General features: G+C 36.7%; 1 protein-coding gene and 1 non-coding gene across 4 annotated transcripts; both read left to right on the top strand.

Moving 5' to 3' along the window:
- Positions 1-37,891: 37,891 nt before the first annotated feature.
- On the top strand, positions 37,892-37,998 carry LOC141709518 (small nucleolar RNA R71). The gene has a single exon (XR_012570089.1). It is a non-coding gene; the product is annotated as a small nucleolar RNA R71 (small nucleolar RNA).
- A 9,989-nt stretch (positions 37,999-47,987) lies between these two features.
- On the top strand, positions 47,988-59,845 carry LOC141707837 (stomatal closure-related actin-binding protein 3-like). Of its 3 annotated transcripts, none has more exons than XM_074511223.1 (13): positions 47,988-48,171; positions 49,069-49,365; positions 49,453-49,581; positions 49,952-50,044; positions 50,733-50,873; positions 51,008-51,076; positions 51,490-51,573; positions 51,816-51,996; positions 53,020-53,136; positions 53,334-53,392; positions 53,810-53,944; positions 59,289-59,438; positions 59,558-59,845. In XM_074511223.1, exons 2-13 carry the CDS (start codon positions 49,093-49,095, stop codon positions 59,600-59,602), a joined length of 1,476 nt encoding a protein of 491 aa, XP_074367324.1. In that variant the 5' UTR covers positions 47,988-48,171; positions 49,069-49,092; the 3' UTR covers positions 59,603-59,845. The 3 variants fall into 3 exon arrangements, with proteins under 3 accessions (XP_074367324.1, XP_074367325.1, XP_074367323.1); XM_074511224.1 differs by lacking the exon at positions 47,988-48,171 and adding an exon at positions 48,580-48,597; XM_074511222.1 differs by lacking the exon at positions 47,988-48,171 and adding an exon at positions 48,704-48,901.
- Positions 59,846-72,089: the final 12,244 nt, after the last annotated feature.

Raw genomic sequence — 72,089 nt, 5'->3', positions numbered from 1 at the left:
CTCTCTTAGGAGGGTGAGTGATAAAAACAGTCTTTTGTGATTCGTCAATCATTTAGAATCTCAAATGATTCCTATATTTCCTTTAGCCAGGCTCTTTCCTCGACTAGGTCAACCTATTCCTTGGAACTCTGAGAGCTTAACGATTTAAAGGTCATGAAAGAATTTCCTGCCGCATTGTCCCCTCAGGGTGGTGGTTGGGGATAATAGTCTAAGTTCTGTCTAGATAGGTCCATAAATTGCCATATAGGAGTACCGTCTCGGGTCTCCTTTCCTTACTCGACTTTCTATTTCCTTAGTATGAAATGTTTCAACCTTCTCCCATAATCGGGGTTATCTTATACATTAAAAACCATGTTTTCCACTCTATTATGTTATGGGTTCTTTCTTTCTTGATGGCAACCTCCCTGACTATCACACTCTGGGTTTGCCCTAAATCCTATTCCTCAACTATGGCTCTCATCTAAGTTCTCATCCTTAAGCTCTAGAACTTTCGGAACCCAAATTCTATAGGAATACCTCATTATTCCCTTATCATCTTTCTCAGTATTAATCTCATATTTATTTGTTGGCTCTCTGCCTTCATTCATCACCTTTTTCTGGCACAATATGCTATTTTCCAATAATTCGGTCTCTATTGCAATCTCAAACAGCTTTTCGGTACCGGCTCCGGTTACCTTCACTACTATTTCCATTTTCTCAAAATCTCTTATCAACTCTCCCAAAGACATTATCATCTTGAGTCTCTCCTTTTTACTAATGGCATCAGCCACCACATTGGCTTTCCCCGAATGATAAAGAATCTCCCACTCATAACTCTTGATTAGCTCTAACCGCCTCCTCTGGCGTATGTTGAGCTCTTTCTACGTAAAAAGGTACTAGAGCTCCTATGGTTTGTGTAAATCTTGCACTTCTCTCCATACAAGTAGTGCCTCCAATCTTTAGGGAAAAACTATTGCCACGAGCCCAAGCTCATGGGTGGGGATATTGAATTTTATATTCCCTTAATTATCTTGACGCGTACGCGATTACCTTGCTGTGCTGTATAAGAAGCACCCTAATTCCTTATGCGAAGCGTCACTACATTTCACAAAATCTCATTTTCCATCCGGCAACGCCAACATAGGGAACGTCACCAACCTTTGCTTCGGTTCTTAAAAGTTGTTCTCGCATTTCTCTGTCCATTCGAACTTCTCAGTCTTACGAGTAAGCCGCGTTAAAGGGGCTACTATCTTTACAAACTTGAATGAACCTCTGGTAGTGACCGGCCAATCCTACCTCTGGTAGTCGACCCAACCAGGGTCATCAATTCATCAGTGGTCCTTTATCCAATCTCGTCAGGATCCTCCATGGGATCCTCCTCAGCAACTATCCCTTCTAGGACAACATCCTCAACCGTTACATCCTCAATATCAACATCATCCGGTCCTACGTTAGGACGCTCTATTGGATCCACAATCTGATCTCCAATTAGTAATAAAACATCATCGCGTTGATGTTCCTCAACTTCAGGGTTCGGAGTCCCGCTACCATATACGATAATGAACTACGCTTCTATCGCTACATTTATAAGGGTTCCCATAAGGGTTTTAACTGTCAGTACTACGTTAGGTAGTCCGACTATGAACTTGGCAAGAGTTCTTATTATCTTAGTGAACTTATTATCTTAACGTCCCATCATCTCTGAGGTTTATAATGCTTGGCTCTGATACCATTTCTGTAACACCCCCAGATCCGGGGTCGGGGATCCGGGTCGTCACGAGTTCCATTTCCCTTAATAACACCCAATCTTAATAATTACTCAACTACTCTGTACTGTGACACCACAATAAACACACACACCACACATTATAGTCTCAGAGATGAACATCCAAAAATAACCACAAGTCATTTTATTCCACAATTATCTGCCAATACACCTTAAAAGGTTTTCTGAATAAATTTACATTTCTTTGCCATTATTACAATTCATAAATATAAATAAATCTGGTACATCAAAAGTTGAAAGCCTAGCCTATTGGTAGTTCCTACCTCAGCTACGGCGGCATCAATGCTTCTAGAAAACTGCGGAACGTCTCCTAATCGCTTGTGAATCGGGAGCTTGGTTCTGTTCATCTTTTCTATCTGTTGTTGTGTGATGAAAGAAGAAAGCAAGGGTGAGCAGCAAGCCCACCAAAATAATATGTATAATGATTAATAGTATATGAGCCTTCTCATAGTACTCATGAAAGTCTTGGTCAAAAGAAATGAACCAAGTTGATATCTTAATGCGATGAAGTCGCAAAATATTCAGTATATATACATATATACTTTTCAAAATCTTGGAAGTCCTCTTCCATACATAATATACACAGAGTTCCAGTTTATAACTGTATAAAAATATTGTTGCAAGGTGATCTCATATATCTAACCTTGTCTCAACGTTTTTTTCTAAAAATCTTTGTCATGCATAAGATAATCATTTACTAGATATAAGTTTAAAAGATGAAGTTACAAGATACTCCAATATACTTATATCTTTTCCAAATACTACTTGAACTACCACCGTTCAAGTTATAATTAGTTTCAAAAGTTCATCACGTAGATGAGACTACAAGACCAGATTTGAATAGATTAAATCTTTAAAATATCATCAAAATAAAATGAAGTTACGAGATACTTCATTTGATGCAAACATCATTTTGAAAACTTGACCCTGCCAACACTCAACAATCGCCCAGCCGTAGCCTTTCTATCGAAGTGCTCTGGGTAGTGTTGCAGAAATATCCAATTGGATGATGAACTCATTACGGGAGTTTACCGCGCCAGGAAGACCACTTACGATGATCAGTCGTAGTAGTACAACCCCACCATTTTCTACATGTAGAGGAGAACCTGTCGGATTTACTTGTCAACCGAACACTGAACTCCTAAGGAATGGACCGCCTTAGCGGAACTTCCAGGCCATTTGGGCCAATATAATAAGGCTGGGCCGGCGCCACTCGACCACTTACGCCACTCCTAGTTCAGATGAAATCCATGACTCTGAAACGTAAAGCTCGTTCCCCCTTTCCCCAAGTAGAAACTTGTTGATACGGCTCCACCAAGAAGTCGTATCTAGTTGGAAAGGAGAACTCACCGATATTTCCCAGGCGATGCCTGTTAATGGATTAACTTGTTCCAAGAATTTTACTTCCCGAGTGTTGGGTAAGTAATCGATTCATTTAACAAAACAGCAACCTTGTTGCGAATATAAAATACACCACAGAGCCGGATCCCTCAGGTTTTGAGCGAGTATTTAAATCCCCTTCGAAAGGAGGATCTTAAATATAAAAATGAGTTTTGGGATCCGCTCTAACTTTTAAAAATCATTTTGAAGACTCGCAAAACATTTTTAAGAATGTTTGGAGTGATGCTGATTTAACAAAATAAATCAGTCCCAATATATTAGAAAATATCTGAATATTATTATTTAAATAATATTCCCATAAAGAATAATCTTTATAAAAATAATCGAAGTAGAAGTATTAAAACTTATACTTGAAATGGATATCAAATAACCAAAGATATACTTATATGAAAGTACTATCTTTATTTGAATAATCGAAAATAAGTTTGACTATTGACACCTTATTCTTTAATAAAATAAGGAATATATTTCAGTAATAAGCGGAGTCATAATACCTCGAATGAATATTATAAATAATATTCATTAAATAAAATAAAGGAGTCATACATCCTCAAATGAATATTCAAATAATATTCAATAATAAAATAAAGGAGTCATAAGTCCTCGAATGAATATTCAAAATAATATTCATTAAATAAAATAAAGTTATCGAATAAACCTTATTCGATTAATAGTTTTGAAAACTATAACCATATATTTATATAAATATATATGTATATATATATATATACAAAATCTACTCGGGATCCTCGACTCCCGGTTTAGAAAATATTTCTACCTTTTGGGTCCCTATACTAAGGGTATATGCAAGTTACCGCTATCCTCTAGCATAGGTATTATCAACTGAATCAACAATTATATATGGAAAGAATATGAAACAGGCATGCATATATATACCATAGCAGCATGCTTCAATATATTGCAACATTTGCTAATATAAACATCATGCATCTATCGCAAGATAATGCATATACATATATACATCACAACAACAGTATAACGGGTAGAAAACTTGCCTGAGCGACTGGGGGTTACGAATGGCTCGGGACGAGTCTGGTAACCTATAAACAACAAGTAAGTTGGAATTAAACCAAAGTCACTTGTAAATCTATACTTTAACTAACTTAGACTCTAACGCTTGTTTTGCGCTTACTGATTCTCTTAAGTCACTCGAGTACCCTCGGCTCCACCATTTTTAATAATTTAACCTTTACGAGTTTTAAGGCGATTCCTTCGCGAGTGTCTTACCAACTGCCTAACACACTTACCATAAATGTTTCATACATTAATTAACCCTTTTTGGTCTTTAACCTATGTTTCAAAGTAAGGCGAGGGGAAAAGTTTCGTTCGCGAAACGCCGTTACTTGAAACGGTTGTTTCTCCTAAACCGTGCATCGGAATCGAACGAACTACATATCAAAACGAAGCTCGTAACATGAGCTATCTAAACATGGCAGTGGTCATAATCTAGCAGGGGGTTCTCGGGTCCTAATGTTATGCACAAAAACAGTCCAAAGAAAATCGGACGTTACGACGGCTATGTTTACGCGATTACCAATGTTTAAACTACTCCAATTAACCACCAACCAACTCATAACCATCAATACAACAAAACTTCACCTAAACCATACCACATCAGTCCATAATCTCCAAGGTTTTCAACTCAAACAACCACAATCAAGACCTATGAACTATAATCAAGCTTCAATTACCAAAATACTTCCAAATCAAACCAAACTACTAATAATCACAATCCATGCTTCTCATTTCACAACACCAACCATTAAACTTAGTAACAAATAAAGTAAAGGCTAGGGTTTGAAGTTTATACCTTCCTTGGGAGGTGTTAAGTTTCTAGGAAGCCTTAGGGAGCCTCCTACAAGCTTGATCTTTCCAAAGAAATCAAGAACACAAAGTTAGGCTTTGAAGTTTCTAAAAGTCCTATTTAAAGAACTGTAAAAACGAGGGTCTTACCATGATTATTTGGACGAGACTTGTGAACAAGAGTTGTAGGCCATCTCAATACCTTTCCAATGAGCTATAGAACACAATATTTGAGTGAGAAATGAAGGAGATACAGCAGTTTTAGTGTTCTGGTTCTGTTTTGGCCGAGAGCATGAAGAACAATGCCTTGGTTTCTTTTTGATTTTGATGAAAAATGATTTGCTTGGCTTGGTTGGTTTGATTTTTGTGTTTGTTTTAGTAAATTACCTAGTTGCCCTTGATTTTGTGTGGTTAAAAAGCCACCACATCTCCTTCCTTCCCATGTCATGCTTGTGTCATCCTCATGATGTCATCCTCCCCTCCTTGTCCTCTTCTCATTGGTTGGGTGACATCATCCTCTCTAATCCCTTTGATTAACTTCCTAATTGTTTGCCTAATGACCGCTGATCTGTTATACGGTTCGCTTAACTTTCGTTTTCGTTTATCGTTTGAAGGATCATACCCGGGATCTTATTACTTAGGTTCCCTTAACCTTTCTCAATATATTATATTCCTTTTATGATCCTCTCCTATAATCCTTTAATTTAAATCCTTTTTATCCTGTTACCTTTTTCTCAAATCTTTCCGTATCTAGTGTATTTCCGGGAAAAATCAAAGTGTTCGGATTTGGATTCTGACGATCTTTACATACACTTATATCCCATATAAAGTACTAATAAAATCTCAGAATATCCATATCAGAACCCCTACATAGTGTGGCATGAAAAGTTTTCTCATTCAGCAAAAACACTATTCATAAGGGTTTCAAAAATTTCCCAAAAATTGGGGTTATTACAACTCAGTGAACCACTATTGACACGTGAGTAATCTCCATTAGTTGTTCAACTTATCAAGTCATGTTCAGTGAACTTATTCCCTAATAAGCACCTACATACTAGCTACAGTGTCACCACAAAAATGCCTATGAGAACAGACATCCTCCTGAAGGGAGCAAGCATAGTATGTACCAATCTTTGCGGATCCACCAACATCCGATTAGTTATCCTATGATCAGGAACTGTTTAAGTCTAGAGCTATCATCTTCTAGATCTCACTATTATAATCTCATTATAATTCTAGAAGGTTTACTCCAAACTATGGAACATCTTATTTAAAACACTTTAAATAGATAAAGCCCATAATAAAAACATAACAAGTCTTTTATTAATTTCAATAAAATCAAATAGGAATACAAGAAAGTTCTTCCTAACTCATCATACATGATTGGATTTAGGACAAACACTTTCAATCTCCCACTTGAACTAAAGCCAATCACCCTGGTATCTAATACCCATCTTTTCTTTATGAAGATCAAAGTGAATCTGAGACAATGACTTTGTGAGTGGGTCTGCTACGTTGTTATGTGTGTCAACTCTCTCAATCTTGACATCTCCTCTTTCAATAATTTCCCTAATCAAATGAAAGCTCGCAAAACATGTTTGGAATTTTTATGAGACCTAGGTTCCTTGGCTTGTGCTATTGCTGCGTTGGTATCACAATACAACACAATAGGCTCCTCAATGCTAGGAACAACTCCCAACTCAGAAATAAATTTCCTCATCCAAACGGCTTCTTTTACAGCCTCACTTGCAGCTATATATTCTGCTTCCGCTATGGAGTCAGCCGTTGTAGACTGTTTGGAACTCTTCCAACTAATCACACCACCATTCAGAGTAAACACGTACCCTGACATGGATTTGCTATCATCACTTTCTGATTGAAAACTAGAGTCAGTATAACCCTCTATTTTCAACTCAGATCCACCACCAAAAACAAGAAAAATATCCTTAGTCCTTCGCAAGTACTTAAGGATGTTCTTCACTGCTTTCCAGTGGTCTTCACCTGGATCGGACTGATATCTACTCGTCACACTAACTGAATAAGCAACATCAGGCCTAGTATATAATATCGCGTACATGATAGATCCTATTGATGAAGCATTAGGAATCTTACTCATATGCTCTCTTTCCTCAGGTGTCTTAGGAGACATCTTTTCGGAAAGGGACACTCCATGGCTCATCGGTATGAGACCTCTTTTGGAGTTTTCCATGCTAAACCTTTTAAGCACTTTCTGGATGTATGTACCCTGGGTAAGACCTATCATTCTTCTAGATCTATCTCTATAGATCTTCATACCGAGAATGTAGGATGCTTCTCCCAAGTCCTTCATGGTGTAGTTCTTCGATAGCCACATTTTGACTGATTGCAGCATCGGTATATCATTTCCTATAAGAAGTATGTCATCCATATACAATACAAGAAATATTACCGTGCTCCCACTAACCTTCTTGTAGACACATGGTTCATCTATGTTTTTGATAAAACCAAACTCTTTGATTGTCTCATCGAAACGGATGTTCCATCGACGAGAAGCTTGCTTTAAACCATATATGGTTCGCAGTAGCTTACACACTAGGTGTTCATTTCCCTTGGAAAGAAAACCCTCTGGCTGTGTCATATACACTTCCTCTTCAAGTTTCCCATTGAGGAAGGCCGTTTTCACGTCCATTTGCCAGATCTCATAGTCGCAGTAAGCAACAATCGCAAGCAAAATCCGAATTGATTTTAACAGGGCTACAGGCAAAAAAGTTTCATCAAAGTCAATCCCTTGCCTTTGTCTAAATCCTTTTGCCACGAGCTTGGCCTTATAGGTCTCCACCTGGCCATCTGCTCCAATCTTTCTTTTGTATACCATTTGCACTCAATAGGCTTCACACCCTCAGGTGCTTCAACCAAAGTCCATACTTGGTTGGTATACATAGATTCCATTTCGGATTTTATGGCACTTTGCCATTTCTCTGAGTCAACACTACTCATAGCCTCATTATAGGTCATAGGGTCGTCATCATCAATGATTGATAACTCATTGTCATTCTCAATGACAAGGCCATAATACCTCTCAGGTTGGCGAGACACTCTCCCTGACCTACAAATGGGCTGTTCCACAGAAGGTTGTTCAGTCTGAACAGGTGTTTCCACTTGATTCGTAGTAATTTGTGCTTCTTAAACTTCATCAAGTTCAATTTTGCTCCCACTGTTTCCTTCAAGGATAAACTATTTTTCCAAGAAGGTAGCATGTCTGGAGATAAACACCCTATGATCGGTATAAAAGTAATACCCTAAAGTCTCTTTAGGATATCCCACAAAACTACATTTTACGGATCGAGATTCCAGCTAATCTGGGTCAACTTTCTTGACATAAGCTGAACATCCCCAAATCTTAACGTGTTTAAGACTCGGTTTCCTTTCTTTCCATATCTCATATGGAGTTTTAGGAACAGATTTGGAAGGCACCTTATTCAGTAAATATGATGAGGTTTCCAATGCATAACCCCACAGGAATACTGGAAGATTCGCATAGCTCATCATGGACCGAACCATGTTTAACAAAGTTCGATTTCTCCTTTCAGATACCCCATTCAACTATGGAGTATATGGAGGTGTCCACTAGGAGACTATACCATTTTCTTTGAGATAATCTAGAAACTCTCCATTCAAGTATTCACCACCTCGATCTGATCGAAGAGTTATAATACTATGTTTGGTTTGTTTCTCCACTTCATGCTTATATTCTTTGAACTTTTCAAAGGCTTCAGACTTGTGTTTCATCAAATACACATATCTGAATCTAGATCGATCATCTATGAAAGTAATGAAATATGAAAATCCACCCATGGCTTGCGTAGACATTGGTCCACATACATCTATGTGTACCAATCCTAGCAAATCTGCAGCCCTCTCTCCTTGTCCACTAAATGGAGATTTGGTCATTTTTCCCAATAGACAAGACTCGCATGTAGGATATGATTCAAAATCAAAGGGGTCAAGTAACCCTTCCTTATGCAATGTCCTCAATCTATTTTCACTAATGTAACCATGTCTGCAGTGCCACAAAAAAGTGAGATTTTCATCATCTCTTTTTCCTTTATTAGTATGTTCAATTTGAAGTAAATTATGCTCAACGTCACATACATACAGACCATTATTTAAAATATCACTTCCATAAAGAATGTTATTTCTAAGAATTGAACATTTATTATTCTAAATAACAAACGAAAATCCAGCCAAGTCTAACATGGGAATAGAAATAATATTCCTCACAATCGAGGGAACAAAATAATAATTATTTAAAACAATGGTCTTGCCCGTAGGCATATGTAAATGAAATGATCCTACAGCTTCAGCAGCAACTCTTGCTCCATTTCCCATCCGTAGAATCACCTCATCTTCCTCAAGAGTCCTACTTCTCCTTAGTCCCTGCAACGAATTGCAAATATGAGAACCAAAGGCGATATCTAATACCCAAGTAGAAATTTGATTTAATGACATATTCACTTCAATCATGAAAATACCTGAAGCAGAAGTGGTAGTCTCACTATCCTTCTTCTTCTTCAATTCTGCAAGGTAAACCTTGCAGTTCCTCTTCTAGTGCCCCACCTTGTTACAGTGAAAGCAAACAACTTTGCTCTTGGGGTCTTCAGCTTTTGGTGGAACAGGCTTTTTCTCACCTACTTTCTTCTTCTTGGAAGGGTTCTTCTTCCTTTTCTTAGGATTAGAACCTTCACCAATTAGAAGAACATAGCTCTTCTTAGGGGGAAAATTCGATTCCGCAGTCTTCAACATGTTGTGGAGTTCAGCCAGGCTGACATCCAGCTTATTTATGTGAACGTTCACAACAAACTGCGAAAACGAACCCGAAAGTGATTGCAAGACCAAGTCTTGGCTCATCTCCCCATCCATGGCAAAACCAAGTTGTCCAAGACATTCAATCAAATTGATCATCTTAAGTATATGGTCATTCACGGATGATCCCTCAGACATCCTACAACCGAACAGCTCCTTCGATATCTTATATCGAGCTATCCTTCCTGCCACATCATACAACTCTTGTAGATGCATAAAGATAGTGTGAACATCCATATGCTCATGCTGCTTCTGTAGTTCAATGTTCATGGAAGCTAGCATGATGCATTGAGCAACATTTGCATCATCTATCCACTTACGATACACAACATGTTCATCATTATATGCATCATTAGCAGGTTCAGTAGGCTTAGGTGAGTCAAGCACATATTCCAGCTTCTCCACCCTGAGAACAATTCTCAAGTTTCGAAGCCAGTCAGCAAAATTAGGACCAGTCAACTTGTGAGCATCTAGTATACTCCGGAGTGATAGTGTAGAAGACAGAATGTATATAGTAAATCTGTAAATGATGAACACATAACAACACTTAGCAAATATTCAATTTCATTTCAAACACTATATGAATCGGGTCTTTATTCATAAGTGGCTCCCACTAGTTAATCTAATTTATACAACCCCCTAAGTGAAAAATTAAGCATTCATAATGCTAGTGGGAATAGGGATCCTACATTCCATCACACAACCTCGGCTGTAGCATGAAACGTCATGTGATGTTCAATAGGCAGACAACTCTTGTCAATTACATCTTATGTTATTCCCTAATAAAACTTTAGCCTCTTGAATAATTGAGTCACGGCTGTAGCATGACAGACTCAAAAATTCTAAGTCAAGTCTAACCCAACATTTCGTACAATTGAATCAGTCTCCAAACGGTCCATGGTTGAAGCACGTAACGACCTTTAGATTCTAATTCAATGTACACATCTCTATGTAATAGACAAGTATTTCTTATTTCGAAATCAAAGCCCTCGGCTGTAGCACGAAACGACAATGATTTAAAAATAAGAACTACTTTCTACCATGTTGGAAGGCTATGACCGACACAAGCTCGTTGTGTCATTGGCTAATTACTACTTGATATTATTTAATTTTAGAGGGATTATATTATGTTACAATCATAATCATATTATAAAGAGATTCTTCCTTTTAAATTAAATATTTCAAATTAATAATCGATAATCAGATGATTCCCATATCGGGGGGAGCATTGTCAAGAGGAGTCACTTAATATCCCTTTCTTACAGATCGAAATCTGCTTTTGACAGAATCATCCTTTCTCTCAAAATTGAAAATTCATATTTAATTACGTGTTTCATAAACACAAGAATCTCATGATTGTATTCATAATATTATTGTTAAGGCAAGAAATGATTCATATTCTAGATTTTCTAGAGCACGCCTTATATTGATTTAAGTTCACCTAAATCTATCATCGCATGGTAAATATAGGCATATATCTCATATATAAAAATAAATAAACAAGTAAGCATGCAAGTAATATCATGTCACACATTGATATAATGATGTATGGATTTATTATAGCATTTAAAAACAATTAAAATAATTAAAACATGCTTTAAAACACTTTCGGGAATATAAACAGTTCAAAACTTTTATATAAAAAAATATTTGACCACTCCATTATATCCATCTCGAAAAAACAAATCCAACGATATATTGCACGCCCAAAACGAAGTTAAGAAACTCCCAAAAATCAAATTTAAAAAAGACAGATGGGCTGTAACACATTACAGGGACGCGTTACAAGCCCTGTAACGCATTCCGGTAATGCGTTACAACTAGAGCCGGCCAAACGGTCGGGCCGAGCGTGCCGGGCCGAATTTTCGGCGGTCCGGTTCATGAATTAGGTAGCTCGTGAACGGCCCGTGAAACTAGACGTGTCGTGCCGTGCCGGGCCGATTTAACGGAAAATGAAGTCGGGACCGGCTCGCGAATTAAACGACTTAGGCGGTCCGGCGAATTGGCCACGAATAAACGAATGAACGAATTAGGCGAATAACACCCATCTGGTTGACGACTTTTTGTTTTTTGTTTGAATTTTTTATATTTTGTTTTTACTTTGTTTGTACAGACTTCTGTTTGAATTTTTTATATTTTGTTTTTACTTTGTTTGTACAGAGACTTTGCATTTTTGTTTCAATTTTACTCTTTTTTTAATTCTGTTTTTATTTTACCTTTTTTTATATTGGAAAAGTTTTTCTATTTTTAACACATTTAACCTTTTTAACAATTTACTCGTATTTTTGATAAATTAATCAAAATAAACAAATTTTATTTTTACTTGTATTTTTAAAAAGTTAGTTTTTACAAAACAAATTTGTTAATTTTGAAAAATAAAGTTAGTTTTTGCAAATGAATTAGTATGTTAAAGAAGGAAAAGAGGACGGTACCTCTATAAATTTAATTAATTATAAAAAATGTTACAATTGATTCGAGAGGACTCCTCTCTAAAAAAACGGAACAAACCGTGTTTACATTTTAAATAAAATACAAAATCTAACAAATTCTACAAATACATGGAAAATATATTTTATCAACTATTCAAATTCTTCTTGTTCTTGTGGATCGTTCCCTGACATGCCCGATTCCGATGAAGTGTCCATCGTCATCCAAGTATCCACTTCTTCTTCGTCCGAGTCATCTTTTTTCATCCCTTGTTGTCTCTTTGTCGCTTGATCCCAATCCTTTTTGCAAACACATATCTTGACCACGTACGGTGCAAGACTTGATCTCTTCTCGTCCAACACTCTTCTACCGGCACTAAAAGCGGACTCGGAAGCAATTATAGAGGTAGGAATTACTAAAATATCCCTTGAAATTTTAGCTAATACCGGAAATTGGTTCTCATGATTCTTCCACCATGTTAGTATTGAAAAATCCTCATCCAACTCATAGTTATATGAAAAAAACTCTATAGTCATGCTAAATGAAGTTACAGGTGAAGTAGATGCAGTGGAAATATGAGCCTTTTGTTTTTAAGTTAGGATATCAGGCATTGTACTATTAAACCTACTAGAATTACTAGTCTTAGGTGGTATAACATTATGAGTTCTAGGAGTATATAGATCTATAAGACGGTATAATAAATCTAAACACTGAGTAACATAAAGCACGTGATTATATGAAACTCCTAACACCGAGTAATAATGTTCTAACATATTTTCTAAACCTTCCTTCCTAACATCGGGATCAAGAAGACATGCAACACCATAAATATAAGGAAATTCGGTAAAATATTCTATCCACTTTTTTTTCATGCCAACAATAATTGCACCAAAAGAAGGATCAGTTTCATATGCTTTTAAAGTAGTAACAATATTAACGCACTCAATAATAACAAGATGTACATTTGGCTCGTAAACGTAAGAAAATATCTTAGTACCACGTGCATAACAATCAAGCAAATCACGTACCCTAATTGCCAAGTTCCATTCATTTTCGGTAATAAGTCTACCCTCCACTTGATTTCTTGGATCGAAATTATATAACTCAGTGATAACTACCTTATATTTAATTGCCTCGCATATTAATTTATAGGTCGAACTCCATCTCGTGGGACAATCAATTCCCCATTTTTTGGGTATTAATCCATTTTCTCTACACAATTTTTTATACTGTCTCTTTAAAGTGTGTGCTATACGTAAATACTTAATGATTTTTCTAATAGGTGCTAAAAAATCGGTTATTTGTTGAATACCCTTTTGAACCGATAAGTTGATTATGTGTGCACAACATCTAACATGCAAGAACATACCATCTAAAGTAGTAGGAATATCTTGTGCAATATAGTAAATAACTTTATCATTTGACGAAACATTATCTAAAGAAATAGTAAACACATTGTGTTGCAAATTAAATTCGTTAATAGTATCGACTATTCGCGTTTTTATGTTATAACCCGTGTGTGACTCGTTCATAACATCAAAGGCAATTATTTGTTTCTGTAAAAAATAATCTGAATCAATCCAATGAACAGTAACACAAATAAATGGCTCACCGCAACTCGAACTCCAACAATCACTAGTTAAAGAAACCATGCCATCATAATCACGAAAAAATTCAATTAATTGTGCTCGTTGACTATAATATTGTTTTTGTGTGTGACGTTTAAGCGTGTTCCTAGAAATTCTTTTAAATGTCGGGTTTATTGATTCTTTCATCATATGCTCTAAATTCGGACTCTCACCGTGAGAAAAAGGTAATTTGTCTAGTGTAACATAAGTAGCAAAGCAAAGGTGATTGAAAAGGTGATTTAGAGTGAAGAAAAGGTGATTGATTTTGGCCACTAGAGATCTTTTTTCCTTTTGGAAGATACAGGAGGATACAAAGCAAACAAAAACATTTAAATCTGTTGGGTTCTTCCGGTACTGCTTGTCTCGAAAAATAATTCCAAACATGCGAGGATTGTCTCGAAGTACCAGAGGTGCCTGCAAATTTCATAATTAATATAAATAAATTCGACTCAATTTCATAATTAATATAAAAAAATTCGAACATAATTAATATAAAGTATTCGAACATAAAAATTGTACAGGGGCGAGTCAAAAATTTTACTAAAAGTCTACACAAACACAACAATTAGGTTGATAATTAGGTTGATAAAATATATTTTAAAAATCTTACTGTCTATTACTATAATATAAATTACTATAATATTCGATAATTAATAAGTCAATTACGTAACTTACCGGTTACCATCAAACAGTTTTCACATAAAATTCAGCAAAAAATACAGCAAAAAACATAAACATAAATTTAAGAAAAAACATAAAATTCATAGAATTCTTACCAGCTTCAGGTAGAGGGGGTCGCATGCTCACATTTGCTTGACTCGAGCCTTGAGATGATTGTCTGCCCCTTCCTTCTTCCATTTTCTTAATATGCTTGCCTGATTTTTTGAGAGTTTCGCCGGATAATTTCGCCTTGCCTGATTTTTTTAGAGTTCTGCCGGATTATTTCGTCGCCTTGCCTTGCCTGATTTTTTTAGAGTTTTGCCGAATTAAGTGTATGTGTATGAGTGTTGAGTTGGGTGAAAGAGTGAAAGAAACAGAGATATAAGAGAGATTAAGAGTGAAAGAAAGAGAGAGATCGAGAGAGATTAAGAGTGGAAGAAATTGAGAGATACAGAGAAATATTTATAGGTAAGGTTAGGTGACCGTTGAAACTTGAAGGTGAACGTTGGAGCCCGGAGGAGCAGAAGGTGACCGTTGGTTCGACTGCAGTCTGCAACCGTGCAGGTTACCGTTGGCGAATGACGCGTGCCGAACGAACGAATAATTCGCGTGCCTGTGTATTCTGACGAACGAATAATTCGCGGGCCGAACGAATTATTCGCGATTCACCTACTTCCAGTTTTTTAGTTCGGTTACGAATTATATGGTCCGGGCTGAGCCGATTCCGGTTTCCTAACATGCTATTCGTGTTCGGTTCGTTAGAGTAGACGGTTTGAGCCAAATAACTATTCGTTCGTTTACGAGCCGAATTATACGAATTTTGAAGAGCCGAATTACGAGCGGGCCGAGCCAAATCGCTCGTTTGCCCAACTCTACTTACAACCCTTTTAAGCCATTAAAGGGTGTAACGCGTTCCGTGAATGCGCAACAAGGTGTAACGCATTCCCGGAATGCGCGAGACCCCCTGCAGCAGCCGACACAGCAGTTTTTTTTTTGTTTTTGTCTGTTGTCAGCTCACGTCAGCCAGCCGTTTGCTTTCCTGCCATTACAAACAAAAGGTAACCCCCTTTCCTTTTACTCCCTTCCTTAATAACTTTTTATTAATTTATTATTTTAATTTTTCTATTAATAAATTAATTAACATTTAATTAATAAATTAATAAAAATAAAAATAATATGATTTCTTAAATCAGGCAGTAGCAGAAAATTATCAAATCAGCCATGGGTCCTTGTGCAAATTTTAATCATAATTATTCACATGCATAATTATTTCATGAATTTTTACTTAAAACAATTTTAAAAAATTCATAACAAATAATCTACACATCATAAAATTATGAAAAAAATATCTAGATGATCTACAACACTTGTAGAACCCAGATCAGTAGTCAAAATCTCATGCAAAAATTATTTCGAATTAATTCATAATTTAATCCAAATAAACTTGTAAAAATCATAATAAATCCATACATGCATAAAAAAATCTGAAATTTTTTATATGAATATCTGTATATGCAGAACCTAGCTCTGATGCCAATGAAAAAATTTACGGATGAGCGGAAGCGTGATATAACATTTATTTCGTAAAAACCATATACCGCACATATATAAAAACGTATAAAAAGGAAAAACTGAGGAATCGTAACCATACCTTGTGAATCGAAGCTTTATAAAAATGGAGTGCTAGCAGTTGCTCCTCAGTGTGTGAAGCACTCTACTGGTATCCACCAAGAACAATCCTCTTCGATGAACCTTTTTATAAAACCAAGCTTTTATAAAATGGAGTTTTTGGGAGAGAGAGAGAGGAAGAAGATGGAGGCTAGGGTTTTCACAAAACCAAGTATGTGTTAATAGAATGAGCCATCTCATTCTATTTATAAGGCTCTCCTAGGGTTATAAAATATATCTTTATATATATATATTAACCCCCACATTTTATCTTTATAAAATGCTTTAATAATAATTAAAACTATTTTAATCATTATTTCATTTTCTAAACTATTTAGAAAATAATTCTCTCTCTCATTATTTCATCAAAGAAAATATTCTTTTATGGTGTGACCCTGTAGGTTCAATATTATTCCGGTAGTAGAAATAAATAATAATAAACTTTTATTAATTATTTATATGAATACTAAAATTCACTAAATATAATTAGCTGATTAATTATATTTATTCTACATCGTGAGTGATGCTTCTCAACATATCGCGATTATCCGGATAATATGAATTCACTGCTTAGAGTACCAAGAACCTGTCAGTGACTAGTTACCGTACAATGAATTCCTTCTACCCTTATAATATCCCGATTAAATGCAAGGCATGGATCTTGTGTCAGGCCTATCAAATTTAATCATATGATTTCTTATTCATAATGCAAAGTTCATATTAATGCAAATTAGAAACTCCTTTCTAATTTCATACACTCTGGCCAGAGATTCCAGAACTCGGATACTAAGAATAACATAGGATATTCTCTTCCTATATTGGAAGGGGTAGATCCTCTATTGACGTTAACTATCTTTATACACAAATCTCTATGCCCAGAATAGACCTAATGGATGTCCTTGAGACTAAGGACTAAACCAAAGCACAGTTCATTATATATAAGATAACTTTAACGATCTCAAGTCTAAGGACACTTGTACAACTATCACTCAGTGAACCACTATTGACACGTGAGTAATCTCCATTAGTTGTTCAACTTATCAAGTCATGTTCAGTGAACTTATTCCCTAATAAGCACCTACATACTAGCTACAGTGTCACCACAAAAATGCCTATGAGAACAGACATCCTCCTGAAGGGAGCAAGCATAGTATGTACCAATCTTTGCGGATCCACCAACATCCGATTAGTTATCCTATGATCAGGAATTGTTAAGTCTAGAGCTATCATCTTCTAGATCTCACTATTATAATCTCATTATAATTCTAGAAGCTTTACTCTAAACTATGGAACATCTTATTTAAAACACTTTAAATAGATAAAGCCCATAATAAAAACATAACAAGTCTTTTATTAATTTCAATGAAATCAAATAGGAATACAAGAAAGTTCTTCCTAACTCATCATACATGATTGGATTTAGGACAAACACTTTCAAGAATGTGTATTATGCTAGATTCTTTATGATGTTAGCTAACCATCTCTCTGAGGGTATTGTGCTTGAGAATTCTAATAACAAATTAGATTGTTGGGTTCAAGAGAGAAGGCTCATTACAGATTTGAACAGGGCCAATCATCACAAGGAGGTGCCACTGTTCTATTTCCCTATAATGGAAGCACCTCAGGTAAGTGAGGTAAGTTCATTTATTCCTACCACTATTCTAACCTCACTAATTTCTTTTAGTTCTAGTGTGGCTATGGCAACTGTGTCAATGACCCAATAGTTGTCTACCCAAGCTACCAAACCTGCAAATATTTCAAAATCCAAATCAAAGAAAGCCCCCTCTGGTATCTCTCAAAAGATGCCAGTTGCAAAATCCACCAAAACCAAAGAGGGGAATGTGCAGGTGGGTAAGACATATGAGGTAAGGGGTGAACATAAAAGAAACCCTAAGGATAAGGATGGAAAGTTGAGTGGTTCCCAGCCTAGCCACAGTGCAGTTTCCCAACAAACTGCAGTGCTTAAAAATGATAAAAGCTCATTTCTAGCTGCATCCTCCTAAAAGGATGTAGTTATTGAACATAACTCTCAACCAAGAGCACATGCCAAGAGGGTTAGGGACACAAGCTCACCCCAAACTTATGCCAGAAAGAAGAAATCTAAAATCCTTGGGGATGCATAGGGTACACACACTGTGCAAACTGGTGCTAAAGAAACAGTCATTGCACCTTCACAAATTTAGCTTGATGTGACTCCAATAAATGTGGAGTCACATCCAAAATCTCTAGTAATAGAAACACCTCAAACACCAAACTCACCCACAAACTCACTGGATGTGGATATGATAAACACATCAATTCCTGATTCCCCTTCTTTAACTTTGTTGGGGAAACCAAAATCTAGTGCAAGTGAGCATCATCTTTTAGATGATTTGTTGGCTCACTTGCCCATTGTTTCAGGAACTGTTGAATCATCTGTGCCCAAAATATCTTCAATCAACAGAGAGTCCATAATAGTTTCCATTCCTAGTTCATTCATTTCTACTCTCTCGATGGATATTGCTCATCCATTGAGTAGTGATTGTATCCCGATGGATAAGCTTAACAGCAGTTATCCGTCGGATAGCAAAACCACTCACCCGATGGATATCACTCATCCATCGAGTATCTCTGCACAACTTCAAACTTCATTTATTTCAAGTGCAGAAGAATTAGTGGTTGTACAGTCACTATTAGGATTGCGAGAGAAGAGTTTTTTGAGTGAGAGTCTGGGTTGCTCCCAGGAAAAAGGAGAGGAAATGAGTGAAATTATGCAATCCATTTCTTCAGGATTGGCAAAAGAAAGTGAGAGGAGTCCCACCTTATAAGGTGAAGGTGAGGGTGTGAGGGTGGGGAGCCAGGGTGAGACCCTGATGCAACAAAAGAGAGAAAACGAGAGAAATGCAGGTACCAGAGCTATAAGGATGGATGTCATTGCTAGTGAGTTAATGAATGTCCAGGATGCAGACAGGGAGGGACTATCTTAGCAACCTAAAGTTGTTATAGATTCCACCTCCCTTGATGATGAGGCATTTACTCACCCTGTTCCAGCTTATCAACTTCTAGCTGAACAGGGAAATGGCAATGCAGAAAGGATGCTCAATCTGGTGCATACCACACAGTCTATGATAAGAGCTAAGGATGCCATCACAGCTTTGCTCTCTATAGCTGGTGATGTGGATTATGAGACTGGTGGCTCAGCTGATTTCTTTGGTGATGAAAGTGGGGATAGTGAAGATGAAGCAATGGACATAGGGGGAGAAGTAGGTTCCAGTTCAAGCTCAGGTATGCCATCATGGGCATTTTCAAAGCACTGTGATGAGCACTACTTCAAGACAACCCTGATCCAACTAATCAATCAGACAAATACTGCTCTTCAAACCACTTCAAATGTCAGCACCAAGAAGCTCCTTCAGGCACATCTAGCCTCTCTGCAACTTCAACCATGCTAGGGATATAAACACCATCAAGGGTGACATTGAGGAGATGAAGAAGGCCATTTCAGACAAAATGGACTCTAAGCTTCCAGAAGCTACAATGCTTGACATCAAGAGGCAATTAAGGAAAAATTCTGATCTTGCCACCAAGATAGATGTATTGGATACAAGAATGTCAGCCATGGAAGCATCTTTAATAGCCATTCATCTTCATCAAGCCCAACAGACAGATTTACTTCAAAAACTGGTGGTTGCTCAAACCCCCTCCTCTGCTCAACTTGATGATAACAAAAAGGGGGAGAAAGGACCAAGTGAGGGGGAGAAGCTTCAAATTCAAATCAGTAAAGTAATTGTGCCTTCAATTACTATCTCAAAGCCACCAGTTATAAACAGTATAAATCTGATAAATGAAGCAGCAGCCAACATTAGAGTAGCTGAAATGAAGCAGTTGAAGCCAATCAACTGGGAGAAGATTGATGAGGATATACAAAAGAAGATTGGACTAGTCAAGGAGCCAGTAAAGTCGGCCATCCATCACTCTCAAGTCAAGCAAATTTCTGTGAATGAGATGAGCATGGACTATCTGGAAAGGGTACAGTCATCCTGCATCAAATCTCTAAAGGCTGAAATAATTCTGAAACCAAGGGTAAATTATCCAAAATTATCATTGAAGAACCCTTTGGATACCGTGTATGAGACACCTAAGCCTAATGAAAAGAAGCTTCTGTCAAGGTCAATTGCTTTCTACAAAGATCCAGCTGATTCAGCTTCCAAAAAAAGAATTGCTAAAATTTTCAGGAATCAGAAAGAAATTTGCGTGGTGGCTGGACATCCTCAATTTGCTCAAGTAAAGAGAGAAGAAAAGGATAGATTGAAGCAGGAAAAGAAGCAAGCTGCTCTAGATGCTAAAAAGGCTAAATAAAAGAAAGAGCAAATTACTATCTTGGCCAAGCTATATGCTGTAAATTCATCACAACAAATTCCTGCTCAGCCATCTGAAATCATTGAATCTCAAGATCCAAAGAAGCAAGTTGAACAACAGAAGAAGTCTCCAAGAATCAAGGAATTGGCTAAAAGAACCAAAAGGAAACTGGACATTGTTGATAAGGAATTGGAGAATTAGTTTCTTAAGGAGTCCACTATAACTACAACTCAAGCATTAAAACCCTCTGTGGTATTTGAAGATATCAAGGTGGTGGACCATTACAGGAACATTCATGGTGAACCTATTGTACCTAAGGATGAGCCAATAAAATGGGAGAACATACCAATTTCTAACTTCAATTTACCAATCCTCAGCAAGCCAAAGAGAACAAAGTCAAGAGCAGTCAAGAAAGTGAAGTTGTCACCTCTCAAATCCAAATCTCTAGCCAAAGCTCAATCTAAAGTCAACAAAGGAGATTATATGTACTTGTGTGATATCAAGGAGTTTTCTGATCTAAACCTCTATCTAGATTAACTAGATGAAGTGAGAGGAATTGATGCATATAGAAACCTACCTGAAAGGTTAGTGTTCAAGTACAAGGAAGGAAAGGAGATTCAGTGGCCACTTCACAGGATCCTTCTAGAAAGCCAAGCTATACTGATTAAGGTTTATTCATCTTTCAAGAAGAACTTTGGGTTCAATGTTACTGCAAGAAGATTGGTAATGAAGAAGATTGAATAACTAAGGAGTGTTAGAGCTAAAGATGCACTCCCAAAGACTCTAATCATCCCTTACACAGGGAGAAGAGTGCATCTAAGGCCCTACTGGATGATGGAGTTCATGGATGACAAAGGAGTGAGAAGATTTTTCAGATTAGAAAACCAATTGAGCATCTCTAGCAATGAGACTCTCTTGGAAATGCAAGAAAAGCTAAATCTCTCAGAATCTGATGAACTGGAATTCCACAGGCAGCTCCAAAATCAGATTGAAGAAAACAACAGGATGCTTGGAAAGAGATCCAGACCTTCAAGGAACTAGATAAATCTGCTCAGGCTAGAGGAGCACCTTGAAAATGACCGTGAGCAAAACTTTGTACATTTTGTTAATTGAAGCACTTTTCAGTATTATCTACTGTCTTTTAAAGTTGTATTTTTAGGGTGTTTTGTTATCATCAAGTAACTCTTAATTTATGGCTACAATTTCAGTAGACATAACTTAGGGGAGATTGTTGTGAATATATTGTGTACTTGATGATTTCATGAACAAAACACCTTGGTAGATTTTACTTAGTGAAAATGTAGCACTCGATGAATAAGGATTATAGTCCTGACGGATAATTCATTTTGGTCCCGACGGATGATGACTTATTATCCATCGAGTGAGTAGCTTATGTAACAATAAGTCTGTAGCACATTTCTGCATAAACATTGTTTAGAATCTGTAATAGTACTTAAGTCATGTTGACTTTAACTAGATATGCAGAATAGGTTGATTAATTGTACATAGATGATGTCTTGTAATTCTGCATAAATGAAATGAAGTCAAGTTCCTGATTGCTACCCGACGAATAAACAACAATGAATTCGACGGATGATCAACAACCCGATGGATGATCAATAACTCGACGGATGATCATAAACCCGACGGATAAAGAATTCAAATATTTGTTGATAGTGATAACACAGTCATATGCGTCGAGTGTATGCAAATGGAATGTGGTAGCCTATTCAACTTGGTTTTTGAGAACAAAGAAGCATTACCATTTACATGTTATTATGAAGATATTCAAAGATACTGGAATAGAGTAATGAAGTAGCATTGTATTAAACTTGATAGTTTTTGTTTTATTATCCTGTCTTATTACTTTGTAATCTTGGTGATATATAAACCAAGAAGCAGCAATAGAATAGGAACTAAGGAACTAAGCAACCAAGAGAGAAATATTGTGAGTTGTATTCTTAGCATTTATCTCGTTCTTAGTGGTTATCATTTTGTAAGCAGGTGTGAGCTTTTTGCACACAGAGTTCTCTCGATATATATTATATATCTCTGGTGGAATCATTCAAATCCACCAGAAAGTTTTTAAAGACTCTTGTTTTTAATTACATGTGTTTTGATTCATTTCAAGTAACTATTCCGCATTCTGCTAATCAATTCACACTTATATATATATTTGAGTTAGAACATTTTTATTCAAGAAAAAGTTTCAAGAATTCCATTCAACCCCCTTCTATAATTCTTATTACATTTTTAAGGGACTAACAAATTTTATTTGGACTATTCTCCGCAGACATCATTCAAAGGTTAGGCTTTGGCCGATTTCTTGCTTAAGTTTGTGAGTTTGACTCCGAGATCGATGAAAGAGCTATAGTGTTGGTCGGGACTTCTTCACAATAAAATACTCATGATACCGTGGAGGAAGAGTTCCCACCCGTTTAGTGGATTTTGCATGTGGAAGGAGTAGTTAATAATGATGGGGCTGACACCGAAGTTGCATCAGTTACTCTAGAAGGGCATCATCTGATGAGTGTCATACACTTCAAGTTCCGTGCGACGGATAATGATATGGAGTATGAAGCTCTAATCAATGGTCTAAAGATGAATTAGAAGTTGAGATTATGAAATTGGTAGCATGGAATGATTAAGAGTTTGTTTCCAACCAAGTGAATAAGAGGTTCCAAGCTCGAAGACCTCGAACTGAACTTTACATGAGGTGTGTGCAGCGCCTACTACGGAGGTTTGGAGAAGTTAGATTAGAGTGTGTGTGCCAAGGGAAAAGAACAACACTGCAGATGCCTTGGCAAAAATGGGCTCTCAGATGGAAGTGTGTTTCTTGGAGAGAGTCCATTGGGAATTTAGGAAGTTTTGAGTATCCCTCAAGTAAATATATTGTAAGTCAGAGCGGTTCGAGAAGAAACTTCGATGACTTTGATACAAGATTATATCTACATATTGACTTTGGTGGAAGACAAGGGGAAAGCTCGGCGTCTCGGCTATCAAACAGCAAAATATGAGGAGTATGATGGAGTTCTTTGCCGAAGAGAATTTGATCAATCCCTACTGAAATGCATCGATGGTGAAGAATGTGACTATATCCATAGAGAGAGTACATGAGGGAATTTGCAGCAACCACTTTGGGGGTGGTTCGTTGGCCATGAAGATTCTTAGAATACGGTATTATTGATCGTCAAAGAAAGAAGATGCTTTCAAGTTTGTTCGGGCTTGTGATTATTGCCAACTACTCGACTGCCCTGACTACCTCTCTGACCTCAATGATAGACATTTGTCCTTTTCCATATGGGGTATTGATCACATTGGCAAACTCCCACATGCGAAAGGGGGTGTCAAGCATGTTGTTGTGAATCTGGATTATTTCAATAAATGGGCAGAAGTCATGTCCTTAGCAAATATTACAGCAAAGAAGATGAAGAAATTCGTCTTCAACTCTATTGTCTACATCTTTGGAATCCCATATAAACTCATATTGGATAATACAGAGCAATTTGATAACAAGGAGCTAAAAAAATTGTGTGAAGATGTACACATAAAGAAAGAATTTTCCACGGTCTACCACCCGTAGAGCAGTGGTAGGATGTTACCTTGTCGAGGTAGACGCGCCTCATATAGAGGACGCGCCCTCCAAGAATGAAAACCCTTGTTGAGGTAAACGCGCCTCTTAGAGAGAATGCACCCTCCAAGGATGAATACGTTGTCGAGGTAGATGCTCCTCTTATAGAGGACGCGCCCTCCAAGGATGAAGAATTTATCGAGGATGATGCTCCTCTTGTAGAGGACGCGCCCTCCAAAGATAAATACCTTGTCGAGGTAAATGCTCCTCTTAGAGAGGACGTGCCCTCCACGGATGAATACGTTGTCGAGGTAGATGTTCCTCTTACAGAGGACGCGCCCTCCAAGGATGAAGAATTTATCGAGGATGATGCTACTCTTGTAGAGGACGTGCCCTCCAAAGATAAAAACCTTATCGATTAAAATGATCCTCTAAGAGAGGGCGCACCCTCCAAGTTTAAAGACTTTGTCGAGTTAGATGTGAAAGGAATATGTCCTAAGTCCAATCATGTATTAGAATTTAGGAATAACTTTTATGTAATCTATTTTGATTTCATTGATATTAATAAAAGACTTGTTTTGTTTTTATTATGGGCTCTATCTATTTAAGTGTTTAAATAAGATATACCATAGTTTAGAGTAAAGCTTTTATGGATTATGATGAGATCATAATAGTGAGACCTAAAAGATGATAACTCTTAACTTAAATAGTTCCTGGTCATAGGATTACTAACTGGTAATTAATAATCCGCAAAGATCGGTACATACTATGCTTGCTTCATTTTGAAGGATGTTTGTTCTCATAGATATTTGTGTGGTGACACTATAGCTAGTATGTAGGTGCTTATTATAGAATAAGTTCACTGAACATGACTCGCACAGCTGAACAACTGATGGAGTTCACTCACGTGTCAGCAGTTGTTCACATAGTGATAGTTGTACAAGTATCCTTAGACTTGAGGTCATCATAGTCATCTTGTGTACACTGAACTATGCTTTGGTTTAGTTCTTAGTCTCCAGGGATAATTATTAGGGCTCTACTGGGTATAGGAATTTGTACACGAAGATAGTGTATGATCAATAAAAGATCTACCCCTTCCAGTGAAGGAAGCGAATGTTCAAGGTTGATCCACTTATGCTAGTTCGGGAATCTCTGGCCAGAGTGAATGAAATTAGAAAGGAGTTTCTAATTTGCATAGAACTAAGCATAGTAAATGGTAAGCAAGTGATTAAATTAGATAGGCTTGACACGAGATCCATGCCTTGTATTTAATCTGGACATTGTAGGGTAGAAGGAGTTTATTGTACGGTAATTATTCACTGAATAGGTTCTTGGTATTCTAAGCAGTGAATTCGTATTATCCGGATAGTCGCGATATGCTGAGAAGTATCCCTCACGATGTTGAATAAATATGATTAATTAATTAATCATATTTAATAAATTAGAGAATTTATATAAATAATTATAAAATAGTTTTATTATTATTTATTTCTACTACCGGCTTAATATTGAACCTACAGGGTCACACCATAAAAAGAAAATGATTTAATGGTGGAGGAATTAATTAATAATGGCTAATAATTATTTATTTATGAAATAAATAATTAATTGGCAAATTTAATAATTGATTAAATGAGATTTAATTGATTATAAATTAATTAAGAAAAGTTCTTAATATTATTAATTAAGAATTTAATTTTTGGAAATTAAATCAAGAGAGAGAATTATTTCTAAAGTGTTTAGAAAAAGGATTAATAATTAAAAGGTGTTTTAATTTTTAATGAGAATAATAAATGGGTTAATAATAATAATATTTTATGGAAAAATTTCAGCTGAAAATTTTGCCTATAAATATACTATTATAAACCCTATTTTTATTCCAACCCGAACCCAAAAATTTTAGAAAAACCTAATTCTCTCCACCTCCTCCTCCTCCTCCTTAACGTCGTTTTCTTGGTGGATACCGGTGGAGTGCTTCACGTTTGAGGAGCAGCTGCTAAGGATCTCCGATCGTTGCTTTTGGATCGCTATTAAAGGTTAGTAATCGATTCATATGTTTTAATCACGATTTATATGCTTTTATTTGGATTTTATATGTGTAAAAGTGTTTTACCATGCCTCCTCTGCGATATAAATCCATCAATGGTATCAGAGCATAGGTTGTATGCATATAGATCTGTGGTAAAAATTTCAGAATTTTATGTGCTTGTATGAATTAATTATGATTTTTACAAGTTATATCATGGATTAATTTTGTCTGATGAGAAATCATTTCTCAGAATAATTTTGAATGTTGATCTGGGTTCTACAAGTGTTGTAGATCGTCTGGGTATTTTTTTCATAATTTTATGATGTATAGATTTTTTATTATGAATTTTTGAAGATCTTGTAATTAAATTCGTAATTAAATAATCATGTATATATATATAAATTGTTAGTAAGTATGTATATATCTGTTGTTGTCTGCTATTACCTGTTGAATGCACGAAAGACAAAGAAACAGAACTGTCAGGCGCGGCGATCGAGAAAAAGCAACGGCGGCTGCTGCAGGCGCGTGTGGCGCACGCGCGCGCGAGGGGTTGTCGCGCATTCTGGGAATGCGTTACACCATGTGGCGCATTCACGGAATGCGTTACACCTTTTAATGGCTTAAAAGGCTTGTAACGCATCACCGGAATGCGTTACAGAGCTAGTAACGTGTTCCTGTAATGCGTTACAGCCCATCTGTTATTTTTAAATTTGATTTCTGGGAGTTTCGTAACTCCGTTTTAGGCATGCAATATATCGTTGGATTCATTTTTCCAAGACGGATCTAATGGAGTGATCAAATTTTAGTTTATATGAAAGTTTTGAACTGTTTATATTTCCGAAAGTGTTTTAAAGTTGTTTTTAACTGTTTTAACTGCTTTTAAATGTTTCATGTGATACATAGAGATGTATAATGCTTAGACCAATATGCTAGATGATGTAACATGTCTACCTTGATGTTTATTCATGTTGATATATGTGATATATGCTTAGTTTATCATGCGATGATAGATTTAGGTGAACTTAAATGAACATAAGGCGTTTGTTAGACAACCTATTATAGTGAAATTGTTTCATAACCTAAATAATAATATTATGAATACAATCATGAGATTCTTATGTTTATGAAACACGTAATTGAATATGAATTTTCGATATGAGAGAAAGGATGATTCTGTCAACAACAGATTTCTATCTGTAAGAAAGGGTTATTAAGTGACACCTCTTGACAATGCTCCACTCGATCTGGGAATCATCTGATTATTGATTATTGATTTGAAATATTTAATTTAAAAGGAAGAATCTCTTTATAATATAATTATGATTGTAACGTAATATAATCCCTCTAAAATTAAATAATATCAAGTAGTAATTGGCCAATGATACAACGGGTTTGTGTCGGTCATAGCCTTCCAACATGATAGAAAAGTAGTTCTTATTTTTGAATCATTGTCGGTTCGTGCTACAGCCGAGGGCTTTGATTTCGAAATAAGAAATACTTGTCTATTACATAGAGATGTGTACATTGAATTAGAATCTAAAGATCGGTACGTGCCACAGTCGTGGGCCGTTGGGGACTGATTCAATTGTACGGAATGTTGGGTTAGACTTGACTTAGAATATTGAGTTTGTCGTGCCACAGCCGTGACTCAATTATTCAAGAGGCTAAAGTTTGATTAGGGAATAACATAAGATGTAATTGACACGAGTTGTCTTCCTATTGAACATTACATGGCGGTTCGTGCTACAGCCGGGGTTGTGTAATGGAATGTAGGATCCCTATTCCCACTAGCATTATGAATGCTTAATTTTTCATGTAGGGGGTTGAATAAATTAGGTAAACTAGTGGGAGCCACTTCTGAATAAAGACCCGATTCATATAGTATTTTTTTAAAATGAAATCGAATATTTGCTAAGTGTTGTTATGTGTTTATCATTTACAGATTTACAATATACATTATGTCTTCTGCACTATCACTCAGGAGCATACTGGATGCTCACAAATTGACTGGTCCTAATTATGCTTACTGGCTTCGAAACTTGAGAATTGTTCTCAGGATTGAGAAGCTGGAATACGTGATTGACTCACCTAAGCCTACTGAACCTGCTAGTGATGCACATAATGATGAACATGTTGTGTATCATAAACGGGTAGATGATGCAAATGTTGCTCAATGCATCATGCTAGCTTCCATGAACATTGAGCTACATAAGCAACATGAGCATATGGATGCTCACACTATCCTCATGCATCTACAAGAGTTGTATGATGTGGCAGGGAGGACAGCTCGATATGAGATATCGAAGGAGCTGTTCGGTTGTAGGATGTCTGAGGGGTCATCCGTGAATGACCATATACTTAAGATGATCAATTTGATTGAACGTCTTGGACAACTTGGTTTTGCCATGGATGGGGAGCTGAGCCAAGACTTGGTCTTGCAATCGCTTTCGAGTTCGTTCTCGCAGTTTGTTGTGAACTTTCACATGAATAAGTTGGATGTCAGCCTGCCTGAACTCCACAACATGTTGAAGACTGCGGAATCGAATTTTCCCCCTAAGAAGAATTATGTTCTTCTAATTGGTGAAGGTTCTAATCCTAAGAAAAGGAAGAGGAACCCTTCCAAGAAGAAGAAAGTAGGTGAGAAAATGTCGGTTCCACCAAAAGCTGAAGACCCCAAGACCAAAGTTGTTTGCTTTCACTGTAACAAGGTGGGGCACTGGAAGAGGAACTATAAGGTTTACCTTGCAGAATTGAAGAAGAAGAAGGGTAGTGTTAGGGCGAAATCACGCACTAATATTCACGCAAGTATACGCGTTCGCAAGTAATATAGAATACTTTCTAGTTCGTTCCCTCAGAGACTCAGACTACGTTTTTGTCTAATTAAACTCACTCACCAATGTATGACTACTTCTCAATGTTAAGATAATAACACTTAAAATTGTTGATTAAATATTAACTATAATTAACTACTTAATTAACCACTTAACTAACACTTCAATTTATCAATAATAAAACACTCATGAGATCACAACTTCATTATTACTTCCTTCTATAGCCATTGTTATTACCTTTAGCATGTGACAGTGATGACATTAATCGAATAACACGAAACTGATAAAAGCCAACTTTCATTGTACTAATACCATTCTACCAAGCATCCACAATTAAGATAGAAGTTGAATAGTCATCAATCATGCTGAGTTCCTATATGTCTACAGAAATTGATAACACAACGATTTAAGCACAAGTTATTCCTTTTGATTACATAGGGCAAATAAAACTGTTAGAGTTACCCACTAATCATGCACAATGTACATGAACCTATGCTAGCATGGTAAGTTCTAAATCTCAAGATCCACCGTCGCTTCACAAGAGATTAACACCCTATCTTATATGTTCGCGACGCACATAAGACGAATACGCACAACCAATACTAGATATCATGCAATCATCACACACTAAAGTATTAAACAATTAACTAAAGAATTCCATAATAAATCCGTTGCAACCCCATGATCACGATTAGCCCATAATAGAACTTATCGCCATCATGGGTTCATATGAAATCATGATAAACAACACAAAAGAATAATAACTAAACTAATTATATTAAAACAGAGTACGTCACAAGAGTAAATAAGTCAAAGCAAGAAAACTAGCATCCAACGTTACAACGAAACAAGAATCATAAGAATATATGCTTCCTCTTCGCTGCAGTGTGCTAAATCGGTCTTCTTCCTTATCTCCTTCGCTTCTTGCGCAAAACACAATCTAAAACATAATCTCCTTCTTATTCTCTGTGAAAACGTCTCAAATCTACTTATATAATAGTCCCATAAAACTCAGATTACATAGAAGTTGGAATCCAAACAGAAGTAGAAGTCTAAAATAATTCATCTTTTTCCCCGACCCTGTGCGGCCGCTCAGCATTTCTGCGCAGGCGCGCAAGGCTGCTGCGCGGCCGCTCAGCATTGCTGCGCGGGCGCGCAGGACCCTACTGGAAAAATTCCAGGTTTGCTCCGTTTCTTCGCCGTAATCTTCCCGTTCTTTTCCTCTCGCAATGGTGAACACATGCCAAGGCTTATTCTTGATGATTCCTCCTCCGAAATGCAACTAATACCCTGAAATGCATAAACACTAGAAAAACGCATCAAATACACAAAATACTTGATTTCAAGACACCAATTTAAGCCATTTTAAGACGTTCTAAGTGGTATAAAATGCCACTTATCACACCCCCAAACTTAAATCGATGCTTGTCCTCAAGCGTCACAGACTCAAAACAAATAAAAATATGCATGAATGCAATCTATATGAAAATGCAACGATCCCCCTTACTACAATTAACCAACCAAATTGTCATATCTCAACGAATGCAGTTAGACACTAAAGATCAATAAACTCATGCAAACGGACATACAGCCAGAAACGTGGTGTGTGCAAATGCTTAACAGATATGCTTCGGAACTAGACCAATTACTATGACTAGACTATCCTCAAGGCAATCCTACGATTATACAAAGAATAAAAATTCTAGGCACAAAGTGATATACAACACTACAAGAACTCTGGAGCTTACTACGGAATCGTGCTTTTTATTTACAACTCAAATGCTTATTTGACCGTGCAATGAGTGAGGTCCACAAAAGACTTATACAATGGTATCCATGTAACGAGCGTTAGGTTAGCGGATCCCAGACTCTAAAAGCCTTAGGTCACTAGGCACAAAGTCCCCTAAGAACTTAATAACTCGAATACCAAAGAGCCCACTCTTGATCAATTATGTAAAAAATTTTTTTTTTTTTCTTTGAGCAAGTGCGTTTCGCTCCATCTTGCTCAACCCTAGACTACTCGCATAACATGCGAGCCGGCTACTAGCCATTTGACGCCTAGCCACAACTAGCAACAAATTCCATTTTTACTCCATTTTTTTTCTTTTTCATGCCTTTACCACTAAGAACCTATTATCAAATTCTAAGCATAATAAATAGATTATCCTCGAAAATAATCAGATCATAACAACAATCTAGCCCTTAAGCATTCTCTAAGACTTAATGAAAATACAAGTGCTTCTAGCATGCATATCAACCTACACAACTTAATATCACTTTAATGTTATCACTACACTCGCATCAATATCACAATTCAGTCGATAAATTATTGCAAAAGGGATCATGGTATATGCATGAGCTATATGATATGACAAACAAATAAAGCTATAAAAAAAACTATATGGCAAAAATTATGCAATTATATGAACTAACTATCATGAATATGCAGCTATATGACACACACAAAATATTCCTTAACTACCACCCCCAAACTTAAAATCTTCACTGTCCCCAGTGAAGGTAGTAGAAAGGAACACAGGGTATACCTACTCGGAGTCATCATCATCATCACCCTCAGTGGGTGGAGTATCAGGCGGCGGGTATGCAGAGTCCTCACCAAAAACTGGCCACTGGATATCAGCTCCAAGGCCTCGAAAAGCAGTCCCTAACGCAAGAGTGAGCTCCTGAGCAAACCTGCTCTGCGTCTCATATATGGCATCCATCCGCCGTGAAAGCCTCCTATACTGGGCATCACCCATCCCAGCACCCTCCTGAGCTCTCGAAGATCCAGCCTCACCACGCCCTGGCCTAGCCATAGTAGCACCTCGTGCTGGACGTCTTCCTGGAAGACGATAACCCAGCCCATGCTCCTCAGGCTCACCACCGGTCCACTCCTGCATCCCATTCAGAGTGCCAGAATCTATCGGAGCTGCTGGCAACTGCAACTGCTCATGAGCCGGCCAGTTCACTCCTACTGCTCGGCATAGCTTCGTAACCGTGGATGCATAAGGGATGTTCATATGCTTTGTTCCCCTCAAAAACTTCAGAATTCCTTGGTAGATAAACTCACCAAGGTCCATATAGTATTCCTCATTCAGAATTCCCCACAACAACTGTGCTCTCTCAACTGTGACCTCGTGTGCATGTGAAGAAGGCAAAATATTAGCACATATAAATGCATTCCATGCACGGGCATACCTGTTCATGGCGATTGCCGGAAAGTGACGATACTCATTATTGGCTGGACTGCGATTCCAAACTGTGCCCGGTCGACAGAGAGTCGCACAAATCAAATCCAAGTCAAAATCCTCAGCAGTCTTTTCATTCCAGTTCTCCTCCTCGGGCTTCCTCTCTCGCTGTCCAATCACACGGCGAATCGCCGCAGGATGATAATCAACCGTCAGCCCACGAACTACAGAAAACCCATTCTTTTCAGCCTTCGCGTTCGCGTAGAACTCGCGAACAACACTCATCGGTACTGCTTCGGGTGACTCACAAAAAGTTATCCACCCCTTCTCTGCAATCATGGGCAACAACTCACCATCCCTCCCTGATGGTAAAAACCCCCTCTCCTTCAGAATCGGCTTCCCCAACAGCCTAGTGTACTCCTCCTCCGCAGCTCTGTCAGTTAACCGAGGCCTTGCAGCAGTACCCCTTGATGAATCAGCAGTAGGAACTGTGCTGCTGCTGTCAATAGTGCGTGCTCTCTTGGGTGCCATTGATTTGTGAATAAAAGTGTGTAAGAACTGATTTTTGATGTTTATGAGAGGGTTTAAGTATAGGAAGTTTGTGGGAGATATGTAGGATAGGTGTATGTATATATAGGGTGTGGAGTAGGTTAAATTAGATTAGGAGTGAGGTTGAGGGATAAAATCATGGGGTAATGGGAAAAGAATTCGTGGGTTTATGGGCTGTGATGGGTTTTTGTGTTTTTGTTTTTTTTTTTCTGAACTGCAAAAAAAATTTTCTGGAACTCGACCCCTGCGCGGCCGCTCAGCATAGCTGCGCGGGCGCGCAGAGGGTCTCTGGAATTTTTTTTTTTCAGCCCCTGTTTTCTGATTTTTTTGTGTTTTTGGATAGGTTATTAACTTCTAAGGGTTCCTGTAATAACAATTCATGGGTTGCCTCCCACGCAGCGCTTCTTTTTCGTCATTAGCTTGACGTTCCGTACCTTTCTCAAGTAGTCAACAAAATGGCACTAACCACCTCTCGGTTTGCCATGTCCCCATAGTAGTGCTTCAACCGCTGACCGTTAACCTTGAATGCTTGGTCCGAATCATTCTCAAAAATTTCCACCGCTCCATGTGGAAACACAGTTTTGACAATAAAAGGTCCAGACCACCTTGATTTCAACTTCCCAGGAAAAAGTCGGAGACGAGAGTTGAATAAAAGAACTTGTTGCCCTGGCACAAATAACTTAGGATGTAGCTTCCTATCGTGCCACCTCTTCACCTTTTCCTTATACATTTTGTTATTCTCGTACGCTTGAAGTCGAAATTCATCAAGTTCATTAAGCTGAAGCATTCTTTTCTTACCAGCTGCATCTAAATCTAGGTTCAATTTCTTCAATGCCCAGTAGGCCTTATGCTCAAGCTCCGCCGATAGATGACATCCCTTACCGTACACCAACTAAAACGGTGACATCCCAAGTGGAGTTTTGTATGCTATTCTGTAAGCCCAAACAGCTTCATCGAGCTTTAAAGACCAATCCTTCCTTGACGGACAAACGACCTTCTCTAGAATGCGCTTTATCTCTCTGTTAGACACTTCCGCTTGACCATTTGTTTGCGGATGATAGGCAGTAGCTACTCGATGATTCACATTATAACGCTGCATCATAGAAGTGAACTTACGGTTGCAAAAATGCGATCCTTCATCACTTATGATTACCCGAGGCGTTCCAAACCTTGTGAAAATTTGCTTATGAAGAAAATTTAGCACTGCCTTTGCATCATTTGTCGGTAAAGCTTTAACTTCGACCCATTTTGAGACATAATCGACTGCCAGCAAGATGTACTGATTATTGCAAGACGAGATAAAAGGCCCCATGAAATCGATTCCCCATACATCAAAGACCTCGACTTCAAGCATCACATTTAATGGCATCTCATCCTTCCTTGACAAATTTCCCACTCTTTGGCAACGATCACACCTTAAAACAAACTGATGAGCATCCTTGAACAAAGTAGGCCAGAAAAAACCTGCTTGCAGAATACGAGCTGCCGTCTTCTCACCTCCATAGTGTCCACCATAAACCGTGGAATGGCAGTCTCGTAATATCCCCTCCGTCTCACAGAACGGGATACATCTCCTGATGATCTGATCAGCTCCCTGTCTAAACAAATATGGCTCATCCCACATATACCACTTCACCTCATGCAGAAACTTCTTCTTTTGAGCGGATGTCAAATTAAGCGGCATTATATTGCTAACAAGATAGTTTACAATATCTGCAAACCATGGTTCTTCCTCCTGAATTGCAAACAACTGCTCATCCGGAAAAGATTCATTGATTAACGTCCTATCTTGTGAAGTAGAATCGGGATTCTCCAACCTAGAGAGATGGTCAGCTACTTGATTCTCAGTACCTTTTCTATCTTTGATCTCTAACTCAAATTCCTGAAGTAAAAGCACCCAACGAATGAGTCTCGGCTTCGAATCCTTCTTAGAAACCAGATAGCGAATAGCTGCATGATCAGTGAATACTGTTACTTTCGTACAAAGCAGATAAGATCGAAATTTCTCAAAGCCAAAGACTATAGCCAAAAGCTCCTTCTCAGTAGTGGTGTAGTTCAATTGGGCCCCATTTAAAGTCTTACTCGCATAGTAGACCACATGGAAGAGATTTTTCTTGCGTTGTCCCAGAACTGCACCTACCGCATAGTCACTCGCATCACACATCATCTCAAACGGTTCTGTCCAATCTGGTGCTATAATAACTGGTGCCGTGATCAAACTCTCCTTGAGAGTCTCGAATGCTGCCAAACATTCATCATCAAATTTGAAAGGCACATCTTTCTCAAGTAAATTACACAACGGCTTAGATATCTTTGAAAAGTCCTTGATGAATCGCCGATAAAAACCCGTGTGACCGAGAAAACTACGGATTCCTTTCAACGAATTAGGTGGGGGAAGATTTTCAATGACTCCCACCTTGGCCTTGTCCACCTCCAGACCTTTGCTAGAGACCTTATGCCCAAGTATAATGCCTTCACGCACCATAAAATGACATTTCTCCCAATTAAGCACCAAATTAGTTTCCACGCATCTTTTGAGTACGGCGCGCAGATTATTCAAACCTCATATGAGTGTCCAAAGACGGAGAAGTCATCCATGAACACTTCGACGTTATTTCCAATCATGTCAGAGAATATAGCCATCATACATCTCTGAAAGGTGGTCGGGGCGCCACATAACCCAAACGAAACTCTACGAAAAGCAAATGTGCCAAATGGACAAGTGAAGGTAGTCTTTTCCTGATCCTCTGGTGCAATACAAATCTGATTATACCCGGAATAACCATCCAGAAGACAAAAATACTCATGTCCCGCCAATCTGTCAAGCATTTGATCAATGAATGGGAGAGGGAAGTGATCCTTCCTTGTAGCTTTGTTCAATTTTCTATAATCCATGCATACTCTCCATCCTGTAACTGTTTGAGTAGGGATGAGCTCATTCTTTTCATTTGCGACCACAGTGATACCTCCTTTCTTAGGTACACATTGCACGGGGCTCACCCACGAGCTGTCAGAAATAGGATAAATGATGCCTGCATCTAGCCATTTCAGAATTTCTTTCTTCACCACCTCCTTCATGATCGGGTTCAGTCTTCGCTGTTGTTCCACAGTTGGCTTACTACCTTCCTCTAACAGAATTTTATGCATACAATATGAAGGACTTATCCCCTTGATGTCTGCTATGGTTCATCCTATAGCCGATTTGAATTCTCTCAAAATCCTTAAGAGCTTGTCTTCCTCACTACCTGAAAGGTCAGCTGAAATAATAACAGGTAACGTAGATGAATCACCTAAAAAAGCATACCTCAAGTGTTCAGGTAATGGTTTGAGCTCCAAGGTAGGTGCTTCCTCTATTGATGGTTTGAGCTTCCCTTCAGCATTCTTAAGGTCAGAAGTACCAAGAGATTCAAATGGTATGTCGAGCTTTCGCTTCCATGGAGAAGCGTTCAGATATTGTAATTGCTCGTTGCTATCTTCATCATCACTGTCAAATTCCCCCACTAAGGCCTTTTCCAATGCATCAGACATTAGCATGTGATCGAGTTCCGAAGTAACCGCAGAATCAATCACATCCACTTTTAAGCACTCCTCATCTTCTGTAGGGAATTTCATTGCCTTGAATACGTTGAAGGTCACATCCTGATCTTGGACCCGCATAGTAAGTTCCCCTTTTTGCACATCTATCAAGGTACGGCCAGTAGCCAAGAAAGGCCTCCCCAAGATTATGGGAATCTTCTTATCTTCCTCAAAATCCAGAATAACAAAATCAGCAGGAAAGAAGAGCTTATCCACCTTGACGAGCACATCCTCAACTATGCCCCTTGGGTAAGTAATGGAACGGTCAGCCAATTGTAGCGACATGTATGTGGGTTTTGGATCAGGCAGATCCAGCTTTTTAAAGATCGACAACAGCATCAGATTAATGCTTGCTCCCAAATCACAAAGGCACTTGTCAAAAGTTAGATTGCCAATGGTGCAAGGAATGGTGAAGCTTCCTGGATCTTTCAGTTTTGGTGGTAACTTTTGTTGCAGAACCGCGCTGCATTCTTCCGTGAGAGCAACGGTTTCAAGGTCATCCAGTTTCACCTTCCTTGAAAGAATAGTCTTCATAAACTTCGCATAACTAGGCATTTGTTCCAGCGCCTCAGCGAAAGGTATATTGATGTGAAGTTTCTTGAACACCTCCAGAAACTTCCCGAACTGTCTATCCAGCTTTTGTTGCTGCAATCTCTTAGGAAAAGGAGGTGGAGGATAGAGCTGTTTCTCCCCTGTATTAGCCTCAGGCAGAGTGTGTTCAACAGTAGTCTTCTTTGGTTCCGCCGCTTTCTCCTTTTGCTTAGGTTCTTTATCTCTAACTTCAGTTTCGACTTCTTTTGCCTTTTCAGCATCAGCTACTTTTCCAGACCTTAAGGTAATAGCCTTGACTTGCTCTTTAGCTTCCTTCCTGCCTGGTACTTCCGTGTCACTGGGAAGAGTGCCAGGTTGATGATTGAGCACTGCATTGGCTAATTGACCGATTTGATTTTCCAAGGTCTTGATAGAAACCGCCTGACTCTTGCACAATAGCTTAAGTTCCTCAAAATCAGCACTAGTAGGTGCAGCTGCACTTCCCTGTTGAGGATATGATTGCCTTGTAGCATACTACTGTGGTTGCTGGAATCCAGGTGGGTTAAACTGTTTACTTACTCCTTGCTGATATGTTGGCTGAATAGCATTCTGATTATTTCCCCAGCTGAAATTTGGATGATTTCTGTTGTTAGGATGATAGGTCGCTGGCACAGGCTGCTGTTGTCGCTGATAATTATTTACATACTGAACAGATTCATTGACAAGAGAACACTGATCCGTAGCATGAGAACCTGCACAAAGCTCACAAACCATAGCTATTTGATTAACTCCATACGTAGCCAAAGAATCAACCTTCATTGATAGCGCTTGGAGCTGGGCTGCAATAGCGGTGGCTGCATCAACTTCCAGAATACCTGCTACCTTGCCTGACGTCATCCTCTGAGTTGGGTTTTGATGCTCGTTTGCAGCCATCGTCTCGATAAGATTATACGCCTCAGTATAGGTTTTAGCCCATAAGGCGCCTCTAGCTGCTGCATCGAGCATGGGCCGAGATTGGGCCCCCAAACCATTATAAAAACCAGTGATTACCATCCAATCCGGTATTCCATGATGTGGACATTTTCTCAACATTTCCTTGTAGCGTTCCCAAGCCTCGCACATAGATTCTGTAGGTTGCTGCGCAAACTGAGTAAGAGCACTCCTCATAGCAGCAGTCTTTGCCATTGGATAAAACTTCACCAGAAACTTTTGCGCAAGATCTTGCCACGTAGTGATGGACCCAGCTGGTTCAGAATGTAACCAGTCTTTAGCTTTATCCCTCAGTGAGAATGGGAAAAGCCTCAACTTGATAGCCTCATCAGTCACGCCATTATACTTAAAAGTGCTGCAGATCTCGACAAAATTCCTTATGTGCATGTTGGGGTCTTCAGTTGCCGCTCCTCCAAAAGAAACAGAATTCTGCACCATCTGAATAGTGCCCGACTTGATTTCAAAGGTGTTAGCTTGAATAGCCGGATGAAGGATGCTTGACTGAATGTCATCAATTTTAGGCCGAGAAAAATCCATAAGAGCTGGATCAGCTTGAACAATACGATCTCCCATGTTTACTGGTTCTTTCTGCTCAGTTCCTGAATCTGAATCCTCAAAATCTAACTTTTCCGGAGTATCAAGAACTTCGTCTTTCTCCTCAGCTGTATCTAAGGTCCTCTTGCGAGCACGAGAACGAGTTTGCATAAACGCTTGCTAAAGTACCTGAAACACAACCAAAAAGAGTAATTAACTACTACGTCCTAATCACTGAGTCCTAATGACCAATGATGCTAAGTACATAAACTAAACAAATACGCCGAGTCCCCGGCAGCGGCGCCAAAAACTTGTTAGGGCGAAATCACGCACTAATATTCACGCAAGTATACGCATTCGCAAGTAATATAGAATACTTTCTAGTTCGTTCCCTCAGAGACTCAGACTACGTTTTTGTCTAATTAAACTCACTCACCAATGTATGACTACTTCTCAATGTTAAGATAATAACACTTAAAATTGTTGATTAAATATTAACTATAATTAACTACTTAATTAACCACTTAACTAACACTTCAATTTATCAATAATAAAACACTCATGAGATCACAACTTCATTATTACTTCCTTCTATAGCCATTGTTATTACCTTTAGCATGTGACAGTGATGACATTAATCGAATAACACGAAACTGATAAAAGCCAACTTTCATTGTACTAATACCATTCTACCAAACATCCACAATTAAGATAGAAGTTGAATAGTCATCAATCATGCTGAGTTCCTATATGTCTACAGAAATTGACAACACAACGATTTAAGCACAAGTTATTTCTTTTGATTACATAGGGCAAATAAAACTGTTAGAGTTACCCACTAATCATGCACAACGTACATGAACCTATGCTAGCATGGCAAGTTCTAAATCTCAAGATCCACCGTCGCTTCACAAGAGATTAACACCCTATCTTATATGTTCGCGACGCACATAAGACGAATACGCACAACCAATACTAGATATCATGCAATCATCACACACTAAAGTATTAAACAATTAACTAAAGAATTCCATAATAAATCCGTTGCAACCCCATGATCACGATTAGCCCATAATAGAACTTATCGCCATCATGGGTTCATATGAAATCATGATAAACAACACAAAAGAATAATAACTAAACTAATTATATTAAAACAGAGTACGTCACAAGAGTAAATAAGTCAAAGCAAGAAAACTAGCATCCAACGTTACAACGAAACAAGAATCATAAGAATATATGCTTCCTCTTCGCTGCAGTGTGCTAAATCGGTCTTCTTCCTTATCTCCTTCGCTTCTTGCGCAAAACACAATCTAAAACATAATCTCCTTCTTATTCTCTGTGAAAACGTCTCAAATCTACTTATATAATAGTCCCATAAAACTCAGATTACATAGAAGTTGGAAGCCAAACAGAAGTAGAAGTCTAAAATAATTCATCTTTTTTCCCGACCCTGCGCGGCCGCTCAGCATTTCTGCGCGGGCGCGCAAGGCTGCTGCGCGGCCGCTCAGCATTGCTGCGCGGGCGCGCAGGACCCTACTGGAAAAATTCCAGGTTTGCTCCGTTTCTTCGCCGTAATCTGCCCGTTCTTTTCCTCTCGCAATGGTGAACACATGCCAAGGCTTATTCTTGATGATTTCTCCTCCAAAATGCAACTAATACCCTGAAATGCATAAACACTAGAAAAACGCATCAAATACACAAAATACTTGATTTCAAGACACCAATTTAAGCCATTTTAAGACGTTCTAAGTGGTATAAAATGCCACTTATCAGGTAGTGAGACTACCGCTTCTGATTCAGGTATGTTCATGATAGAAGTGAATATATCATTAAATCAAATTTCTACCTGGGTATTAGATACCTCATGTGGTTCTCATATCTACAATTTGTTGCAGGGACTAAGGAGAAGTAGGACTCTTGAGGAAGAGGAAGTGATTCTACTGATGGTAAATGGAGCAAGAGTTGCTGCTGAAGATGTAGAATCATTTCATTTACATATGCCTACGGGCAAGACTATTATTTTTAAATAATTGTTATTTTGTTCCCTCGATTGTGAGGAATATTATTCCCATGTTAGACTTGGATGGATTTTCATTTATTATTGAGAATAATGAATGTTCTATTCTTAGAGATAATATTCTTTATGGACGTGGTACTTTAAATAATGGTCTGTATAAATGTGACATAATTTACTTCAGATTGAACAAACTAATAAAAGAAAAGGGATGATGAAAATCTCACTTCATTGTGGCACTGCAGTCTCCATTTAGTAGACATGGAGAGAGGGCTGCAAATTTGCTAGGAATGGTACACACAGATGTATGTGGACCAATGTCTACGCAAGCCATGGGTGGATTTTCATACTTCATTACTTTCATGGATAATAGATCTAGATTTGGATATGTGTTTGATGAAACACAAGTCTGAAGCCTTTGAAAAGTTCAAAGAGTATAAGTATGAAGTGGAGAAACAAACCAAACATAGTATTATAATTCTTCGATTAGATCGAGGTGGTGAATACTTGAATGGAGAGTTTCTGGATTATCTCAAAGTAAATGGTATAGTCTCGCAGTGGACGCCTCCAGATTGGTATCTGAAAGGAGAAATCGAACTTTGTTAGACATAGTTCGGTCCATGATGAGCTATGTAAATCTTCCAGTATTCCTATGGGGTTATGCATTGGAAACCTCAGCATATTTACTGAATAAGGTGCTTTCCAAATCTGTTCCTCAAACTCCGTATGAGATATGGAAAGAAAGGAAACCGAGTCTTAAACACGTTAAGATTTGGGAATGTCCAGCTTATGTCAAGTAAGTTGACCCTGATAAGCTGGAATATCAATCCGTAAAATGTAGTTTTGTGGGATATCCTAAAGAGACTTTAGGGTATTACTTTTACACCGATCATCGGGTGTTTGTCTCCAGACATGTTACCTTCTTGGAAAAGGAGTTTATCCTTGAAGGAAACAGTGGGAGCAAAATTGAACTTGATGAAGTTCAAGAAGCACAAACTACTACGGATCAAGTGGAAACACCTGTTCTGACTGAACAACCTTCTGTGGAACAGCCCATTCGTAGGTCAGGGAGAGTGTCTCGCCAACCTGAGAGGTAATATGGCCTTGTCATTGAGAATGACAATGAGTTGTCGATCATTGATGATGCCGACCCTAAGACCTATAATGAGGCTATGAGTAGTGTTGACTCAGAGAAATGGCATAGTGCCATGAAATCCGGAATGAAATCTATGTATACGGGATACAAAAGAATGATTAGAGCAGATGGCCAGGTGGAGACCTTTAAGGCCAGGCTTGTGGCAAAAGAATTCAAATAAAGGCAATGGATTGAATTTGATGAAACCTTTTACCTGTAGCCCTGTTATAATCAGTTTGGATTTTGCTTGCGAATGCTACTTACTACGACTATAAGATCTGGCAAATAGCCAGATGGTTTTCTTTCCAAGAGAAATGAAAACCTAGTGTGTAAGCTGCTGCGAACCATATGTGGTTTAAAGCAAGCTTCTCGTAGATGGAACATCCGTTTTGATGAGACAATCAAAGAGTTTGGTTTTATGAAAAACGTAGATGAACCATGTGTCTACAAAAGGGTTAGTGGGAGCGCGATAACATTTCTTGTGTTGTATTAAAATAGAGTTGACACACATAACAACATAGCAGACCCACTCACAAAGCTACTTTATGAAAGTCACTTTGATCGTCATAAAGACTAGATGGGTATTAGATACCAGAGTGATTGGCTTTAGTACAAGTGGGAGATTGAAAGGAATATGTCCTAAGTCCAATCATGTATTAGAATTTAGGAATAACTTTTATGTAATCTGTTTTGATTTCATTGATATTAATAAAAGACTTGTTTTGTTTTTATTACGGGCTCTATCTATTTAAGTGTTTAAATAAGATATACCATAGTTTAGAGTAAAGCTTTTATGGATTATGATGAGATCATAATAGTGAGACCTAAAAGATGATAACTCTAAACTTAAATAGTTCCTGGTCATAGTATTACTAACTGGTAATTAATAATCCGCAAAGATCGGTACATACTATGCTTGCTTCATTTTGAAGGATGTCTGTTCTCATAGACATTTGTGTGGTGACACTATAGCTAGTATGTAGGTGCTTATTATAGAATAAGTTCACTGAACATGACTCGCACAGCTGAACAACTGATGGAATTCACTCACGTGTCAGCAGTTGTTCACATAGTGATAGTTGTACAAGTATCCTTAGACTTGAGGTCATCATAGTCATCTTGTGTACACTGAACTATGCTTTGGTTTAGTTCTTAGTCTCCAGGGACAATTATTAGGGCTCTACTGGGTATAGGAATTTGTACACGAAGATAGTGTATGATCAATAAAGGATCTACCCCTTTCAGTGAAGGAAGCGAATGTTCAAGGCTGATCCACTTATGCTAGTTCAGGAATCTCTGGTCGGAGTGAATGAAATTAGAAAGGAGTTTCTAATTTGCATAGAACTAAGCATAGTAAATGGTAAGCAAGTGATTAGATTAGATAGGCTTGACACGAGATCCATGCCTTGTATTTAATCGGGACATTGTAGGGTAGAAGGAGTTTATTGTACGGTAACTATTCACTGAATAGGTTCTTGGTATTCTAAGCAGTGAATTCATATTATCCGGATAGTCGCGATATGCTGAGAAGTATCCCTCACGATGTAGAATAAATGTGATTAATTAATTAATCATATTTAATAAATTAGAGAATTTATATAAATAATGATAAAATAGTTTTATTATTATTTATTTCTACTACCGGCTTAATATTGAACCTACAGGGTCACACCATAAAAAGAGAATGATTTAATGGTGGAGGAATTAATTAATAATGGCTAATAAATATTTATTTGTGAAATAAATAATTAATTAGAAAATTTAATAATTGATTAAATGAGGTTTAATTGATTATAAATTAATTAAGAAAAGTTCATAATATTATTAATTAAGAATTTAATTTTTGGAAATTAAATCAAGAGAGAGAATTATTTCTAAAGTGTTTAGAAATAGGATTAATAATTAAAAGGTGTTTTAATTATTAATGAGAATAATAAATGGGTTAATAATAATAATATTTTATGGGAAAATTTCAGCTGAAAATTTTGCCTATAAATATACTATTATAAACCCTATTTTTATTCCAACCCGAACCCAAAATTTTTAGAAAAACCTAATTCTCTCCACCTCCTCCTCCTCCTTAACGTCGTTTTCTTGGTGGATACCGGTGGAGTGCTTCACGTTTGAGGAGCAGCTACTAAGGATCTCCGATCGTTGCTTTGGGATCGCTATTAAAGGTTAGTAATCGATTCATATGTTTTAATCACGATTTATATGCTTTTATTTGGATTTTATATGTGTAAAAGTGTTTTACCATGCCTCCGCTGCGATATAAATCCATCAAGATGACTTCTTACAGAGGAATTTCCCTCAAAGGGGTGGGAAAGATGCCAAAGGCCGAGGACACGCCTTCATAGATAAAGATGCGGAGGGCGCGCCCTCATGGTTAAGCATGAAATGATTTTTGCTTAAATTTAAAAATAGTATGGACATATGTCTCCCATAATTGACATATGAATTAGTTAAAATTCTTTGACTGCGCCCTGAAAGCTAAACCAATATAGGCGCGCCTTATTAAGAGAATGACGTGTACAAATTTTTTAAATCCAAGAAAGTTAAAATTCCAATCCCATTTCCAATGACATATGGAATTTGGGGGTAGTTGTTATAGCCAAAATTTGGTACGAAAGTTATCCGGGTCAATAGAACTCAATTTGGACGGATGCCAAGAAAATAGGTTTTCACGGACAGCCAATGATGGACGACCAAGGACGAACGACCAAGGAAATGGGTTTTTGCTAGAAAAGTTAGGGCGAGCCCAAACCTTGGAAAAGTTAGGGCGCGCCCAAACCTTGGACGAGTTAGAGCGAGCCCAAACCCTGGACAAAGTTAGGGCGAGCCCCAACCTTGGACGAGTTAGGGCGAGCCCCAACCTTGGACAAGTTAGGGCGCGCCCAAACCTTGGAAAAGTTAGGGCGCACCCAAACCTTGGATGAGTTAGGGCGAGCCCAAACCTTGGACAGCTTAGCGAGCCAAAACCCTTGGACAGGTCAGGGCAAGCCCTTTCCATTGGAAGAGTTAGGGCGAGCCCTAAATATTTGATTGACAGATTTCTTGGACAGATTCCTCGGACATGATTACTTTGAGGGATTCATACATTGGCTTTTCTAGACAGAGTTAAGGCGAGCCCTAACCCTTGAATAAGTTAGAGTGCGCCCTATAAAGAGATCAAAGGCTGATAACACAAGGTGGCGCCAACATATAGAAATGTTTGGGCGCGTCCTTAAATTCTACTTTGTGCGGAATACAATTTTGACATGTTGTTTGGACGTGGACTTTAGATGCTTTAAGGAGGAAGAAGATTATTATTACCAACATATTTTTTACAAGTACTCTATTGAATAACTCCTTCCAGTAATGCAACCACAGGAAGGCGGTGTCCGTGGTCAGAGACCTCCAGGGGTATCCCTGAACGGAAAGCCTCCTCCTGTAGTTAATGAGCATTGGGGATATGGGGTAAACTTTGGTGTGTGCTTTGGAAGCTCTATCTCTGTAGTCAACGGGTGTCCTCGTTGGAAGACTTCGGAGTATCCTGCATTTTGCACCCAAAAGTTTGGGATCACTTGTCCTGCAATCTGGTAGGGGCTCCTTATCCAGGGGACAAGGATGTGTCCAACATTTGGGGTGAACCACGGCTATACATGCATCCACGGATTAGAGAAACAGCTGGTAGCGGAGGGTTATCCTTGGCCAGGGAGATGCCTTATCCGTGAAGTCTCGAAACTGCGGACGAGCCTTGGGCCTTTGTGGTTGGGCCTCATCGGAGGACATTCCTAAAGCTACTAGAAGACGGTTTCCAGTAGGTTTCCTACTGGGCCTCAGGACAAGAGATCTAAGCCAGTTAGGTTTCTTGTTCCCCAAGAACTACGTTGGCTTGATTCCCTATAAATAGTAAATACATGGGCAAATTGTAAGGGGTCGAAAGCGAGAGCCTTAAGGAGCCACCATCAACCCTAAGCAATCTCAGACACCAATAATCACCACCACCAAATATTGTTCATGTTTTCCGACGAACACTGTTCATGTTTCCCGATGAACACTGTTCATGTTTCCCGATGAACACTGTTCATGTTTCTCGATGAATACTCTTCACCTTTTCTGACGAAGAACCACTGTCATAGATCTTGATTCCGGCTACGAACCTCAAAATTTGTTGTTACCAAATTCCTCCGTCGACATGTACCATTGGAGATGGATTTTTTTTACATAATCTCTATTTTTTATTTATAATATCTATTAATAATTTTTAGATAAGGATTTTTTATGATTAAAGATGCTCTTATTTATCAAAAAATAAACCATAAACACTCACCATTAACAAAACAATTTATATATTACGAAAATATTATGTATGGCATTGAGTTTTTGTACCCCTTTATTTTTTAATATATAACATTTAACTTAGTGACATACAAGTTTAGAAAATTTAACTGGATAATTAAAAAACTATCAAAAAATTATTTTTGTAAATAAAAATTTTGATCCAATATTTTTATTCAAAAAATGAAAATTTTAAATATAATGATTTTGACTATGTGCTAATGGTTCTGCCCTCCTAAATATGTGTCAAAAAATATTAAAAGTCGTATATTAAATATAAAATATCAAATATAAAGAGATTTTAAACTTAAGATGGTAGTTGAAAAAATCATGAGAATCAAAATTACCAGAAGACCGCTAATTAAAATTTTAAATTGGGTCAAAAAATGAAATTAAGCACATCGGTCCCGTTCAATTCCGCCGGGTTCACTGTATACTAGGGCTGAGCCAAAAACCGAAAAAATCTGAATCTGAAACCGTTAAAAACCGTTAAAATTCGAACAGAAAAAATCCGATCCGAAACCGAAACCGCAAAATTAAAAACCGAAACTGATTTTCCGGGTTCAGTTATAGGTGAAAAATGAAACGAAAAAACTCGATCCGAACCGATAATTAAAAATAAATAAATAAATAAAATATATTTAATATATATATATATTAAAAATTAATAAATACATATAATTTTTTAACAGAAATTAAAAATAATTGTTACTTTTAAAAGTGTTGGACTAACGTTGGAATGGACCAGACTCTTGAAAACTTTGACTTGATCATAGGCCTTCGGACTTCATTTGTGTATGATTACAAACTTACTCACAAAATTGTGATATTGTGTAATCCATACAGGTTGGGTAATTAATTTAATGTATCCATCCCCCTTCAAAAGCAAACAGAGATTTACGATAAGTAAATGACAAAAATAGCCCATTTTTTATAAGAGAATGACAAAATAGTCGGTTCCAGAAAATTGGCCAATTTTAGTCGACAGAATACACATTTGAGAGTAGGGTAATACATAATATGCATTCGTGATCGGAGTAATATGTATTATATATATAATTTTACTGAATACGCAAATGGGGACGGAGAATATTCTATATAAGCATTCCACGAATGCGTAATATACTTTGATAGGCATTCACAAAATGCGTAACACTACTTCTATTACACTATTTATCTCACACATGAAGTCATAGTTTTCAGCTTTTTTACCATTCCTTTTCTCTTTCCTGTAGCATGGATTACGCAATTGGCAAAGGGGTGGGTAATAAATTGGCCACAATTGACCATTTTTTTTAAATTGGCTGGTTTTGTTAAATTTTTTAAAAAGAAGCTATATTTGTCATTTTTTCAGATTTACTATTGTCTTAAAGGAAACATCTTAGTTATTCACGAATTAACTTAGATTGTTATAATTTATTATGACTTTATATTCTTATTTCAGAATAAATATATTTTGTATTTGTACTTTGAATATTTAAATTTTTTAGAGAATTTACCAAAAATACCAATTTTTCTAAGTTTTTTTGTGATTTTAGTATCTTCTGATTTTTTTTGCAAAAATACGGAATCAACCAAAGTCAACCAGATATTCAACTAGTTGAATAAAGTTTTTTGATTGATTAGAGGTTGCATGTAGTTGCAGAAACTCGTCAAAGTTGCATCAAGTTGATTCCATTTGTCAAAAAACCGATTTTTTGCAAAAAAAAATTGAAAAATAGTATTTTTACAAATTAAAAAATATTTTTGCAAATTTTTAAAAAATGACAGTATTTTTGCAAAAATATTTTTAGCCTTGGTTATTTTTCAAAAAAACACAAAATTTTAATACCCGTATTTATTTTGTTAATTTTATTGGACGTGGTTTTTTAACCGAATCCGATCCGATAAACACCGAACCGAGGTTTTTAAAACCGAAACCGAAACGAGGTTTTTAAAACCGAAACCGAAACGGTGACTTCGGTTGCGGTTGCGGTTTTAAATTTAAAAAACCGGTGACTTCGATTGCAGTTGCGATTTTAAATTTAAAAAACCGAGGATATGTAATTTCAATTTCAAGTTTATCCAAAATCCGTTCCGATCCGCCCCGCGCTCTCCTATGCGGTATAAAGCCACACTGACACACATACGGTCACTTTATATATGTATAGAGATGACCGGTAAGACCACAGTGAAGCTTTCCCTTTTCCTTTTAACAAAAGTAGCTCATCTGCTCATATCCAGTCTTCTTCTTCTTCATCCCACTCTCTCTCTCTCTCTCTCAAATGCAGCACTAAAAAGAAACATGGATCCCCATTGTTCTTCTTCCTATAGTCTCTAGTACCACCACTCATCTACCACCTGCTAAGTAAGTTTCACCTTACCCTTTACCCTGCATGTGAAAATGCTTTACTTTCATATAAATTTTTATACTAGACTAATCTCTTATTGTGTGCTGATCACCTTGGTTGTGTTTCCCTCTTGTCTTCATAGTCTGTGTTGATAATATGTGAAAATTTATTTTATTTCTTTATTAATGCGATTATTTAGCTCGAACAACTTACCTAAATTATAAAATTTCAACTTGTAACGAAAATGTATGTGTGTTTGCTAAATATATAAACTAGACATGTGATGTGGGCTAAGTTTGTTGAAATGTACTAGGTGAAAATGACAATTTTCCCTTTAGCACTAACAACCATGTTTGTCGTTATACATGCAGAGCTACATACAATTTGATCTATAATTTTACCAACATGCATGTTACCTCTCTAAATTTCTCAATATCAGACAGGCTAGTAATTTTTTATATGTGCATTGTTGTTATCTAATATTCGGTAACAAAATTCCAGATCTTTTACTTTATCTAAGTTATTTATATCCTTGTATTTTATATTTGCCTCTCAATCTTTAGGAATGTTAGAGTTCTTGAAATTTAAGAAATTTTTCTTGGTATTGAGCTCCAGTATGATCAGAGACCCGCCACTTGATAGAAGAGATCACGCGCCTATCAGTAACTTTAGCAACATACAGCATCGCCAAACTTAATCGAAATTTGACATCAGTAGTAATAATATTGACGGATGTCCACGACTGAAGTATGAAAATGAAATCTCTTTTGTGTTTCTTGTTATTAACTCCTGTTATGACCATATCGATGGACACAATTATGTATTAATAGCATAATTCTGTTTATTAGTCTGTAATGATTAATAGTTTTTTCTGAATCTGTTTACTGAGATAATCATTTGTTTAAATTGTATAGGTTAGCAGAACATTATTTAGAACAATGACAAAGGTCAGTCCAGAGGTTGGATATGAGGTGCAAATGCCTGTGTCTGCTGATGTGAGCTTTGCTACAAATCAGTTTCCTACATACAAGTTAGGCCCGGATAATCAAATCTTAGAAGAGGTAAAGGTTGATACAGATGGCCCATCTTTAAAGGAGGTGGTTGTGCAGGAAACTTCTCTGTTATCAGAGCAACATAAACGACTTTCTGTTCGAGACCTGGCCAGTAAATTTGATAAAAATTTGACTGCTGCTGCAAAGTTGTCTGATAATGTAATAAACTCTATTTGCTTTCCTATGAAAAATAATTATTAGAGTAAGACGGAATTAGCGGATGAGCAACTTCTCTTAAAAATGCAGGCAAAACTCAGAGATGTGGTTTCTTTAGATGGACATGTTCTTCTAAAGAAACTCAGGGATGCATTAGAATATCTGAGAGGACAGATGGCAGGTCAACACAAGGAAGATATGGAAAAAGCCATTTCCATGGTCAGATCTTCCTTCTTTTACCTCTTTCTTTTGGCAATTTCTATCTCTTGTTTGTAAATTTTAAATCATCACAAAATCTTAGTATTTAAACCTAATTAGGGTCCAAGTGTTACCAGAAAAAAAATGGGGTTTCAAGGTAGAAGGTTGCCAATTCCTTTCTGCTGAACTTGAGATGTCACCTTTCGGTGATTCTTTCCAGCATTCTAAAGTACTATCAGGAGTTAAATGTTAATGGAGAAATTAATAAAGTTGACTCCTTCACCTGTCTTTGTCTATGTCCACAACATGCTTATTTCTCAAAATTTCATAAATATCCTTGTGTTAAATTCCATTCATTCTAATTCAAATACATAATGGTCATACTCTTCAGGTGGAAGCATTAGCAGTAAAGCTAACTCAACAGGAGGGAGAGCTAATTCAAGAAAAGTATGAAGTGAAAAAGCTGGCAACCTACCTCAAACAGGTTACCTATGCACCAATTCAAGCTTTCCTTCTTACATGGAACTGTGCCTAATTTGAGAAAATAGATATAGTTTCTTGATGTTTTCATAATTATAAATAACACTATAATTATTGGCTAAACTTCGACATATTAGTTGGAGATAACACATGTTGGCTACATCTTTTATATGTACAGAATCCATGTGCTTGTTTTGTCTATGCATGTAGGCTTTTAATTTCCTAACTTGTTTCTGAAGTTATCTAATTGGAAGGTTGTCATTTGCTGATTTGTTAAGAGATGTCTTTCTGTTTTCCTTCTAGTTGTTGTGGCCTATGGCTATGGTTGATATGAATATGATACAGCAATCATTGCATCTTCATCAAACTTTATCAGTATAATACATGGTGATACTTAAATAAATAGAACCTCCTAATTTGTAGAATACCAGGTTAAAAGGTTTTAAACTTAAACTTCTCATATAAATTTTAAAAGTTTGACATACGCTCTGGAGTCTGGAATGTGGTCGGTCTGATTTACTTGTTAGTTGGTGTGGTGGAAATGCTTCGTCATTCTTTATTCTTAGAAGTTCAGAGTTTCTTATTAAAATCTTTATCTCAAGGATGAATTTAAACTTACAATATAAACCAGCGATATAATATTATGTTCAAACTTTATATTGAAAAAAATTATTATTTACAATTTCATGCAGGCTTCAGAAGATGCAAAAAAGTTAGTCAACCAAGAAAGATCTTTTGCTTGTGCTGAAATTGAGAGTGCTAGAGCAGTAGTTCATAGGATTGGAGAGGCCCTCGATGAACAGGAAAGAATCTTGCAAACTTCCGGGAACCAGGTACCTGTTAAGCGGTTGAGATGTTCACCAAGTAGAAACAGAAATCAGAAAATTGTACCTAATGTGCTCAAGTCTCAAATAATAATAAATTTGTTCTTGGTTTCTATTTTCAACTAAATTTGAAATGCTTCTAGGAACTGATGGAACTAATGGAGGAGGTTCAGCAGGCTAGAAGAATTAGATTACTGCATCAACCTAGCAAGGTTTGTTCGTGCTCTGTAATTTTCTTTCTTATAAATAAATTGCATATCTATATATAAATTGGTCATGGTGTCTGATTTTTTAATATATGCGCTGCCTGCTGCTTTAACTCTTGATACTAACATCCTAGTCGGGAGATTCGATTACCTTTTTATAGAATGACTTCAGAGATTTTGAGTTATCTGACAACAATGGTTTCTATCGTTTTCAAAATCATGAAGTGGTTAATATGTTATTCATTTTTAAAGCAGTACATGTACCTCGATATCAAAAAAAACAAAATTACTTGGGTCATCTTTTTAATTGTAGTAGGCATATGATTCTTATCTGGTTTTTTCTTTAACTTATACACTTCCTCTTGTTAATTGTTCGATGAACGAAACATCTTATGTAAAGAATTCTGGCATTTTGATAGGTGATGGACATGGAGCATGAGCTTCGAGCACTTAGACTTCAAATTCAAGAAAAGTTTACAGTTACTCTTAAGCTTCAGAAACAGGTGATTTGTCTTCTGTAGTATTTTTCAGAACTGTCATCTAATAAAGTGATAGTGTTCTGCAACTCTAAATTTGCATGATTTAGATTAAAGTGTACCCGGGCTGCCAAAATTTGAAAATCCCATAGTTTTCCAGAATAGAGTTGAAGAACTTTTCGGAAAAAATTGAAAATGATACCCTCTACCAAGTTTTGGTTTATTTTCTATTGATTGCTTTGTCATAGTCTCCTTCCTTACCCTAGCAGATTACAATGAGCAAATGGGTCGAGGCGAACAAGTTGAGTATGTATGAATTAAGTGGCTCTGAAACTTTAGGCTCCATTATACGAGTCCAACCTCACTCAGCAGAAGCTCTGGATATCTCAAAATGCTCAGTTCAGTGGTATCGTTTGTCATCAGAAAGTAACAGAAGGGAATTTATTTCAGGTGTTCCTCCATCTTTTGCATGCAAACAGATATTTTACTGTTCCTGACTGTATAAAAATTGTTACCACTGAAGTTAATGTTGATACTAATGCTCTATCACACTACCTTATCTCTGTCTTTCTTTGCACTTGGTATAAGTCTCCATTTAAATACTACAGCGAAAGAGTTGTTTCCTTTTAATTAAATACTAGCTATAACCCGTGCAATGCACGGATTGCTTTCAACACTCGATAATTTTTAATAATATATTTTATAATATAATTTTCAATAATTGAAAAATAAATTAAAGAACATAATAAGTTATAATAAAATATATTTTACAATAATTTGAGACTTAACTGAAAATAAATAATATAATATATAATATGTTGTTCACCGGATTCGAACCTTAAACATGTAGAAATTGTTAAGAATAAAGAATATAAAAGTTTAAATATAATAAGTTGTTGACGAGATTCGAACCCTGAACTTGTGAGAGCAGTTTAAATATTAATATAATATTATTTTATTATTATATCTAATGGTTTCCATCTATCTGTGTTTTTAGATCTGACAGTTGTTATTTACCGTACCAAACAACTGTACCGAGCAACCGACCAACTAAATAGAGGGTGTTTTACTTATAATAGTATAGATAGATAGATAGATAGATAGATAGATAGATAGATAGATAGATAGATAGATAGATAGATGGATGGGACATGCTGCCTAAGTTGGGTAAACCAACCCAAAAGAACCAAAAATTTAAACCATTTTCAGAATATAGTGAATAGAAATGTTTTTACATATAACATGATAAAAGATCTGTTATACTATATTTTATGTACCAAGAGCAAGTAGGAGCAATAAGGCTATCATCATAAATCCTAATACGAGGTATGTTTGTTTGTTACTCGTCATATATCATCTCAAAATAATTAAATCATGCTATCAGCTGTGCCAAAGTTTAATGAGTGTCAAATTTTATGTTTTGTTTCGTTAGCTGATTCTCTGTTATAACTTATTGAATCACCCTTTCATTAGGTGCCAATAAATCAATTTATGCTCCGGAGCCCTTCGATGTTGGGCGAATATTACAAGTTGATATTACCTCAAATAGCCAGAAAGCTGCAGTAACGACTGCTGGTCCAGTAGATCCAGGTAATTGGTTTAATGGTATAATACTTTTCTCTGCATGGGTTATCAAACTAACTTGTAAAGTTTTTCTTCTATCAAACTACGGCTAGCTCTAGGAATAAAGCTTTCATTCTTGTTTAGGATAAACTAATGCTAAACATAACTGAAGCTGAAAGTGTTTTTTATAAAAATAAGGATTTGATTGGTTTTCTTTTTAACAGCTGCTGGATTAGGGACATATGTGGAGATGCTTTCCCGAAAGTCCAACACCGAATTCAGCGTATGCCATCTTAACTAGAATAGCTTTTCTATAGTAACTGAGTTATGTTTTCACCACTATCAACATAAATTCTTGCAAAAAAAAGTAGGTTTTTGTCTAATCTACTGCTGAAAAGAACATTTGGGAAACCAACACAATAAACATACAAGTACTAATGATCTTAATTACAGCAATGTGTATAAGGCAACCAGCAAAAAGTAATTTGTTTTTTACAATATTTTTCTAAGATCAGCAGAAAGTTTTATGGCACTATTTTAGCATTGCTTCTGCACTTATACTTCCCAGAGAATTTTAATATCAATCGGTCATGTGACTTATATTGCTACTTTCATAGATCTTCAGCTTAATTATGTCAGAACCGTTTAAGTTGTGGCTAATGTCTTCAAGGTAACTTATTTTACATGTATTGTTTTGCAGGTAGTCATTTCCCAGATGAATGGAAGGAATTACTCATCACATTCCGTTCACTTGTTCCATGTGGGGAAGATGAGGATTAAACTTTCTAGAGGATGGATTACAAAGGCTAGAGACTCATATTCCACATCTATGCAGGTACATGCTACTGATATGTACAATTCAATAATTCTAGTCGACCTGCTATTAAAAGTATTGTCAATTTCAGAGGTGAAATGTATGTGATGTGTAAATTGCAGAGAAGTAATGAAGAAGATGATCTACATTGTATATCAGGAATGAATGTCTAGTTACATTACAGATAACTCACACAAGAAGCTTCTACACACTATAATTCTAACTAACTTGTAACAAACTGTGATGACAACTGTGATGTCACAATGATGTAGCCTCACTCTCTGTGTTTGCTATATGCTTGTTGTGTTGAGAGGTCTGCTTATGATATATTACAACATCCCCCCTCAAGTTGGAAGTGTGAAAGAAGTTACACACACCTAACTTGCTGCAGAAGGAACTGAGAATAGAAGCACCCAAGGCTTTAGTGAACATGAAGTTGAGTAGAAACATGTTGCAAATTAATGAGCCCTATTTGTAGTTTATCACGAACAATGTGACAGTCATGTTCAATGTGTTTAGTACGCTCATGAAAAATAGAATTATGAGCAATGTGAATTGCAAAGCGACTGTCACAGTGAAGAGTAATCGGTGTTAAATTCTTTATGCCAAATGTTGTAAAGAGAGCATGCAACCATACTAGCTCACAACACATATCCGCCATGCCGCGATACTCAGCCTCAGCAGATGATTTGGAGACAGTTGGTTGCTTCTTGCACTTCCAGGACACTAAAGAAGAGCCAAACAAAACACAATAACCCGTTAAGGAGTAACGAGTCTCCTTGCACCCACCCCAGTCAGAGTCACAAAAAGCCTTCAGAGTGATTGGAGCAGAGGAGGACATAAGGAAACCTTGACCAGGAGCATTTTTAATGTACCGAACAACTCGATGAGCTGCCATTAAGTGATCATGGCGGGGAGTTGCTAAGAATTGGGAAAGAACCTGGACAGTATAAGCAAGGTCAAGGTCAGGGCGAGTGACAGTAAGATAGATTAAACGACCCACCAAACGACGATAAGAAGAAGCTGTAGAGGCAGGTAGCAACGGGGGTCCTGTAAATTATGATTTTGTTCCATGGGAATAAGTGATGGCTGAGCATTGATGAGACCAGTGTCCTGAAGAATGTCAAGAGCATACTTACATTGGTTCAAGTAAATGCCCTGTGTGGATCTAGCAACTTCGATGCCTAGAAAATATCGAAGAGGACCCAAGTCTTTGAGCTGAAATTTAGTGGCAAGATAAGTTTTGATGGTGGTAATAAGATCAACATTATTGCCTGTCACCAATATGTCATCGACGTAGACAAGTACAGCTACAAATTGACTGTGCAGATTGAGTGTAAACAAGCTATTATCTGAGTGTGATTGAGTAAAGCCATAATCTTCCAAGGCAGATGAAAATTTGACAAACCAACATCGCGGGGCCTATCGTAAACCATATAGAGATTTGCAAAGTTTGCATACAAAAGCAGAGGGATCAGTTATCTGAGATACAGATGAAACAGACGATAATTGCAGGTATCCTAGGGGTAATCGCATATAAATTTCTTCATGAATATCACCGTGAAGAAACGCATTGTTGACATTCAACTGAAATATAGACCAGTTTTGAGCAGCAGCAATGGCAATTAACACACGAACTGTGGTCATTTTGGCAACTGGAGCAAAAGTCTCGAAAAAGTCAAGGCCGTATGTTTGGGTGAACCCCTTGGCAACAAGGCGAGCCTTGTATCTATCAATGCAGCCATTGGGAAGATATTTAACTTTAAATAACCACTTGCAATCAACAATATGTTTATCTTTTGGTTTTGGCACAATTTTTCAAGTATAATTATTTTCTAAGGCATTTAGTTCAAGCTTCATGGCCTGAAGCCAATTAGCATCTGTAGAGGCTTGTTTATAGGTGTAGGGTACGGGAACAACTGCTGTAGCTATTAGTAAAGATTTATAGGAAGGAGAAAAACGATCATATGAGATGTACTGATGCAAAGGATAAGTACCTGAAGCCAAAGGCAGAGGAAAGGTGCAACTGGTGATCATATTCTTTGGAAGGCCTGTAAAGTCTTTGAATTTGCTTGGTGCCTTACGAGTTCGAGAGGGTTTCAAAACTGATGGAACAGGGTCTGATGAAGAATCAGTGGGCACAGATGGAGAAGAATTGGTTGATAGACTTTTAGACACAGACAAGAGAGGTGAAGAAGATGTCTCAGCATCTTCATTAGCATCATGAGATATAGTATTATGAGGTGAATTATATAGAGTAATATCTTGTGAAATATCAGGAGGAATAGGAAACTGAGATGAGGGTGCACTGAGAGTGTCAGTTTTAGGAGTATTGAAGGGAAACACATTTTCCACAAATGTAACATGTCTAGTCACATACTGTTTTCTGGTATCAAGGTCAACAACCTTGTAACCTTTTTGATTAAACGGATAACCAATGAACACGCATTTCTGAGATCGAGAAGCAAACTTATTAGTGTAGGCAAGTTCATTGGAAATAAAGCATAAACACCCAAATGGTTTCATATGGTTATAGTCAGGTGTTTTGTGAAAGAGTAATTCATATGGAGACTTATAGTCAAGCATTTTTTAGGGAAGAAGGTTGATAATATGTGCAACAGTGAGCACACACAATCACCCCAGTACATGATGGGTAGATGAGACTGAAATTTCAATGCACGAGCTACTTTGAGTAAGCTACTTTGAGTAAGTGTTGGTGTTTACATTCAACAATTCCTTTTTGTTGAGGTGTTCGAGGACAACTTGTTTGGTGAATGATACCCAAAGAAGTTAAAAAGATTTGGACGCGTTTGTTAACAAATTCAGTTCCATTGTCAGAATGAAGAACTTTGACAGTAGTATCAAATTGAGTTTTAACATACAACAAAAATTGTTAATTTAAACTGAACACCTGAGTTTTATCAGAAAATAGGAAAATCCAAGTGCATCGTGAAAAGTCTTCTACAATAGTTAAGAAATAATGACATTGTCCATGTGTGGGATATTTGTAAGGACCCCACACATCACAATGCACAAGATCAAATAAGGCTAGACTATGAGAAGCACTAGTAGAAAAAGAAAGTTTATTCTGCTTTGCAAGATGACAGATGTCACAGTCATTCAGTATATTGGATGGAATATTAGGTAAATCAGGAATGCGACTAAGAACAGTGAAAGATGGGTGTCCTAGTCTAGAATGCCAAAGCTTATGTAATTCTACAGAGTGTTGTACTTGTACTGAATGAGTAGATAAACCAGATGTATAGTCAAACAGTTGAGGTTGAAGCTTGTACAGGCCATCCTTGAGATCACCAATATGCTTCCTCTTCCTCTTAGCAAGGTCCTGAAAAATACACTCATTGGAAGTGAAGATAAGATTACAATGATTATCAGTAGTGAATTGAGCTACTGACAACAAATTGCACTGAAAGGTAGGAACATAAAGAACATGTTTAAGAACAATATCACTGGTGAGGTGTATTTCTCCAGAGTGAGTAACACTTGCTTTCTGGCCATTAGGAAGATGCAATTCAGATTGCATAGGAGTAACATTTACCAAGAGTATACAATCAAAAGTAATATGATGAGATGCCCCGGAATCAATAATACAGGAAGTGTCTCTAGTAAGTACACTAGTGTGGTTAATAAGAGTGGAGACACGTGTTTGAAAACAAGTACCTGCCATATGAGTTACTGTATTAGTCAGAATCCACGGAGCATTGGAGGAAGATGCAGTCTCAGTTGTGGTCTTTAACTTTGCTTGTAGCATAGCAATGATTTTCTGATATTGCTTATCAGACAAAACAGGGGAATCAGCCGCCTCATCAGAGATAGATGATGATCCTGAGGAATTAGTTGCAATAAGCATTGCCTTAGGTTTGGGAGTAGTTGTTCTCAATTTCGGCTTAGGTTGCCCATGTAAACGATGCCAATCAGGATATCCGTGAAGAATGAAACATTTGTCTTTTGTGTGCCCTGTTCTTTTACAGTGATCACAAATCAGAGTAGAGTCAACAGTCCTTTTACTGAACTTTTGAGGACCTGCTTAATTAATTCTAACAGACTGCTGAATTATCACTCACGGGATTAGAAATATGAGTGAAGTTTCGTTGATTTTCTTCTTGAAGTAGCATTGAATAGACATGAGCAACATCAGGTAATGGATTCATGAGAAGGATTTGACCTCTAGTGGAGGTGAATTGTTCATTTAATCCCATAAGAAATTAACTAAGCTTGATATGTTGTTCGTAAGCATCTAATTTCTGAGAATTATGACAGGCACAATTGCAATTCGCCCAAATACATCTAGGAATAGGTGACAAATTGTCCAATTCATCAAGTAAACCACGAAATTGAGTAAAGTATGTGGTTATAGACTTTGTACCTTGAGAGAGAGACGCTAGATCTTTGCGTAACTGAAATAGATGTGGCAGGTTAGTTTGTGCATACCTAGCAGCCAAATCAAGCCAAAACTGATGAGCAGTGTTCATATAAACAATACTTTTGCGGCAAGTATCCATGATATAACCAGGTCATTGCTTCGTTTCCAAAGAGTTAATTGATGTAACTCAGTAGGTTGAGATAAGGAGTCATCAATGAAGCCAAGCTTCAATTTAGCAGAGAGAGCAATCTGAACAGATCGACTCTAATGATGATAGTTGTTATCTGATAACAATTCAATAACAAGCGATAGACCTGGATGATCTGCAGAACTGAGATAATAAGGGTGATTGATATCGATCGTCGTAGAGAGGTCAGATGTGTTTGATGCAGTCGCCATTGATGTAGATGCAGTCACAGCGGAAGCATACGATTTGCGCATATCAATTTAAGAGAGATCGAGAAATTGAAAGATAGAGAGAGATTTAGGAATCGTATGGCTCTGATACCATGTCAATTTCATAGGTGAAATGTATGTGATGTGTAAATTGCAGAGAAGTAATGAAGAAGATGATCTACGTTGTATATCAGGAATGAATGTCTAGTTACATTACAGATAACTCTACTCAGATTATATACATCACACAAGAAGCTTCTACACACTATAATTCTAACTAACTTGTAACAAATTGTGATGACAGCTGTGATGTCACAATGATGTAGCCTCACTCTCTGTGTTCGCTATATGTAGCCTCACTCTCTGTGTTCGCTATATGCTTGTTGTGTTGAGAGGTCTGCTTATGATATATTACAACAAGTATTTTACATCTGCTCTGCATTGCCATACTTCATGAAACTTGTGAAAACTAAGCCATAACTTTGTATTATAAATAGGTAATTTTCGGGATCTTTTTTTCTAAGTAACTTGAGTATTATGCAAAGTTTAAACAGCAACAAATTTCTTGTTCTTTTGAACCGATTACAGCTGTGTGGATTTAGAGGCAGCGGAACTTCTGCAGCCAAGTCATTGTTCTGGCAAGCAAGGAAAGGTCAGTCCTTTGTTCTGGTGTTTGATTCAGAGCGAGATAGGAATGCAGCCATTGTCCTTGCCAGAAGATATGCTCTCGACTGCAACGTATGCCGCCTGTGTTCTTTATCTTCAAACTATTAATAAAGCTCTGTCTGATCCTTCACTAAATTAATAGTTTGCTACAACCTTATCATTACCATAATGTGTTCTTTTAAAAACAACAGGTGGTGGTTGCTGGACCAGATGATCTGGCCTCATTACACATTTAACCGACTAATCTAGATTTCTACTACTGTGGAGAATATAACAAGGGTTTCCGGATGTGATCAGTTTTAGATTTTTCATTGGTTTTGATTGCGAAGGGATGAAAAAGCCATAGATTTGTGTTTGCTGTTGAATTCCAACCACTATATGGTTAAGTGTTGTATAGGCATAGTTTTGTTTAGCCTTACCATTGGTTGTAACTCTTTCTTCTTATTTTTTGGTCAAATCATTCGATGGCTTTTTTTACCTACTGATGAGTGGTGATTGCCTTGTATTTTGTAGCTATCATGTTTTTCTTTCCCTTTTCTTTATGAATGAGTTTTTTCTGAGCACGTGATAAGCATTAAAATTTTAAAATTTGACTCATTTTAATTTATGTAGACTTTGGAAATGCAGAGGTCGGTTATCATTTGAAATATATAAGTTTGAAATATATAAGTTTCAGTTCTCACAACTTGGGAACACAAGAGCAAGGAAATGGTCGGGATCTCATAAATAGACAAATGAACAAGTTTCACGAAATTACTGGGCACTTTTGTAATAATAATGTTGAATTCCTTGTCCATAAATATTGACAGATAAACCCGTCCCACAAAATTATAGTTCAATTTCTAATAAAAATACAGAATTTCGCATTTATACATACTAGTTGGTAACCCGTGCGAAGTACGGGCCCGAAATTAAAAATAATATTATCACATTATTATTTGCATAAAACTGAAACTCATAATTGATGCAAAATACAGATCTAAATGTAATATATAAAATTCTTTTAAATTATGTAGTTAAAAAAATCGAAATTAAGTGTAACTTTAAAATTTCACCGTATAGTTCTAGTTATACATGCACCTAATTATTAATTTATATAAATCGGACATGTTAACTTACTAATACGATTATTTTAAAGTAAATCGACGCTTAAATGTTCAACAAAAAATAAAAATTTAAGGAAATTAAAATTTAGAGAGAGTAAAAGTTAATTTTTGTGAGTTGAGATTTTATTACATAAAATTTTAAAAATAGTTGTATAATTCTCTAGTGAGTACCAAAATTTGAGACCTAAACATGGCTTCGCTTATTAGTATAGATAATTGATAACCCGTGCAAAATACGGGACCGAAACTAAAAATATCGAATTAATATTTATAGAGAATTATTCATAATTCGTGCGAAACACGAATTAAAATTAATATATTAATATCAAATATTAAATTGGTACTTGCAAAAAATAGTTATGTAGTTAAAAAGAATCGAATCAGTTATGAAATTTTCCACTATAATTCTACTTTTGCATTGTTTTACTTGATATAAAAAATCTAACATATTAGTTTTATTTTTGTGAAACGAATTGTATCTCTATCTTATGAACCAAATATCTATTCCTTAGACAATTTAATATTAATTAATATAATTTGATAATTATCTTATAATTAGCCTTTTCAATATAGTTTATTTAATATTACTTAATTATCGATATATATTAATTTACAAATTAAAAGTAAATAGATCTTATTAAACTTAATTTAATATTACTAAATGTAATCTAAATACAGGCTATAAATTTGTTACAGTTAAAATATGTTTTTTTTTAATTTAAAGTATATAAACATTGTGATGGACAGTAACAAATACAATCGTTAAATCATTAATTTTTAATTTATAAGTAATAAATGTTACTAAAGTCATTTGCTATTACTTAATTATTTTTAAAATAATACTACAAAAAATAAAGTTTACAGAGAATATAAGTCAATTCGTGTTAATAGTTTACTTTGTAGTTAGTAGTTTTTCAAAATAAAAGTAAATATATGTTATTTTACTTAATTTAACGTAACTTAATAAATTTTTAATATAATTTATAAATAAAAAAAGTTTACAGAGAATATAAGTTAATTCGTATTAGTAGTTTGTAGTTTTTCTAAAATTAAAAATAAATATAAGTTATTTTACTTAATTTAACGTAACTTAATAAATTTTTAATATAATTTACAAATCGTTTAAAAAAAATTTTATTTTATAAATTAAAAAGATGATTGGATAAACACTAACTTAAAAGAAAATAAAATTTACAAAAAATAGAAGTCGAGTTGTGTTAAAAACAAAGTTAATAGAGAATAAAAGTCAATTTTTGTATTAAAAACAAAGTTCATACAAAATAGAAGTGAACTTATATCAGGTAAGTATCAAAATTTGGTAATTTAGTAATTTGGTACTTTGCACCAAATTGATTTGGCTTATTAATAAAGAGTATAGATGCAATAATAAATAAAGGGCATGTATTATTTTAAAAAAATAATCGAGGAGAACTTGGGATAAGGCAGCTGAGAACAAAGATTTAGGGCTCGTGCAAATGAATGTACCAAAATGTTAAGGATATTAGAAGAAGGTGTCACAATATTAGATTCAACACTAGATTTTGAGTGGAATCTAACAAACTCTATATTGATCCATTCATAAACATAGAAGTAGATGTATTTACATTGTGTTGAATATATATGCTCTAACAGAACAGCCTAACTAACTACTCCAGCCTGTCACTTCATTTGCCAGCATATCATCCCTTCGGTTGTTGATCTTGGGTGTCATTAATGACCTCAGCAGCTATTGTCAACATCTTATGCCGTAACACCCCCAACTTACGAGAGGCAAACAAATTGGTAACTCCTAACTTGGAGAACAAAGACATCAATTTCTATAAAGCCTTAGTAAATATATTAGCTGGTTGAACAGAAGTACCAAGATGCACAGAGCAATAAGGCCAACTTTGAACTTGTCACTAACTAAGTGGCAGTCAATCTCAATACAGGGTTGGATGCAATGTGCAAAGCAGAACTATTGTCTTAATGCAAAGGAATGGGCAATAAAGATGATGCTTGCAAAGAAGTTAGTAAAGATACTTACCACGTCACTTCACAACGTGTATCTGCCATAATACGATATTATGTTTCAGCAGATGAGCGAGAAATAGTAGAGTAGTTTGTCTCTTGCATTTCCAGGATATGACACAATAGCCTGTCAACGATCGACGAGTTTCAGTATAGAATGATGTAAGCTGAAGAGAAGAATCAGAAGGAAAAATTAATCCTTGACCAACCGTCCATTTAATGTATTTGACCGTTTTATAAGCAACATTCAGATGATCGATACGAGGATAAGGAATAAATTGAGATAGAACATGAACATCATAGAAAAGATCAGGTCGAGTTATGGTCAAATATAATAGACGTCCTATTAAAGGTATGTAAATGGCTATATATATCAGAGTTTGATAACAATTCAGACTGATTATCTATCAGCTTACGGTTTTGTTCCATAAGAACCACAGACCGTTTAACTCCATTCATACTTGTGTTAGCCAATATATCTAAGGCATATTTAAGTTGATTAAGAATTATGCCAAAAGAAGATCTACCAAGTTCAAGACCTAAGAAATATTTCATATAATCGAGGTCTGTAATCTTGAACTGAGAATGTAGAAAGGCCTTTACTTCTGCAATTAAAGCAGGTGCATTACCTGTAATTACAATATCATCAATGTACACAATGATGACAACAAAGTCTGAGTCTTTCGTGAATGTAAACAAACTATAATAGACATTTGAGTAAAATCAAGTTCGATAAAAGAAGTGGCCAACTTGCACGGGAGCCTGCTTCAAACCCTAGATGGACTTCTTAAGTTTACACACAAATTTTACACAAGAATCGACCTTGTGTGAACTAGCAGATAAGATTTGAAACACAAGTGAGAGTTTCATACAATTTTTTCTAGCTAACTCATCGTGTAAAAAGGCATTATTAACATTCATTTGGTGAATATGCCGGTTAAACTTAGCTGTTAAGTCTAAAACCACACGCACAGTTTTCATCTTGGCAACTGGGGCATAAGTCTCAAAGTAATCGACACCAATTATCTGAGTAAAGCCCTTTGTTACAAGACGTGCTTTGTACTTATCTATAGTACCTTCGAAAGTATATTTAACTTTAAATAACCACTTGTAATCAACGATGTTCTTACCAACAGGACGCGGTACAATCTCCCAGGTCTGATTAGATTCTAAAGCACTAATTTCAGCACTCACTGGCAACAGCCCAGTGTTTGTAAACAATAACCTGTTTGTAAGTGTAAGGGACCGGCACTTTGGTAATATTGGCTAAAAAAGTCACATGTTGAGGACGAAAAACATGATATGAAATGTAATTGCTTAAAGGATAAGCACACACATTATTAACAGAAGCACCAATGTTTGGGGAAACCAAACATTACACAATATTTGTGATGGTAGGTGTTGGACCTTGGATTAAGGGGAAGAAATCCAAAAAGAATTAGTTGTAATAAATTGTATAATGATAATATTACGGCCCAAGAAGTCCATTTTGTAACAAATAGCCCATTTGGGACTCCCTATAAATATAAAGGAACAACCTCATTTGAAGTGGTTGGCTAATTGAGTAAAGAAAATACCTCCTTAAAGATTAGTTTTAGTTATTAATAATATTAAGGCATATCACCTATGGTCCTATAGAACGACACCTCAAAGTGCGACTGAGGAAACCCTTTCCTCCTCTCCTATGGTATCGACGTTGTCTTACCTGTCAAAGTTAGCCTAATCTCACCGAGGATCGAGGTATTTGACCCTTCCTCAACCCTCGAGGGTATACACTTCCATAATGACTTGATTAAAGAAACAAGGGAGCAATCTCGACTTCGCATGATCGCACAACAAGAAAAAACAACAAAATACTTCAACAAGAAAGTCAAAACCAGAAGCTTTGGAGTTGATGATCTAGTGCTTCGAGACTCTGGGCATCCCAACCAACAATAACGGGAAAGTTAAAACCAATATGGAAATGCCCGTACTGAGTTGCAAAGGTGATTAATGCAAGAACTTATGAGCTGGCACATCTCGACGGTCGACCAATTAAAAATGCCAGGAACGACATTCATCTTAAGAAATTCTTCCAGTAATCAATTTATATCTGTAGCACTTGAAACTCTAAAGGTAGTACTTGCCATACCAAAAACCAACCCACGATGCAATGAGGGTCGTTATGAGATCCCCATCGAGGGACTTTAATTTATGACAATTCCAGCTTTTAGAACTCGCCTTACTTAGCTAAAAACTAAAAAACTAAACTAAAACTACTTTGCAGCCACAAGGAATACCCAATAGCACGATAGCAACTATCAAACGAAATAAGGACCCTTCGCAACATTATGAACAAAACAGAACCTAGCTACTACAACTTGGTTTTCAAAAAAAAAAAGACTAACACTTACCCATAATCCATAATAGACAAAGTTAACATCCTTGTTTAACGAGGAAAAACATGCATAATTTTAACAAGTGCACTACGACATAATGCATTCATGAAAAATAAGTGTTCATTCTAAAAAAACAACAAAAGATAACATAAACCCAAGTTAACATCCAACATAATATAAAACCAAAGTATCAAGAACATGGAATATAGAACCAAAGTATCAGCAACAGGGAATAAAAATCATCCAAGGAAAATCGCAGAAAGTTAAAATTGTACATCAATCACGGGGCATTCCCCGCCTTCATGAATCCTCCACCGGATCATCGGATTGTGAGGCAGCAAGATCGTGAATATTATCCTCAATAGTGTGCCCCGAGGTGTCGAACTCCGCACCTTGTATCCGAGTGACGCAACGCCCATAACCATCTCCGAGGGCGGCGGCTATGTCCTCCACTCCTTTCTGAACATCGGCCTTCAGCGAGGTATTTTCTTCAAAAATCAGCTTGTATGACTGATTCATTCTATCAACCTACCGCTCCAAGCCTTCACACTTTTCCTTCAAGCCGTTGCGCTCCTTCTCATCTCCGCGAAGCTTCTCTTCGAGATCAGATACCTTCCTACCCAGCGACTGCTCAGACAACTCCAACTCCCCAACACGCTTTGACAAGGTCGAGTTCGTCCCAGTCAAATCATTAGCTTTCCTTTCCAACTCCAAGCAGCTCGCACCCAACTTTCTCTTCTCTTTCTTAAGGGCCGACACCTCGGCTTCTAGCTGGCTTCAAACTTCATTACCATCATCAAACTTATAATCCTCCAACACGTGCATAAAATCAGATAAAAACTGTAAAAGAAAAAGCAACGGAAAATAGAAACTAAGCAAAGAAAAGCCAAAAACAAGAACACACAAGCATTACTAGATTTAAACATAACATATAAAACTCATACCCGTCCAACTCGGCTTTTACACCTATCAACAAGCACATCGCGGCGACGACCAGTGTAGGCAACAAAATCCTGAGGGAGTTGAAATAACTTAAAGGTTCTCAAAGGCATGGTAGAACCCCCAGTCCAACACTCTGACGGTTGAATCTTAACCCTCACGGCCTCCTTCCTCGCTCGAGGATCGATAATATTGGTCATCAAAGCTCGACTACCAATAAAATTAATGGTCTTATTAACCCCTCCACCCATCGCAGTAGCCTCAGCAAGATCACCACCCTCAATATTTTCTCCTTCCATCTCACGACGATTCCTTTTATGAGGATTCGCGTCAATAGCCTCGACATCTTGAACAACCTTCCCATCATCCTCCACCACTTTGTTCCCCTGCTCATCCAATAGCTCGATAGAGACAGAATGACCCGCACCAGACGGGCCAACCCTTGAAGAACCAGCCTGCGATACATCGGCTCCCTTCCTCGAAGCCCGTTGCACAAGCAACATCATCGCCTTGTCCATTTCCTCTCTTATCCCACTGTTCAAAATCTTCTTCGAAGGAGCATCGACCACTAGAAAAAAGAGAAAAGAAGGAAAAAGTCAGATCATCGAGGGCTACAAGAACAGTAAAAACGAAAAGTATCGAATACAAGGGAAAATAATAGACAAAATAGAGAAAATAACTAAGCCAATATAAATAAAAAAGAAGAAGAAGGGCAACCCCCTTACAATCATGCATTTCCAAAAAACTAAGTTCCTTTAGTTGCAGATGGGTGTATACCGACCCCAACCCTTGGAATTCATTCAAATCACTCCTATCACACTTTTCCAGATTATTCAAGTAGTCGATAGTCAACTGGCTCACTTTTCCGCAAGGTTTTATAAATTCTAAATCGGGATCCCCGACATATAGCCACTTTGAGTGATACCCGGAGTTCGAGGATCTCACACTAACAATCTTAACCCTCTTATAAGGACAATCGAAATAGACCTGACCATCGTGGTACCGAACCGCATATATCCAGAAGAAAAGCTTAAAGGACGACACCCGATTCCTATCACGGCACAGAGCAACAAATCCACTAAGCTGAGCTATAGAATTGGGTGTTAACTGACTCAAAACCCACAACCAATCGCCTCGAACATCGCCAAGAAAAAAGGATGCATGGGCAACCAGAGACCGAAGTGAAACATAATCATCGGTATCCCATGCATCCCAAATTCCGGCATCATCCACACCCGTTCATCAGCCGTCGGCACCCGATACCGATACCCATTCGACAAATCCACGTATAATTTTAACTTACTCAATGGAGGGTCTTTGGTAATATAATGGCTTAAATAGTTCAAACTAAACTTATCCCGAAATTCCTTCATACCTAATTGAAGACTTTCTTCGACAATTCGGTTCCTAGCCTCTATCGTCTGTGGGCTCAAAGGGGACGAAGGCAAAGGACCTACAGGAATACCCTTCCGAAATTCATCATGATCTAAGAAATCAAACGAGCCACATTGGGCTAGATCAGGAATCTCCAAATGATTTAAGTTAAGAGAAGATTCCTGATCACCCTCCTCTAAAGGCCTCTTACCTAGGTCACGAGCAGACTCGACGTGCAAAGAAGAAGAGCCTGATTGGTCCATAATACAAGAACAATTAAAAACACTCTACTAACAAAGAAAAAGCAACGATGCAGAGATGGAATAGCAAAAAGAAATGAAAGTAAAGAAAGGAAAGTGAGACTTACACGAGGAAATGAAACCAAATAGGTTGAGGAGCAACTCCGGGAACCGCTGCAGTTTTGTTAAAGGAGAGGGAAGCCGAACAACCACCTCCAATCAATATCACCCAAAAATAAAAAAAAAACCAGACACAAATATAAGTACTTATATGCCCATGAAAAATAAAATAAAAAAAATATATTTATTTCCATAATAAATAACAGTAATAGAAATAAAGAGAAGAAGACAAGTGCATGATATGCCCAACTCCCATGAAAATTTATTTGCACAATTAAATCGTTCTTATATTTTACTATATTTCCGTTTTTTATTCTCTATTTTCTATTTTTATGCCTCAATTACCCTCTAATATTCAAATTTCTGGGTTTCAAATTACCTTAGGTGCAAATCTAAAGATATTGGTCAAACTGGGAGGGGGACAAATGTTGGACCTTGGACTAAGGGGAACAAGCCTAAATAGAATTAGTTGTAATAAATTGTATAATGATAATATTACGGCCCAAGAAGCTCATTTTGTAACAAATAGCCCATTTGGGACTCCCTATAAATATAAAGGAACAACCTCATTTGAAGGGGTTGGCTAATTGAGTAAAGAAAACACCTCCTTAAAGATTAGTCCTAGTTATTAATAATATTAAGGCATATCAATAGGTATGGTATGAAAAAGATATACAACTTCAACAAAAATAACATATCTAGAGGTGTAGCATTTACGAGTGTCTAGATGCATTACTCGGTATCCTTTCTTTCCAAACGAATAACCTAAAAACAAACATTTGAGTCCCATGGGTTGGTATTTATCAGGAAGGTTGACGACATCTGCAGTATAGCACAAGCTCCCAAATACTCTTAAATGGGTGGAATTAGGAGCTTTATCATACAATTGTTTAAAAGAAGACTTACAGTCTAACTCTTGTTTAGGAAGCGGATTGATGAGATGTACTACAGTCAAAATGCAATCGCATCAAAAATATTTAGGTAAAGAAGCTTGTAGAATTAATGACCTAGATTACCCTGTTAGGTCTTAAGTTATACCGTAGAGGAGGTGAATACAGTATTAAACAATCAAATCGAATTAAGAATTCAAATGTAAAGAACAGTTTTTATATTGATAATAAAAAATGTTACAAAACTCTCTCAAAAGATGAACATATATCGTTGAGAGCTGCTAGGTTACACAAATGATATATCAATAAGAACAACACCTCTAGTGTTAACCTAATATGTGTTTATATATTGCACAACTACACAATCAATCTAAGATATGATATAGCAATGATACATATCCAACTATTGATTGCTACAAATAAATAAAGTCCTACACCGACATATTTTCTGCAAATCAAATCTTCTAGACAAAATCAATCTCTTCCTGGGATCCAGCCTTGGTAGATGATGATAGACAAATACTAATAATAAAATCTGATATATAATACTGATCAGCTCGATAAACTTTGATATCTTCTAGTCGTAGACTCTGATGGAAAACCCAGATAATTATCTGGTGATTATCATCAATTACATCTAACAATCTCCCCCCACTTGTGTATTATGATAATATGTACAAGTTCTTAATTGATGATGTTAAAAACTATCTAGATAAAGAATACTTTAACAAGTGTACAAACATATAGTCAGTGTATCAGACTTTAATCTTCACTCTTAAATTCTGACATATCCTGTAGCTTCACTGAAAAATTATCTGAGCAAGTTTTTCTCAGCTATGTTTAAGTACATTTCCAACCTTTGCTAGATATCTCTAAGCTCTTGAGAAGATTCATCAATCTGAGAGATAGCAGCCTTTAAATCATAAATTCTGCATCTGCTTAAATTTAAATCATCTAGTTGAATCAACCCATAATCTTTTACACCAGGACTGAAAAAATCAGTTTAGAACAAAACTGTTCAATCAGTTGTGCTCCTCCCTTAGGCATATCAGCAACTGAATTGTCCTTCAGTATATATTTTGGAATTAACTAGGATTTAGCCATACATTTTTGCTTCTCATGAACTAGGCCCTTTTAAGAACTTAGACCATCTTTCAGTAGTTGAATTTTTGACAGAGAGCATGCAGACAAGATATTCAAGTTCTTACTAGGATTTGTTCAACATTTGTTCGAATGAAACCATAAGTCTTTGACCAGAATTAAGAAAGTATTAAAACTTTTCTTTGGGCTTTCACCATCAAATTTATGAAGAACAACCTGAACACATATTATCTTCTACAAATCCTGAAGTTTCACATCTTCACGAATTTCAGTTAGTGAATTTGTGTCTTTGATCTTCAAGGCATCTTCCTTGTATACTCTAGTCTTTTTTTAACCAAGACCACCTCTATGAAAGGTTTCTATAACTTCAAACTATCCACTGTAAATATTCTTGACTATACCAGGTCTCTATCAGGAGCAGGTGTCTTGTCTTTTTATAGAAGCTTTTTCTTTTCATCAAAGTCTGATGACAATTCATCCACAGATTCAGAGCAATATGACTATTAGAGGTTTATTTGATAGAGACATCAACTTTTATTTCTGTAATCTCAACATGAGCTATGTCAGTGGTTGAGATATGCCGTGCATCAGGATTTACTTCTTCAGATTCCTTAACTTGAGTAATATCAGAGGTTAATTTCATACTTTCATCAGCTTTTACTGGATTGTCTTCAACTTGAGCTTTGTCAGTGGTTGAGACCTTTGTATCAGCCTTTACGACTTCCAGATTAATCTTTGGAATTTCACCAACTTTTTTTTCCCCCTATACCTCCTGTCATCATTTAAAATGACTTGGGACCTTCAGTTAGGTCTTTCAACATTTTGAGTCCGACTGATGTCCTTAATCTTCAAAGCTTATTCCAAAGGTATTTGAGTTATAACCTTCTTTGAGATATCATGATTTAAAGAATTATCAGTATTTTCTGATTTTAAAAATTTGAAATCTTCCTCCATTTTTCTGATTTGAACAATATCTTTGTAATACCATTCTAGCTACATCAACATCAAATGCTAGAAGTTTTGGATCTTTGTAGTATAGAGATGTCTTTCTGCCTTTGTACTTAAGAGTTTGGAAGAACTGACTAGCTTCAATATCAGCTTCTATCTCCATATCAGCATGATCTTCATCATCATTTGTGACTGTTAGAGTTTGCTTTTCAGTTGCAGTAGTCACTGTTGTGCAAGATATGCCTGTACTATAACAAGACTAAGTCAAATTAACATCCCTAATAATTAGTTGTATGAAAATATAAATTTGTGTTTTGTACTGTATTACTTGAGTTTGTAAATGTTAGATATATTTTATAATGTCATGACTAATATAATTTGTTTTTAGTTTTCAGATCTTACTTAAACAGGACAAATCAGTACTTAACTGGAAATCGGTACTTATACTGAAGTCAGAACTTAAGTGGTCAGAACTTAAGTTATCAGGAGATATTTATCAGGAGATAATATCAGGACTTAAGGGGACTTTCAGATAAGGAAGACGGCTGATTGAAAGGAAAGAAGATCAAGACAAACGCAAGAAGAGATATGCATGAAGAAGGAATTCTATGAAGAATAGAATACTTGGAAGAAAAGATATCTGATTGATATATTTTAGGAAGCAGAATTATATTCCATATCAATTAGCGATTATCTTGTAACTGTGTAGTATATAAACACAGACATAGGGTTTACACTATATGTGTTATCATTATCGAGAATAATATTCATTGTAACCCTAGCAGCTCTCATGATATTTATTCATCACTGAGAGAGGATATTTCTATATTGTAACAAAGTTTATTATATTGAATAAAGTTTGTTTTCTGTTACTTGAGTTCTTTAATTCGATTTGATTGTGATAAACACTGTATTCAACCCCCTTCTATAGTGTGTTTGACCTAACAAATGGTATCAGAGCTGATCTGTTAACACACAAACAGTTTAAGATCCAAAAACAATCATGTCTGAAGAAGAAACTCCAACCAAGCCCACCAAAACTGAAGAACCTCCAAAAACTCAAATCCATAGTCGATATGAGACTATTAGAGTTCCCATACTGAAACCATCTGAATATTCCATATGGAAGGTGAGGATGTCTATGTTTCTGGAAGCTACTGATCTAGAATACCTTGACAGAATCAATGAAGGACCACACAAGCCAACCAAACTCGTTGTTGTAGTTGCAGGTCAACCAGCAAAGTCTGTACCAAAGGAGAAGAGTGATTACACTGCTGAAGATATCTCTTCAATTGCTAAGGATGCTAAGGTACGACACTTGCTGCATAGTGCCATTGATAATGTCATGTCAAATAGGGTAATTAACTGCAAGACTGCAAAGGAGATATGGGATGTTTTGGAGACAAAATGCCAGGGAACCGAATCAGTTAAGAAGAACAGGAAGACAATACTCACTCAAGAGTATGAACACTTTGACTCAAAGTCTGATGAGTCATTAACTGGTTTATATGACAGATTTGTCAAACTCTTGAATAATTTGTCACTAGTTGACAAGGAATATGATCTTGAGGATTCAAATCTTAAATTCATGTTAGCACTTCCTGAAAGATGGGATTTG

The sequence above is a fragment of the Apium graveolens genome, chromosome 2 (assembly GCF_009905375.1).
Source record: "Apium graveolens cultivar Ventura chromosome 2, ASM990537v1, whole genome shotgun sequence".
NCBI classification, from domain to species: Eukaryota; Viridiplantae; Streptophyta; class Magnoliopsida; order Apiales; family Apiaceae; genus Apium; species Apium graveolens.
Note: the sequence above shows the minus strand (reverse complement) of the source record. Positions and strands in the feature narration are given on the sequence as shown.

Bases quoted from the DNA above. Each gene is read 5' to 3' on its own strand.
- LOC141707837 (XM_074511222.1), top strand. The intron at 51,997-53,019 runs GTGTTCCTCCAT...CCCTTTCATTAG, and splicing joins CAGAAGGGAATTTATTTCAG to GTGCCAATAAATCAATTTAT. The intron at 53,137-53,333 runs GTAATTGGTTTA...TCTTTTTAACAG, and splicing joins TGCTGGTCCAGTAGATCCAG to CTGCTGGATTAGGGACATAT.